Raw genomic sequence first — 54,215 nt, 5'->3', positions numbered from 1 at the left:
GTTTTGAAAAATATACAAAGTGCTACTGCGGTTGCAGTCACACAAATTGTACCACAATCGCAAATATAGACCATTCATCAGGTGCTTGCGTCTAAAGTCATTCGTTGCACTTCCACTTAGTTGTGCACATTTGTTAAGAAAATTGTGCGTCTATTGGTGCAGGTCAAAGGTCTCACATGATACAAAAGCGAATCTAGCCCCTGTGTCATGATTCAGACGTAAGGGTATGGTATTCCAAAATTACATCCAAATAAATGTCTTGAAAGCATAGATATAGGACATTTTGGGGTCAATGGGGACTAAAAACGTGCTCTTTTTGAGGCTTAGGGGCCGATTCACTAACTTCGAGTGAAGGATTCGAAGTAAAAAAACTTTGAATTTCGAAGTTTTTTTGGGCTACTTCGACCATCGAATGGGCTACTTCGACCTTCGACTACGACTTCGAATCGAAGGATTCGAAGTAAAAATCGTTCGACTATTCGACCATTCGATAGTCGAAGGACTGTCTCTTTAAAAAAAACTTCAACCCCCTAATTCGCCATCTAAAAGCTACCGAAGTCAATGTTAGCCTATGGGGAAGGTCCCCATAGGCTTGCCTAACTTTTTTTGATCGAAGGATATTCCTTCGATCGTTGGATTAAAATCCTTCGAATCATTCGATTCGAAGGATTTTATCGTTCGATCGAAGGAATAATCCTTCGATCGTTCGATTGTACTATCTGCGCTAAATCCTTCGACTTCGATATTCGAAGGTGAAAGAATTTCAATTCCCAGTCGAATATCGAGGGTTAATTAACCCTCGATATTCGACCCTTAGTGAATCAGCCCTTTAATCTTCCTTTTTCTTCTGGCTTTAGAGATAAAATCACTGGGACAAAATAACTAACTACTAAATTCTACTTAATGTAGGGGTGCCCCAAAGCTTTGTACTAGGTCTGCTAGGTCCTTGAACAATTTGCCTTTGGAAGATCTGCTCATTAGGCTCTGATGATAACTAGCTGATGATACCCAAATATATTTATCAACCCCTTCATTAACAACTGAAACTGAGACACAAGTCTCTAACTGCCTCCTAGCAATGTCCAACTGGATGAACCAATGTCACCTGAAACCCAACCTAACAAAACCTGAAAAATTAATCATCTTTCCACCTAAGCCTGGTCCACTTACTATCTGTATTGATTGCATGTTCACCCTGTCAACTCAGCTCGCTGTCTGGGGGTAATCTTTAACTCATCTCTCTCCTTCTCTGATCATATTAACAACACTGTCAAAATCACATTTTCTATTGCCAAAGCAAATAGATCAGTTTGAACAGTGCAGGGCAACAGTACATTATATTGTAATACAGTTGTGTGCAAACTGGTACATACAAGGGCACATTTACTATTGGTTGAATATCGAGGGTTAATTAACCCTCGATATTTGACCCTCGAAGTAAAATCCTTCGACTTCGAATATCGAAGTCGAAGGATTTACCGCAAATGCTTCGATCGAATGATCAAAGGAAAAATTTTTGATCGAGCGATTAAATCCTTCGAATTGAATGATTAAATCCTTCGAATCGAAGGATTCAAAGGATTTTAATCCATCGATCGAAGGATTTTCTTTGATCAAAAAAAGCTTAGAATGCTTATGGGGAAGGTCCCCATAGGCTAACATTGGTGCTCGGTAGGTTTTACGTGGCGAAGTAGGTAGTCGAAGTTTTTTTTAAAGAGACAGTACTTCGACTATCGAATAGTCGAACGATTTTTAGTTCGAATCGTTCGATTCGAAGGTCAAAGTAGCGAATTCAATGGCTGAAGTAGTCAAAAAAAACCTTATTTTTCATTCTAATCTTTCACTCGAGCCAAGTTAATGTGCCCCACAGTCTACATTTCTATATTATGGAGTGTTTCTAGTGTATCTACCTTCCCCCAACACCAACAAAAGCTCCATTGTCAATACGCAAAAAATGGTTGGCTCATTTTATTCTTTTAAGCAAGCTTGTCATTTGCACTCTTATAGGCAAAGAGATTTCCATTTAGAGGAGAAGAATTTTGGAAAGAGAGCAGCAAATGCTCACAGGTCTTTTGAACCTACATCAATGGTTTTCAGACTGTAAGTGATGAAAAACATTTGGTCTGTACCACATGTAACACATACATTGGTGTGTCAGCCATTCAGCTATAATAAAAGAATATGTATGGCAACAAATAATTATTAACTCCCCAATGCCATTCTATATTCAATAATTTCAAGTCCTAGAGAACCAAAGACAGACTTCTGAATCTGAACCTCCACACAAATTTGCTTCCAGGCTAAGCCCTGCAGTGCTCATTGGACCCAGTTTGGCAACCATTAGATCAGTGATCCCCAACCAGTAGCTCGTGAGCAACAAGTTGCTCCCCAACCGCTTGGATGTTGCTCTCCGTGGCCTCAAAGCAGGTGCTTATTTTTGAATTCCAGGCTTGGAGTCAAGTTTTGGTTGCATAAAAACCAGGTGTATTGCCAAAGCGAGCCTCCCATAGGCTACAAGTCCACATAGGGGCTACCACTAGCCAATCACAACCCTTATTGGCAACACCCAGGAACATTTTTCATGCTTGTGTTGCTCCCCAAATCTTTTTACATCTGAATGTTGCTCACAGGTGATAAAGGTTGGGGACCCCTGCATTAGATAATACTAGAGTAGACAATATAGATAATAAGTATAACTTATACCCAGCTTTTACCCGGCTCAGTGAAATGTTCTAACTACATCCTGTTAAAAGTCATTTTTATGATGTACATTCCTAACTTCAAAGAATAAATAAATATGATGACAAAAGTGGAAAGGTAAGGCTCTGGTTAAGAAAATGTGTTATTTTGTTTCTTACAAAATGTAAATGTGCTATTAACAAGAGTTGTGTAGCTAATGTAATAATTGTAGAATAATTTCACAAATTATTATTATTATTAATTGAAAAATATTTGAAGTATGATTTACATTCAGGGAATATTGAATAAATATGTTCATGTTTATTTTATTTTTCACATAGAGCTTTATCATATTTGCATTCATTACTGCTACTACGCTATTACTGCTGCTAATCATTGCATTTCATTCACATTCTCTGGCAAGGTAAGACCGAAACTTAAAATTGGTGCAGGTAGATTCAAAATGAATAATTAGAGAATCACAATACATGAATTCAGAATAGTTTAGTTAATAAATTGTTAAATGGTTGGCCCAAGCTACCCTGTAAAAATGCCTTTTTTACCTTTTAGAGGAGCCTACAGGGGGGGAATGTAATGAAATAAAAAGTTGCACAAGGTTTGCATTTGGAATTATAATATTTTTCATTACACAGCTGATAGTTCCCAGTGAAAAGTCTTTTTTATATACCTTGCGCACTTGCTCAAGCTATAAATTCCTCCAGTATTGTTTCCACTGGCCAAAGGATCACTAAATACTTTTTTTATCTCTCTTATAAAAATTCATATTTTTCATAAAAATTCAAATCTATTTGCACAAAGATAAATTACGAAATAAACTCATGGAAGTACCATCCAATGGTTTACATATGCCCCCGAATAAAATCCAAGGAGCATTTTTATGCCCTTTGACTGCAAATCATTCCTTGTCAAATTTCAGATGGCATTAAGTTATTAGGGATTATTAGTAGATCTATGCCCATCAGCCTTCAGTAATATATATACCTACTACATGAATCATTTTATACACATTTTATACACATCAACTGGATAAATCCATGCAGAAGATGATCCGTGCATTTTTGTGGTTTATGCTGAGGACTTGGTTCTGTTCTTAGCAGGCGTATCCTCCCACACACATTTCTCCATTCACTCCAGCTAGTGTTGACTCGATTTATATGATACGCTTCAGTTTTATCCATCAGTTTCTTCTGTACGGAATTTCAGAAAGTTTCGCTGATTAATCATCCTCGGAATATGCTTTGTGTCACTAAGGCAATGTGAACTGGAACATTTCCTTTAACTTGTATTCTCATTTTTAGTTTTAAGGACAAAATAAAGCTCTGACCAAAACTGTCTACTGATTTCATTATTAAGTTCTCTAAGTTCTGCGTGGAGCTATAATAAAATATGACAACGCTGAATTTCCTTAAACGATCCTGCAAGGCCCGCCAACCTTTGGTAATACAGCTGCCCATTTACATATTCCATAAATATACATAAATTCATAGATCTGTCAAAGTCATCCATGCGATGATGTCAATAATAAAACTTAATGATAATGAGATGACAGGGTTCAAATGAATAATAGGAGCGATTCAATGTGGGGATAATGATTAATTGAATTGCTTAATGAAGGGAATGATGGATGATAATGTTACATGTAAATTCCCTGTTCTGGTGCAGTTTTTAGACTGGATATTTTCAAGGCTGGGGAGATGTTATGCTAATTTTTTTCATCCTGAATATTTGTAGAGAGGTACAAATGTTTATTTTCACTTTTAAACATCATATCAGCTAAAGAGAATTTACTCAACCCATTATCAATATTTTTTCATACACTCAATTTGAAAGCAGCAAGTAAGTTACAGGTACCTTATGTAAAATAATGCTGTGCCGGCTTTACTGTGCTACTTCTAAAGAATTACAACTAATACATTTAACATAAGCAATACCTCTCTAGAGAAAATATGTAATTCGGTGTTAGCAAAGGAAAACAAATGAATGGATATGTGGCAGTAAAAATTAGGTGGGTGAAATGAGCCTCGGTCAGAGAGAGACTTGTATAGTACAATAGGTGGGTAGTTATTACATTGAGTTAATTAATCAAAATCTCTTGCCAAAAGACAATTTAGCACAGCGTTCAACAATTGAATTGAGCCTTGTGCAGAGACCAATATCCTAAATGAGTTCATACCCCCTAGAGAAGAGACTGGCTCGAAATGTAATAGAAAATTGACTTTTGGTGGGAATTTATAAGTGGAGCAATGATTTTCATCGAAAAGAGCTTATAGAAAGTGGCTTGATAAAACAGAAGGTATTTATAAGCATATGCATTCTTTTTTGGAGACTCAAACACTGGCATGTTTCATTGCCTCCTTTTGTACACAATATGCCTGACAGTGGACTGGTGGAGTCCAAACACATTCCAAATAGTTTTGTAACCTTTTCCAGTCTGGTAAGCACTAATAACTGTTTTTTTTCTGAGACCCTCAGAAATCTCCCTTGTCTGAGCCATGGACACACTTTCACAACCTGTGTTTTTAAGATCAGACTTGATAATTGAGTCAGATTTGTGTACTTTAAGCTCACACTTGATGATCTTTGCACAGCAGCAAGCTGTGGTAAGCACACCAAAACTATATAGGAAAGCATTCATGCATAAGGTCATTCTGTAAAAGGGTATTCTATAAAATATACATGGACCTTAAAGCATTTTGTGGAATACACACTATTACATACTACAAAATGTCCCCATGTATTGTACTTGAAGATAACCTCCTGTGTCAACTTCTTTCCTGATCTCGTTTAAAAATAGAAACTCTGATGTCAACAGTTTAAAGAACATTAATAAAAGTTTATGGAATAAAAGATGCAACATTTGCTACTGGTCTAACTGACTTTTAGCGGGTTGCTGGTTACCTGTTTAAGCAAAGTATTCTTTCTTATTCTCATTTGTTATTGGTTGCTATGGCTTATTGCACCTGGGCAGTCTTTGTGCATTTCATTACATATGGGGGGCAGGGGCGCTGCGCCCATGAGGCGAGTTGAGAAACTTGCCTCAGGCAACAGCACCCCGCTAGGTACCAAGGGTGGCACAAATGCTGCTCCTGGTACTTTAAGAGCCGAATTTCCGGATTCCAATCCGGAAATTCGGCTCTTCTAGTGCAGAGAGCTCAATTGGGCTCTCTGCGCATGCCTTCTGGTCCTCTCAGCTGCCCTCATAGACCCCCCGATCCCCCTCCCGGGTGAAAAAGTTGAGCGTACAGGGGAGGGGGCAGCCGCAACAGCAAGCTGCCTCAGGTGGTGGAGGGGCCAGGATCGCCCCTGATGGGGGGCAGACATTGTGTGAAGACAATTGTCTAAATATATTATAGGTATGGGATCCATTATCCAGAAACCCAGTATCTGGAAAGCTCAGAATCAGGGAAAGGCCATCTCCCAAAGGCTCCATTTTATCCAAATAATCAAAATTTTAAAAAAGTAATACCTTTTCCCCTGTAATAATCAAACAGAACCTTGTACTTGATCCAAACTAAGATCCTTACTGAAAGCAGAGCTATTGGGTTTATTTAATGTTTACATGATTTTCTAGTAGACTTAAGGTATGAAGATCCAAATTACAAAAAGATCCCTTTTCCAGAAATCCCCAGGTCCTGAGTTTTCTGGATAACAGGTCCCATACCTGTAAATTAATAAAATTGAGATATTTTTACATATATTTCCATAAACTGTAGCTTGACCATAATTAACATGGCTACATTTTTTTCGGAGTTATCAAAATTCAACAGAGCCGAGATAAAACCTTCCTGTGGCTAATCAGGGCACGGGTTCACCTGCCAATAAAAATAAATTATAAAATTGCTTGATCAGACAAAGAATTCAAGTTAAATGTATGAAAGTGCTTCTGCATGAAATAAGTTTACTATTTTTCTTATACAGGTATGGGACCTGTTATCCAGAATGCTCGGGACCTGGAGTTTTCTGGATAATGGATCTTTCCATAATTTGGGTCTCCATACCTTAAGTCTACTAGAAATTCATTTAAACATTAAATAAACCAATAGGCTGGTTCTGCTTTCAATAAGGATTAATTATATCTTTGTTGGGATCAAGCACAATGTACTGTTTTATTATTACAGAGAAAAAGGAAATCATTTTTAAAAATTTTAATTATTTGGATAAAATGGAGTCTATGGAAGACAGCCAGTCCGTAATTCGGAGCTTTCTGGATATCGGGTTTCCGGATAAGGGATCCTATACCTGTAGTTGTTAATATATTTAATTTTTGTTCCTCAACTTTACATTATTTACCATGTTGTGAGTCACTGTCAGATTTCACCTGCTCTAATTGGCTCAACAGCACTACTGCCAAACAGCATGGTTGAATTGCTTGCTTTAGTTAAAAAAAAAGTTAGGTTGAGAAAGCCCACATAAAACACTTATGCCTTTAAAAACTACAAGAAAAAAGAATAAATCCTATGTGTGAAAAATAGTAATTCTTTGCAGTTTAATTTATAACAGCAACAGCTTCCTTTGATTATGCTTGACGCAATTTTTAAGATATTTTTTGTCAACAAAAAGTGCATTTTATGGAATACAGGGAAGGTGAAATGCAGACCTATATGAAAATTACCCTGTGGGCCTAGCAGGCAGCACAATGGCATTACATAAGGAAGAAGTAAAGACTCTAGTAGCATTGTTCTACAAGTGTTGACTCATTTCATTTTCATTTTACTTTGTGCTTTTGTCTAAATTCTGAGCACTTCCCGTGGGCATCAAATGATGTGCTCAGTTACATGAATTGTAATCACACTTTCAACCAAAAGAAAGGAACATAATGGGAAAGAAGTTGCTCATAAACACCTGTTTAAATTAGCATTTTGATGTTCAAGAATGTCCCTCTGGGTCCTGTAACTCGCACATTAGCAGTTGCACCATGAAATTCAACCCATGCAATTCCTGCTCTTCTTCTGCCACATTGTCTCCTCCAACACAAAACTCTCTTTGTTTGTGTCAGAAATGTGTAACCAACTATTCAGAGGAGAGGATGCCTGGCCAGGCACCACCACCACTTTGTACACTGCAAATTGTTCAATGTTTGATTTATGTTTAATAAAAGCTGATTGTCACAAATGTATCAACATTCATTTATCTAGCAGGTAATGTTGGTGTTTTCCATGGTTTCAGGGCAGCTGCATGTTTGACAACTGTGACTCCCTCCTGGAGCAAATGTGTCTTGTTGTTATATATGATCCACTACTTTAGGGATAAGTATCTACTGTGCACTCCTAAATGTATCAGATGATTAGTTCTCAAGCTTAGTAATGGGTAAAACTAACCTGTTTCGCTTCGATGAAAATTTGCAAAACACAGAAAAATTTGTCAAATGCATTGAAGTCACACAACAATTTTTTAAACCATTGGGGGTCTATGGGCGTTAAAAAAAATTTCACTCATCACTACCCAGACTTTGTATACTTACACAGGTTGGCAATTAATGCCCGCTCTTTAGTGGATATAGTATCTGCTGTCATTAATTGGCAGATACATTACATTGCCACTGCCACAATGGCTTCAACTGTTTTTGTGTTCTCTCATTTTATTTATAGCATGAGAAAAAAGATATTTTTGAATCCTTTACTTTCTTATACCTGGAAAAAGAGACAGATTATACTGTGTCTTATATTTTAAGTTAATAAACCTCAGAATCTTGTGTGCAGGTACCCTAAATTTTGAAATATCTGGGTACCATAGGTGGGTGATATTGGGCTAATCAAAACAATGACCAGAATTGGGGCTGTCACAGCGAGGACCACATCAATAAGCCCATGTGCTCCTTTATCCAACATGATAATCAAACCTACAAGATAGACATCTGACCAATTTTTGCCCAGGTATCAGTCGAATACCCTGTTGGAGGGCTCCATACATGGGCAGAAAGGCTTCTCACTCGATCTAAAGGACTTGAATTAGCATCTTAAGTCTGCCTTTTTATCACCACCTTAAGGGTAAGTGCTGCTTTATTTATAATTATCAATTCCTGCTTAATAAAAGTATTTGGGAAAGTATATTTTTTTCTTGGATAGCTGAGACACTGCATAAAGATTCCCATCACAAACATATACATAAATCTTCAGAGACTTTCTTAAAATAATAACATATCAATTATATTGTCAAAAGCTTATAAATGTGTGGGTACTATATAAATAATAACAATAATAGTACCTGGACATCCTTCTAAGATGGCTGCTGAAACACTAAGGGGCCTTTTTATGCTTGTCATAATTTCTTTGGTTTTTCAGAAAAAGAAAGGGGTCTTTTTTATTAAGCCTCAAATTTTTCTGATAGCGTTTTCAAGGGCAAAAACTTGAATTGAAAAAGAAAACTTTTTGAGATTTATTATGCTCCAAATCTGTTAAAAATCCAAATCCAAAAATACTCCAGCTAAAACCTGTTGAAGTCATGTAATAGTCAATGGCAGATTATCCCTTTTACAATTGGAAGATGTTTTTTGCCTTCAAGATGTTCGAGGGTTTTGGCCTGTTTGACATTGGTTTTCAAAAATTCGAGTTTTTCAGGCAACAATTATAAAAATCGTACAATTCGAACTGTCACTGGATTTTGAGTTTGAATGAATGCTTCATACATTTAGGGGGATATTTAATAAAACTCAAAATGTTCTCATTATTTATTATATACATCATTATTATTAACATTTTTTACCAAACTCCCAAACACAATTTTACCTTATTTATCAATAAAATAACTCTAAAAATGTGTCCCGGGAAAAGTCTAGATAAAATCGTGAAAAAAATTGTAATTTCACAAATTTATCTGATTTGATGCCCGAAAACCACAAATTATTCTGAATAATTGTACAGAACCTAGCGCAGATCATGATATCCTCCAATTGTAATAGGGACACTGACTTCTACATGATCTCTGCAGGTTTGAGATGAAGTATTTCCAGATTCTGACTTTTAGCAGCCTCAGGGTAAAATAAATCTTGAACATTTTGAGTTGCTTTTTCCAGAATTTTTTTCCCCCCCTTTAATAGCCCTTTAATACCCCGACCAGAAAAATTTAAGTTTTAGTAAATAACCCTCTAGATGTAAACAGGAAATACTCCACATATTAGAGAGATGGGGGCAGATTTACTTAGGGTCGAATTTCGAGGGTTCGATATTCGACTGTCGAATGTAAATCCTTCGACTTCGAATATCAAAGTCGAAGGATTTACCGCAAATAGTTCGATCGAACGATTAAATCCTTCGAAACGTTCTATTCAAAGGATTTTAATCCATCGATTGAACGATTTTTCTTCGACCAAAAAAAGATTGCAAAGCCTATGGGGACCTTCCCCATAGGCTAACATTGACTTTGTTAGGTTTTAGGTGACGAACAAGGGGGTCGAAGTTTTTTTTAAAGAGACAGTACTTCGACTATTGAATGGTCGATTATTCGAACGATTTTTAGTTCGAATCGTTTGATTTGAAGTCAAAGTCATAGTCGAAGGTCGAAATAGCCAATTCGATGGTCCAAGTAGCCAAAAAAATCGTTCGAAATTCAAAGTTTTTTTAATTCTATTCCTTCACTCGAGCTAAGTTAATGGGCCCCTTAATGTAAATAAAAACCTCTATTTGATCAGTCAAAAGAGATAACCCTTAGCATGGAGTGTGCACAAAAGTACAATATTGCACATGGCTTTCATGTCACAGGTATATGAACAAAAGCTTGGGTTTAAATGTTCATTCTCTGTTATTTATGACCATTCAAAGCCTGCCATTCTTCCCCAACACTTAGAACACAAATCAATAGGCTACTTTGTTTTAGTGTTTTATCCTAGCAGTAATCTTCACATCTGGATCCATTCTTCTACACCCCCTCTCTACTCATCCATTGACCTTCTACCTTTGTTTCTTAGATATAATGGCGTGCTGGAACTGATATTGAGTATATATTATGGCAAGCAGTCTTAGCTTTATATGGAAACCATCTGCCTAAGAGGGATCTGTGTTCTGAAAGTTTGCTAAATAGATTTTTCAGTTAGTTATTAAAGGTATCACCTTTAAACACTTGTGTTATTTTTACATCTCACATGAAGAAACAAATCATTCTGTGAGGTCAAAAAAGCAAAGAGATGCTAAAGAATGTATAAATTTGCCATCACATGGAAAAAAATGTATTGCATTCACAGCTACAGTATATCATTGCATTAAGTTTTTTTTATTCAGAATGTGGTCAGAATGAGTGTACCTTAGCATTTCTTCTTTATACAAAGGCATATATGGACAATTGTTTACCTCTTGATATATAAAGACAAAGTTAATTCAGTGGGATAAAGGGTTATCACCTGAAAAGTCCTGGACGAGATTCAATTAGATGCAATTCAATTCAGAAAGACGTATTTCATGGTTTATCACGTGAGAAACCATGAAATAACTTTTTGTCACTGATTTCAATCTTGCCCATACAGTAGATTGATGGTTCATAATTGTGCTCAGTACTACTCCTTTAATTGTTAAAAGTCACATTGCCCCCTTGCACATGCACCTCATCACAATAATTACTATTCAGCTTTGCTGCCAGTTAAATATATATATATATATATATATATATATATATATATATATATATATATATATATATATATAAAGGTTGGGAACACCTGAAGCAGTTTTAGCTTAAACAGTAACCAGTGAAGTGTATCAAAGTAATGAATCTTTAAAAATCAGGCCTATAGTCTCACATTCAAGGTTTGGTCATGAGCTCTGCACCGTGGATAATGTTCGAGATAAGCTGGTGTTTTCTGTATCAAGGCTAACATATGGTGCCCAGTACAGGGGAATACCTATCCCGCCATAGTTTTATGGTATTTCTCTGTACAGGCTATGAACAAAGCTAGCTGCTGTTACTGCAGAATTTAGACCATACCCACTTTGAATATATACTGTAGATAGCTAAGCATCTATTTTAGCTCTTCCTAAAGTATAAATATCATCATTCTGATGCAATTTCATTTATAATGCCCATAAAATAATTAGCAGAATGAACACAGTGGCAATTTCAAGTAAATATCCCCCTGAATTCATAGTAGGATGGTACAGTGGTAATTCCACGTATAATATCCCTGGAACTCACAGCAGGATGGCACTGTGGCAATTCCATGAATAATACCCCCAGAACTTATAGCAGGATGGCTCAGTAGCAATTTCATGTACCCCCAGAACTCACAGCAGGATGGTACAGTGGCCATTTCATTTATAATACCCTAAAACACATAGCAGGATGGCACAGAGACAAATCCATGTATAAATACCGCTAGAACTCATAGCAGGATGTCACAGTGTCTATTTCATGTTTAAATACTCCCAGACCTCATAGCAGTATGACACAGTGACAGTTTCATGTAAAAATACCCCCAGAACTCATAACAGGATGGCACAATGGCAATTTCATGTATAATAAAAAACCTCAGCACATGTATTAAAATAAATATCAAATTTCTAGAGATCAAAATGGCTAATGACAGCAAGGAAATGGCTAATGGTCACTATGGGAGAACAGAGTGCAACAAGCCAGATCCTTGTGTGTGTGTTTGGGGGGGGGGATCTGGAAAGTAGCCAGACTTGAGCCACCAATTTGCCTTTAGCAAGTCCAGAGCCCAGCGTTAAAGAAAATAATTTTTATCATGAAAAGGAGTCAGTGTGGGCAGGAATTTGAAATCATTCAGGGGCAGCAAGTCTGTCATTTGATTGCTGCAGCACTTCTGCTGTTCTTGCTCCCTCCCCCCCACGCAGCCTGGACACAGAAAGATCAAAAGCAGGAGATTGAAGATGTGATTGGAGGTTGGAGCCAGACCAGCATTGATCACTGTGTGCCCCCTGACGCTCATCATAAAAACCGTATGAGGCAACATTGGTAGGGAAGGAACAATTACAAACTAGGAAAAACTTGTCCTGTCTGCTGGTTCCACCGTGGGTCCAATAGGCCCAATCAGCCCAAGGCCGGCACTGCTACAGGGTACAAACATTTATTTAAAGGGGAACTTGGGATACAGGTGACATTCCATGACGTTAATATACAGTATATATATATATTTTGGTTCACATAAATATTTTCCTCCAGCATTATCTCACTCATTTCACCTAATATTCCTCCAAACACGAACTGGTAAAAAGATCATCTAGGTTTATTGGGTGTCATGTAGGGGATTGCGTTTCATTTGTGATCCATTTCTTCATAATAATGTCAGTGTGTGGGCCCTCAACAATGTAAAGAAATGTGCTGATTCTCATAATTTAATCATTTGTCATGATATCTTTCATGGAAGTTAAAAAGAAAAAAGCTGTAATAGAGTCTTCTTTTGTTAAATTAGTTCAATGAAACTTGTATTAAATGAATTTAAATAAATCCTCACTACAGGCCACTGTATTGTAGGCCACGTTATGATATTGCCAGATTCGGTGGGGGCGACAGTTGAGCCTCAGTCCAGCACAGGAAAGCATCTTGATCTCCTTCGAGTTAGAGTAGTTACAGTGCTCTAGACTGTTGGCTGAGCTTCAGACAGATGGCTTCTATTCCCATATTATCCACAGCTCAAGTCTGAAAGAGACAACTCAGTGAAGACATCCCCCATTATTTTGGCTAAGCAGTGCACTATCCAGATATTGTCCTACTATATCCTTTTACAGCACCAAAGAGACCTCACTGAAGACATAAACATGACTTTCTGGGAAATCAATACAAAATACCTAAAAAAGGATTCCTTACTAGACTATAATTTCATTACATAAAATCTTAGTTAGTTAGTAATAGTTGTTTAGTCATGATAATTATAAGAAATGTGATGAACCCACACACTGATGTGTATCTAATTGCTTGAAACATGGAAACATTTTAGTGCCAAGCCTCAAAACCTGATCTTAGAATTGGATTTGTGCCTCCAGGTCCGGTGTCTACAATGGGGACATACGGTAATACATATAGTAATGGTAAAACAATGCCTTGTATTTGATATTATCAAAGCCCTGGCTAATAGTTATGGATGGCAAAACAGTCCTAGTTATTTTTTGGTGGTAATATGCATGAAGCTCCATTTTATGTGGCAATTCTTTATCAAAAAAAAACTTCTCTACCCTAGATCATAGTCTAAATCTTAGCCAAGCCTCTACTTGATCCTTTGAAAATAATGTCAGGATTTTTTTTGATCTTGCTTATTCTCAGACAGTAGCAACTTGGGGATGGTGCACATGCCCCAGACCTTGAGCTCAAGGAGGATCATAAGACAAGTGTTCAGGCTTTCACAAATCTAGACCACAGTCCATAGTTTACTGCTTTTTCATTTTATTTTATAGCGGCTCCAACACCCATTACTTTGTACAAAAAGATTACAGCCTTATGCCTTTTGTCCCTAATGTAAGGGGTGGTGGAGCCAGCAGTAAACTATGGACTGTGGTCTAGATTTCTGTTTGAACTTTGGTCTTATTCTCAGACAGCCCTAATATTTTGCTTTCAGTCTTGATTTTGTCTGTAACAATTCTGTTACAGTTCAATTCAGTTCTGAACTTGTCCATTTAAAACCCATTTTTGCACAGTGAAAGAAAATGTAACCATAACCAGCTTTCAATTTCAGCTTTCATTCTTTTCAAATTGTGTATGGTTTTAGTTCCTAGCAACATAGCAACTGACTTCTGCTACTAATCTGTCCTAAAGGGCATTTTTTGTGTACTTTGACTAGGGAATAATCCAAATTCGATTAGAATTAGAAAAAAATATCGAAATTTATCATGTACTGTCTCTTTAAAAATTCGACTTTGACCATTTGCCATCTAAAACCTGCAAATTGCTGTTTTAGCCAATGCGGGACATCCTAGAACCTATTTAGAGTCAATTGGTAGTTCTTTTGGGGAAAAACTTTAAACCGAATTCGATCTAATGCGCTATTACTTTGGTTTGAATGATTCGAATTCGGCCGTATACAGACCTATTCGATCGAAAATTGACCTATTCAACCAAAAAAAACCTTCAACTTAATTTCGGTTGGTCTTTTTGAATTCGAATTTCAAAGGTTTTTTCAATTCGAAATTCGACCCTTGATAAATATGCCCCTAAATGTAGTGTTCCTGTTGCCATTTGTATATACACATATATAGTATAAATGCATAGCAAAACAATCTGATCTTATTTTCTCCACAGAGTCAGAGAGAAAACCATATTTTACTGAAATAGTTTACAGACACATATACTGTATATATATATATATATATATATATATATATATGATAAAGGTCCCTGTGTGGACCGAAACGTCACGTCGGCTTGCATGTGATTTCACAACATAAATTGACTATATCACAAGAGATCTCGGTGTTGCTGGTCTTCTTTTTGCTTGTAATATATATTACCGTGCACCCGAGGAATGCTACAAAGGCGGAGTGCTGCCCTCACCAAGCAATTATATATATATATATATATATATATATATATATATATATATATATATATATATATATATATATATATATATATATATATATTGGTAAGGCCTTTGTCAAGGGAAACCCCTTGACAAAGGCCTTGGTGCCGAAACGTTGGGGCCATTCTCATTTTGCTGGTAGGTGTATCTGCTCCTTGCTTGCTATGTATAATCAATGGGTGGTTGATATTGTATGCTGTTTTAAATACTGTATAAATTATGCCATGTGTCTTATGGTGTTGTTCATGTAAAATATTTTTTTCTGCATAAAAGTAAAAACCTATTTTTTTGAACCACTTTTTCTCTAAATTGTGTCTGTTTTGAGTATACGAACATAAGGATAATATACATTGTTATAGGTTACCTTAAGTAGGGGTAACATTTGTTCCTGCACCTCTGATTACTTTTTGAAAGATTTGGTGTGCCCTCCATTCACTATTAATTCTAGATATTCTTGAAACCATGGGTGAATGACCAATACACCAATATGTTCCTATATCTATATCATTCCTATAAGCTAAAGGGGACCCTGGCCCAAAGGTTGGACCTTCAAGTGGGCTTATACTGAAAAAATCTTTTCTGCCTCTGTTCCTGGGCCAACGTTGCTCTTCCTTTAAAGGTTGGAAGAGCTGTGAAGAAAAAATGTCAAATAAAGACAATGCATGTGATATTTGGTAAGACTGAATACGTTTATCAAAAAGCATGACATGAAGCTTTTCTCCATGAAATCATATAAGGAGCCAGCAAGGACAAAATGATTTTTAAAGGGATACTGTTATGGGAAAAAAAAAAATTTCAAAATGAATTAGGGTGATATCACTCTAACTTGCAGTACAGCAGTAAAGAGTGATTGAAGTTTATCAGAGCACAAGTCACATGACTTGGGGCAGCTGGGAAATTGACAAAATGTCTAGCCCCATGTCAGATTTCAAAATTGAATATAAAAAAAATCTGTTTACTCTTTTGAGAAATGGATTTCAGTGCAGAAGTCTGCTGGAGTAGCACTATTAACTGATGTGTTTTGAAAAAAACATGCTTTCCGATGACAGGATCCCTTTAAAGACAAATAATATCCCTCTTCAGCTTTAAACAATAAATGGAATGTACAGTATATGGAACTAACTGAGAAAATCATTGGAAAAAAACCTTGTTCTGTAAAACTCATTGACTAACCTCAAGCAAGTATGTTTGTTTACTTTTGACCTTTGTATTGATATCAAGAGTGGATTAGGCTCACAGGTTTCCAACACAGAACGCTTTTATTAGTACAAAGAAAAGAATAATTGCATAAAATGCAAATGTACAATCAACAATGGACACTGTTTGTTGTCTGCCTGTGCAAGTAAACCCCCCACGTTCTTGTAATGGATTGTCTCTGTGAAATCTGTGGAGGTTTATGAGTCTGTCTGGTAAGTACGATGGCCGTCTCCGATCAGCTGTGTTTTTTCATTTGAATTTCTTGGCTGCATTGCAATTGGGGTATATCCATCTGAAATAAAAACATAGGTAATAACTTAAAAATGTGGAGACAATAAATAGTATCCCTTACCATTTATGCAGCTGGATGGTGAGTTAGAGGAAACATAATGTGCTGGGAGCAGGAAATGGTATTCCTTATATACCAACAACATTCATAATAATAATAAACTAGATATCACATATTATCACAAAGGCTTTTTAAATTGTTAAATAAACAACTTAATTTTATCCAGTGGAATGGAAACTAAACAAGAGAGGATCTAAGGCACTAATTTATCTGTTATGTTGTGTGAAACTGTACAGGTATTGGACACATTATCCAGAATGCTCAGGACCTCCGTTTTTCGCATAAGGATCTCAACTTGTCTACTAAAGAATCATTTAAACATGAATTACACCCTATAGGATTGTTTTCCCTCCAACAAAGTTTAATTAAATATTAGTTGGGATCAAGTACAAGGTACTGTTTTTATTATTACAGAGAAAAAGGAAGTTATTTGTAAAAATTTGATTATTTGCCTTTCCATAATTCAGAGCATTCTGGATAATAGGTTTCCAGATAACAGATCCTACACCTGTACAATCAAGGAGGATTGAGGAGATTTGGGGGAACATTTATCAAAATGTGAAATTAGAGTTCATCACAGAAATACTCACCTAAGTTCACCTATATTCATTCCAATGGGATTTTTAAAAGCGTAATTATCAAAGGGTGAAAGTTAGAGGTTTATTTATTATTCATTGAATTTTAGTGATTTGAGAAGTTTTTGAAATAAGGACTAATCCCACAAACACGAATGTCATGAAATTTATGTAGTAATTTATATAAAATAGCAATAAAAAAAAACAATGCTGTTCTCCCTGACTTCTCAACAACTTTTACTTGGCAAATTTTCGTATCAGAGGTTTTCGTGGTTTTTACACTTAATAAATCTCGTATTTTTAGAGCTTTTAAGTAATATAGAAAAAACACAAATTCTTAGAGACTCATGGAAAAAATAGAAATTCGGTGTGTGTAGGTTCTGCAAAAAAAAAAAAATAGAAAATAGAGTGACCGGTTATCACCAAAAAATAACTGAAGTATGAGAATCATCATAAATTCAGTACAGTTGTGAGAATAATACCTATGATTCCTTAGAAATGTATATTTTTATTTCATCACAAGTAAACGTTTTGTTCTGATAGCAAAAATGATTAAATCATGTCTCACTGCTATTCTGTATTCTGCTTTGGATGTTCATAGTCTTTTGGAGATGAAGGCATGGGCAGGCACTATTAAAGGCTGATGATAAGCAAATAAATATGTAAATATTACAGATAATGCAGGACAAATATCTTCTTTCTGAGACTTGATTTTAAAGCCCTTTGATTTGCTTCTCAAAAGTATGCTTAGAATTCCAAGCTGCCTATTATGTTATGCAGATACAATATGCCTAAGGGCTTAATGTGCATTAAGTAAAAGAATGGAGAGGATTGGTTTGGGTTCACTGCTTTTTTAGATCGGAAAGAGCATGGATGTTAAAATGTAGCGATGTGCATTTTGACTGAGATCACAACATTTTGCAAAGATGCTTTGAGCACATTTATGTGCGTCAACCAATTGGATTGGATCAGGCACCATGTTTTGGCAACATTGTTGTCACATTCAGTATCCCAAACCCAGATCAAATTCCATGGTTCTGGTCATGGCTCACGCTTTTGCTACTCGGGTGCCACCAGGTCTTAAAGTGAAAGAACCAAGGTAAGAGTTCTGGGCAGGCAAGGAAACCTGAACATGGGACAGGAGTCACGGGAGAGAACTAAAGGGTCAAAGGAACAGGCCAGGGTTAAAACCAATCTGTCAGCACAGTACCAAGTCAGGATTGGGAAGAATAGTCAGTAACAGGCAAAGGTCTGTTCAGAGAGCAATATGCTGGTGGTCAAGGACAGGCAGAGGTCAAGGAACAGAGAATCAGACTAGAAGCGCACCCAGGAATTATCTAGACTAAACCTACATTGGGTGATGGAAAATTGGTTGTGAAGCCTTTAAATACTTGATCTTCATGTCAAGTGTGATGATGTCATGCGGCGAGACAAATAAAAGGAAAACCTAGGAAGAAGCCAACAGATGTGGGCATCCCTGCAGGGAGCATGGCAAGTGTCACTGGTGTCCCACTAGCCCACCAGGTATCCTTACAACTAGAGCCCTTTATTTCTATGTAGAGCAGTTGTAGCACAGTGGAAATGAGCTTCTCTAACAAGTTGGGCAATGCAAGTGCAATTTCAGAGCTAAAATGCCTGCAGTGTCTGCAATGTCTGCAATGTAATTTCCCCTTCATGTTGACTCCAATGCACTTTGGTGAAGCAAAGTTTGTTACTATTAGCCAGCTGTACTTGTCATCCTTACCTGCATATTATTTTTAATGAGAAGATGAAATAACATTGTGGTTAAGGCATTTTTGTCTGTGCAATTGCTTGTACATTGCCCAACCTTGTTAGAGAAGCTCCTTTCCCCTTCCATTATTCTTCATAGAAGAAAAATACTCCCATATAATCAGTTTCTTTCACAAATGGTGCCAGGCTGTAGCACAGCTTTCTGAAAAGTTTTGCCCTGAATTTCACTACAATACTGCACCAGGCAAAAATGTTCACTCATCCCTATATAATACTGTACACTCCTGGGATGTGATTTCTTGAATCTACAACATTACTGTAGCCTAGAACCATTGCATTTATGACAAATGAAGAAGATACAGTAGGGGGCCGATTCACAAAGGGTTGAATATCGAGGGTTAATTAACCCTCGATATTTGACTGGGAATTAAAATCCTTCGACTTCGAATATCGAAGTCGAAGGATTTTAGCGCAAATAGTGCGATCGAACGATCGAAGGATTATTCATTCGATCGAACGATAAAATCCAACGATCGAAGGAATATCCTTCGATCAAAAAAACTTAGGAAAGCCTATGGGGACCTTGGCGAACTAGGGGGTCGAAGTTTTTTCTTAAAGAGACAGTACTTCGACTATCGAATGGTCGAATAGTCAAACGATTTTTAGTACGAATCCTTCGATTCGAAGTCGTAGTCGAAGGTCGTAGTAGCCGATTCGATGGTCGAAGTAGCCCAAAAAACACTTCGAAATTCAAAGTTTTTTTACTTCGAATCCTTCACTCGAAGTTAGTGAATCGGCCCCTAGGTGTCAGTTCTTTCTAATACCTTCTCATTGTCATAACTAACGTTAGCTACTTCGCCCTTTAGTAAATTTGCCCCATAGGGGGGTATTTATAAAAACTCGTTTTTTTTTTTTAAAAATCCAACCAAACTCCCAACCTCAAATGTCCTTAATTTACTAAAAAATCTAATGGAAAAAAAGCACCTGTAGGAAAAGTTGCAAGAAAATCATACGACAATTCAAACTCAATTCAATGTGATTTCAAACTTTTGAATTTGCTGTCCAAAAACCACGTTTTTGGATTGTCGCACATAAACCAGTGTCAAAATGACTGAAACCTTCGAAGATCACGAAGGTTCACATTGTTCAATTGTAAAAGGGACTATCTGCCATTGACTTCTACATGACTTCAACAGGTTTTAGCTGGAGTTTTTGCAGATTCAGATTTGTCACAGTTTTGTACCATAATAAATCCTAAAAAAGTTTAAACCACTAATTTTTTGCTACAAAAAAATTCAAACTCTAATAAAGGTGCCCCTAAGTATTTGTGTATATTGTTACCTTCACATTATATATGTATATTCAATAAAGTTTCCACAATCTAAAAAGAACTGCAGGTGGATTCTTAAACTCATTCCCCCAACAGTCTGCTCAACATTACCAGCTGCTTGCTGCTTATGAACTGATAAATTTGGTTCACCTCCAAAAAGGTTTTATGGGATCTCTCTCACACAGTCCCATCATTGCGGTGGGTTTACAGTATTCTTAATACATCCTATGATAAACTTTATATGAAGCTACAGGCATAGGATCTAAAATCAGGAATGCTTTCCAGATAAGAGATCTTTCTATAATATGAATGACTATAAAACACATTTAAATATTAAATGAACCCAATAGGATTGTTTTGCTGTCAGTATGGATTCATGCAGCATAAGTCAAAATCAAATAGCTGGTACAGTTTTATTAATATAAAACATATAAAGTGCTTTTGTGAATTGCTTTTAAATGTCTGCCCTGGTCCAGGCAGTTTTCCACTTTGCCTTTTGAGCCTTGTAATATTCTATATTTACTGCCTTGCCATGGGAATTATTTCAGCAACAATGGTCACATCATGTTACTCATTTAATGCCAATTGCCTAAGCTTCTCCATTTAACTTGTTGGATGGAACTGACACCCAAAACATAATGTACATCGTTTTAGTTAAGCTTTAGTTGTCCTTTAAGTACTAGGAACTGCTTTATTACGGGAAATCATTTAAAAAACTGAATTATGTGCTTAAAATTGACTCTAGATGGCCTTTCTGCAATTCAGCACTCTTTGGTTACGAGGCTTCTGAAGAAGAGATTCCATAATAATTCAACAAACTCCTTTTTACTCTTAAAACTGTATTATTATTGGTCCTTGTGTAGATTCCACTACACAGTGCTCTGTCAATCACACTATAAATAATAACAGACTTGTCTTATTTCCTCTCATGTTGTTTCAGCCTAGAACAGTGCAGGTTACATTCACACAGAATTTGATCTGCCTGGCTATCCCCTTGCAGCCAAGTTATTCATAGTCAAAGGTCAAGTCATCAGCAGCCTGCTTGAGGTAGGTTTCGGTATATTATGAGTCAAAATTTCTTCTCCCAGTTGCTACCTGCCTGGATCATGCAGTAATGTAAGAAACAGTAAGGTGCAACTACATATTACTGAACTTTCTATCTTCTCCTGTCTCCAAACCCATGTTATTTAAGATACCATCTTCCCCCACCTTACTGTTTCTGCAGCATGAGCTCTTGAACAGTAGATATGTGCAAAAAAGTTCTAATTTTTAAGGTAGACTGCAATTTTCAGCTGGATCCATCAAATGTGACAAAATTGAAATCATAATTATGAATTATTAAATCGGAAAATTTACAATGCTTAAATAACCAGACAGATGTTTTTTTCTTTCCAAGCTAAAGATTTATGCAGTGAGTGTAGCTTTGTGCTAATTTTATAACTATTATGTACAACTTTCATTTAATTGCCCATCATAAAGCTAATTGATTTCTACATTATGCACGTTGGATGAATGATTTCATCAAATTTTAATTTCTCTTCTGGAGACGTAGTCTGACCTTTATAGAAACAATCCTGCCAATCGTCTAGCAGGACATTCTTGTCCGTGACATGTATACAGTAGATGACTTAATTACACTAAGCGCATTTCATGCAGTTAAATCTGTAAGGAATGGGGCTGTTACAAGAAGAAATCTCAGTGATAACATATATCCAATTCATTTTGGCATAGCCAGCTAAATGGGATCAGTTTGTCAGTAGCCAGAGTAAATGAAATACATTTTTCTGTTTTTCAGAGGTTTTCCAGATAAGGGTCTTTCTGTAATTTGAACCTCCATACCTTAAGTCTATTAACAAATTATATAACCTTAACTAAACTGATTAGTGATATTTTTATTTCAATAAGGATTAATTATGTCTTTGTTGGGATCAAGTACAATGCACTGGTTTAGTATTACAGAGAAAAAATTTATTAAAATTGAGTCTGTGGGAGATGGCCATTCCATAATTCTGAGCCTTTGCTTTGGATACTTGCAGCAGCCAATGGAAAATAGATAATGGAGCCTGGCACTGATACCTCCCAACATGGGGGGGAAAAAAGATCTGTTGAAGTTTTTTTGACTATGGCCATTTTTATGACCACACCCCCAACTGCCATGTCCATTTTACAAAATGTTATGAAAGTTTGAACACAATTCTGGGAGTTTTCGGGCCATGTTTTATGTGTTATAAATGTTTTGCTAATGAAGATTAAATTGCCCTTTAAGCTGTGAGTCACAATCCCCAAGAGATTTGCTTATCTTAAATTGTTACAAATGTGCAGGCCTTGAGTATTCTGGACTCTCTGCCGAAAAAGCTTCTTATTTACTTAAGTTTCAGAAATTTTGTATTTTTTTCTGGGGTCAGTGCAGGAGATCAAAGAGAAACTCTGGACTTTTTAATAAAAATCTGGGACTGTGGGCTGAGTTGTCAAAATCGGGACTGTCTCACAGAAAACGGGACATTGGGAGGTACGTTGATAACAATTTGTCTTTAAAAAATGAATAGCACCAGGATATTTTTGAAAGCAGTGTTGACATGTTCCTGTAAAAAACATAAAATCCGATTTCCGATTCTTGTGTAGCTATTGATGATCTAAGATTTGACAATCATGGCAATTGTACATTCAAGGGTTTTAAGGATTTTGGTTGCCCATGTTAAGTATGTATGGAAGGGAATGTTCAGTGATTAAATCACATGGTGCCTCCTTTTGACATTGGACAAGTCATGTTTGTCCGCCAGACACCAAATTCACATGGAAAACTCCATGGAGCAGATTCTTCATGGGCCTGAAATAGTATGTAGAATGCCGTATGTGATTAGTACTATGAAAATATAAAACAGAACTTACTCAGCTTTAGCACATTTTCAAAATGTGAGCATGCTTCTGATTCTGAGAATACGTTTATTTTCACCTTTACCTGATTCCATATCTGTCTTTATCTGTTCCTCGAGGTCCTCTGGTGAAACATAGCATTCATAATCCTCCCCTCCAGGTGGACTGGGTTTACACTTTCCAAAGCAGCAATTACAGCAGCAACAAAGGCAGCAGCAAAAATAGCAGCCAGTCAGGATCCCACAGATTGCAAACAGACCCTGGACAGAACACACAAGGATTTTTATGCGTCAGATTTAATGTAAAATGATCCTCGCTTGGTCTCTTGCTTTCAATAAAATATGAACTTCTGTAAGTGCTCAAAAGAGCTTCCCTTCTACATATTTAGCTGTAAAGAACAGAAGGGGACTCTAACCATGTGGATACATTGACATATGTTGACGTTCTTAACTGCATGATGGGTGGTCACATGATAACTCAAACATGCTAGTATCATGTAAAGTAAGTGGTACATTTTTTTGACTTGTATTGACTTACTAAATTCCTAAATTCAAGCTTTTGAGGCTGCTTAAGTCTGTTCTTCAGGCATGATATAAAAGAAGAATTTGGGAATTTATTAATGACCCTATAAACGGTACCACCTACATCTACCTACTTTTCATGCTTTGGCTGCTACTAAACTAATAATACTCTTCATTCCCCCTCCACATACTGTGCACCAAACCAATCCATGATGTTAATCTCTGGAATAGAATGGTTCAGATGATATAGGAATTTTAATTTTACATAGCTTGGACTGCTTTTAGGAAGGGACTGCTTAAAAGGGTGGTTCACCTTTAAGCTAACTATTGGTATGTTTTAGAATGGCTAATTATAAACTGTTCAATATTTATTTTTAATTATTTTATTTTATTTTATATTTTATTATTTGTCTTCTTCTGACACTTGCCAGCTTTCAAATGGGGGTCACTGACCCCATCCAAAACACAAATGCTTTGTAAGGCTACACATTTATAGTTATTGCTACTTTGTATTACTCCTCTTTTTACTCAGGCCTCTCCTATTCATATTCAAGTCTCTTACTCAAATCAATGCATTGTTGCTAGAGTAATTTGGACCCTAGCAACCAGATTGCTGAAATTGCAAATAAGCTGCTGAATAAAATTCTTAATAACTCAAAAACCACAAATAATAAAAATTGAAAATCAATTGCAAATTGTCTCAGAATTTCATTCTCTACGTCATGCTAAAAGTTAACTCAAAGGTAAACATCCCTATAAAAGTCCTCTGAAGGATAGCAGCTGAAAGTCTTCTGTGCAACAAAAAGTCTTCCACTGAAAGCTTTTGAATACTAACAGCATATTTTGTAAAGTTAGTGATTGATTGGGATGGATAGTATTCATTATTGGCAGATTTTTGTAAGCAGGATGTTGATGTGTCTTGACAAAAAAGAAAAATAATCATAATCAGGACTGCCATCAGAAATCGCAGGGCCCCATACGACAAAATTTCCTGGGCCCCCTGTGCTGCACCCACTGTAAGCCCCACCTACAGGTCCGCCCTCCCCACCCCACAGGTCCACCCCCACCACACAGTAAAAAAACAAAAAAATTTTGGTGGCTAGGGTTCCCACATGTTAATAAAAAATAAAAAGATATTGGTGGTCAGGGCCCCCCATAAAAAAAACATTTGTGGCCAGGGCCCCCCATTAAAAAATATTGCTGGCTAGGACCCCACATGAGAAAAAAAAATTGGTGGCCAAAATTGGTGGCCAGGGCTCCCCCCCCCACATTATGAGAAAATTGGTGGCCAGGGCCCCTTAAACGTCCATGCCTTCCCGAAGTCAGTCAGAAGTGTGGCGTGGCCAGGCCCCCCTTACCCTCGGGCCCCCTACAACTCTCCCCCCTGTCCCCCCCTGATGGCTGCCCTGATCATAATAATATAATACAATTATAAATTAATTATTTTATCTGCATATTAAAATTATGGGATGTGCAATAAACAGCTTCCTAAAATAATGGCTCTTAAAATAATGTTTTTTGGTAGGATATGTTCTACTACTTTCAACCCAAGGATTGCAGAAAAGATGTTAAAGGCTTTAAGGTCCACTCCTACTTCAAGTTCTACGGTTTTAGTTTAGATATCAGGAAACTTACATTTGTAAATGGCCTCTGTGCATTATAGAGCTTGGTTTTTATACTGAACAGTAGAGAACAAAGTGGCTTAGAACTGTTACTTACCTTTGCCCACCAGCTTGACAGCATAAAGTATGCATTAACGTTTTCTTCTCCAAACTGTTCTGCAACATACAGCCCCAGTGAGCCATATTTGTCATATATATTCCTCTTGGATACGTCACTCAGTATTGCATGAGCATTGTTGATCTCTTTGAATGTTTCTGCTGCTTGAGGGTTGTCTGGATTTTTGTCTGGATGGTGCTTCAGTGCCAATTTTCTTATATGAACAATATGAAAAAGGAAACATATTTATTAGTATGGGTCAGATTCATTTGATATGATAACATGAAATTCCTACTACCAGGGGCGATCCTGGTGCTGCTGCTGACTGAGATAGCCAGGGATGGATTTACATAGCAGGCACCTCTAGGCCAGCTGTCACTCATCACCCCCACCTCCTCCCTTTTACGTGGACATATGCACTTATTTCCTTTGTTGCGTCCAGAGCACTGGGGATTGCATGGGAGAAATTATGAAAATTATCAAATCTCCTGCACATCCCTAGTGGTTTGGGACCAATGCGGATAAAGCTGGGTGTAACATTTTGTAAAACACGGAGGATCAGGGACTGGTGATAAAATATCACTTTTAATAGTCCATTTAAAAACGTTCGAAAATGAACATCAATGCCAAGGGGATATACGCTTTACGTGTTTCATGGAATCTCGCCACTTCCTCAGAAGCAATACAGCTGAGGCCTGGGGATAACAGTCCAGATGCTGCCCCCCTCTCCTTCTCCATGCTTAAAACATCAGCAATAGCGCTCTCTGCACTAGCTGAGCCAAATTTCCAGGTTCACCCTAACCAGGTTCCGTTTTCCATTTCACTACTCTCCAAGTCGTACTCCCTCAGAAGCCATGTTCCAATATCTTGCACTGATGAGATCTAACAAGATCGAAACCGGCTCTGAACAATTAGGCTGTATCTGTGCTATAAAACCAGCGGTTCTGGATGCATAGTTGGCCAAAGGGACATAAAGGAGTGATTTGCATGTCTCCGCCCATGATGCCTTATGGGAGAATTAAAATTCTCATTTTTGGTATCTAGGCAATGCTGTGTGTATGGCATGAGACAAATAAATACCTTCCGATTTCAGAAGGCTTCACTTTGCAGGTTGTTTTTGGCCACCTATATACTGGGCCAAATCAGTCAGATCCAATCATTTAGCCCCTGCATCAGGGTCAGACTGGGCCGGTGAGAAAAAACCCCTGTGGGCTCCACTGTCCCAGACCCACTCCACACAGCCTGAGCTCCTGACCTCCACCATCGAATAAATGATGTGCACAGGTATGATTTTTTTACCACGCCCATTTTTGTGGTCACACCCTTTAATTACCATGTTCATTTTACAAAATTTGGCAGGTTATGAAAGTTTGAACATATTTTTGTGTTTTTTTTTCAGTTATTACAGTTTTGCTAATGAAGGTGAATGGCCCTTTAAGCTGCGAGTCTAGCTTTTCCCAAGGGACCTGTTATCTTATATTGTTACAATTACTTATTTGCTTATCACGAAATTGTTACAAAAGTATCTTATCTACTGCTCTGGCTGTTCTGGGCTCTCTGCCAAAAGCCAAATAAGTTAGAAACATTGTTTCTTTTTCTGACTGTTCAGTGCAGAGAAAAACAGGACTTTCCAGTACAAACAAGGGACTGTGGGTTGAACTGTCAAAAGAGGGACTGTCCCTCTAAAAACGGGACAGTTGGGAGGTATGTGCAGCCCTGGTGGGTCCAAAACCTCCATTCTGACGCTGCCCTTCAACATCCAATTATGTTTGTGTGATACCCCATAAAAACGTGAAAGAAAAATATGAAAAATATGAAAGTCCATAAAACTGTGTTTAGCTGACCGGTAAAATATTTTTTGACATCAGTATGGCTTTAGATGTAAAATATGCCCTTTATTTAGGTCTCAGTTATTTACTGATGATAAAAAGCCCCTTAATACAGGTATGAGACATGTTATTCAAAATGCTCAGGACCTGGGGTTTTCCAGATAAGGAATCTTTCCATAATTTTGATCTCCATACCTTATGTTTACTAAATATTTTTTAACATTAATTAAACCAAATAGGCTTTTTCTACCTCAATAAGGATTAATTATATCTTATTTGGCATCAGTTATAAGGTACTGTTTTATAATTACAGAGAAAAAGGAAATCATTTTTACAAATGTGACTAAATTCATTAAAATGGAGTCTATGGATGATGGCCTTCCTGTAATTCAGAGCTTTCTGGATAATGGATCCCATACCAGTGCTGGCAAAGACCCTATGTATGTGTATTTTTAGAGGCATTGTCCATAGACAACAAGAGAACAGCACCATCTGGTGATTATAATTAAATGGTACTGTTCTAATTTTTCCTCCAGAGAGAGCATTCACTTGCTGACCTTATCTGATTTTTATGCATAAATGCAAATATCCATAAATGAAATGTTCTGTGCACACATTAACCAACGCCTTTATAAACTGCTGTCTGTTTAATAAAAATTAAATAAAACATCATTCCTCTTTGTAAATACAGAATCACTTCCCTTTAGAGAATGACAAATATAAATATATGCATTGTGCATATTAGAGCAAAAGAAGCACCCACCTGCCTAATGAAGAAAGAAGGGAATATGAATATTCAGCGCACTGCATAATTAATTCACGGAAAGCGAGCTTTGAAATATGTGAATGGACACAAAAGAAATTAAAGTGTAAAAAAAGACTTGTAAATTAATGAAACCTCCTTAACACAGACGCATCCTTGTCATCGACATTAATTCCAAATTAGACCATGTGCCGTAGGAAATATCAAACGAATTAGCAACCCTAGAAATGAAAATAGATTTTTGGTATAAAACTGCAGAAAATAAATTTGTCGATATTTTAAAATTGTAACAACAAATTTACATTTATTAGCATACCTATATAAGCTATCACGAATACTGAATCATCTTGTCTTGCAAAGTGTTCAGTTCAGCAATTATTCCCCAGAGCTAGACCATTAATTCATAAGTACTTTATAATATCATCATAATCACTGATAATTATGGGTAAAACACTGGTGACAGCTCTAACCAGGATTTCTATGTAAATATTCCTTCCCTGTCTTCCTGTTGCTTCAATTGTCTTTTTTTCATGCAAATTTGTTGGTAAACTATTTTATTTTTATTTTATATACTAAAGCTGCAAATTTCCATATATCTTTGAGTGTTAGTGGGATGCTGAGGGTCATTTATCTACATAGTAAAGCCACAGACTATCTGATCTTGGCTAGACAGTTTCCAAGTATCTGCATGATTTGACTGCTTATGTCAATTTAACATTGCACTGATCCAGGGCCACTGGACCAGATCACTTAGAATAGTGCAGGTTCTGCCACATCTAACCCTTTGCTTTGCAAGTTACACATTGCAAAGCTGGAAGCTTATTGGCCCGTGCATGTATGGTGCCAACCAATATCTGGCCGAAACTTTGACAGATATTGATAGGGCTGGTATAAGCTTGGTGTCTGATCAAATACCTCATCTGCATGTTGATGCAGTTCTTGTCTAGATGGCCGGCATAACTCTCCATTTATGATCCCAAGGACCAACCGATCAGATCAGCCCAATATTGCTCATCTGATAGTGGGAATACTGGTTAGGGCAACCTCGCCAAATGAGCCACATGACTTGGGGCACCTGGGAAATTGACAATATGTCTAGCCCCATGTCAGTTTTCAAAATTGAATATAAAAAAAATCTGTTTGCTCTTTTGAGAAATGGATTTCAGTGCATAATTCTGCTGGAGCAGCACTATTAACTGATTCATTTTGAAAAAAATTTTTTATACCCATGACAGTTTCCCTTTAAAGTGGCCACTTTTTATTACACATGTTCATGGGACCTGAATAAAGACAAAATAGATCCTATAATGCCCTACACAGGAGCTTACCCTAAATGGAATTTTCCATGCACCTCAAATGTCTAGGGAAAAATGTTTATCCAAAAAAGTTTAATAATGTGGACTTTTGCAGGCTATCCTGCTTAAAAAAAGGACAAGTCGCCAAGTTTCCGGCATACAGGATGATGTCACTGACATAAGATTGTGGAAGCTGAAGCTTTATTTTAGCAGTTCCCCTGGTCTGAGGTGGCGGTCAACTCTGGCGAAAAAAGGTAACGTTCAGTAAAATTCACACTTTACGGAAAAAGACGCATGGGTGCAAACTCTTCTCAGTGAGGCAAATCTGCTTTGAAAAGATTTCTAACTACTTTGTGATCCTAGACCTAGAGCATCTTCACAAATATGATATTCCTCATTCCCATTTACCAAACTTGGCACCTTTTGAAGCCCCTTGACCCAGAACACATTTACCACACCACCCCTACTCCTGGGCCTCTGTACTGGGACCTCCCAATGGAGGTTCTGGACAATTCATACTTATCCAAGTGGCTTAAAAAGAAAGACTGATTCCCTACACTAAGGGTTCCCTAATACCAGTGAACTCTCCCACTAGTCTTCCCCAGGCTGTAGCAGGTATCCATCCCTTCATTGATATAGTCATGTATAAGTATCATATGCATCAAAATCCACCAGCTGCAGGCAATCACCTGATTAAGGAACTATATAAGCCTGTCCCTTCTTGAGTGCTGTTTTATGATCAGTAAGCGTCTTTGCAGTGATCTGGATGCATCCGTAAGTACTCTACCTTCTCTTTAGCTGTATGCAATGTCACAAGGCTACCCTATTAATGGGTCCAAATAGTCTGTGTCAAGCCTGTAATCCTTGACAGAAAGTAACTGCCAAAGACCACCCAGACAGATGATGTGTATGGCCCCACTTCAGGCTGTGCCCTTCCATGCTCTCTGACTTTTAAGTCTAGATCAATGATCCCCAGCCAGTGGCTGAAGAGCAACATGTTGCCCTCTGACCCCTTGGGTGTTGCTCCCAGCTCCCAGCCGACCGGGTGCTTCTGTTTGAATTCCTGGCTTAAAGGCAAGCTTTAGTTGCATAAAAACAAGGGTGCTCATTTATAGACTTTGCGCAGGGCAGATTGGTTCACACAGTGAATATATTTGCCCTGCGCCTGGTTATATTTCTAAAGCTGAATAAGAGTGTGCAAACAGATTTGCAATTTGTTTTTAACACTGCGAATGTCTAAAGGGGTTTTTAAATATGGCAAAAATAGCTAATTGCGAATATTTATGCGCACACTCTGCGTTTGAATAACGCCACAACTTTGGTGGCAGAGAAAATATTCACAAACAGTTTTGCAAATTGCGTATATAAGTTAATTTCAACACTATTTTCGGGCACAACAACCTCGCACAGTGCCTGTACTCACACAAAGACCCTCATTTGCGAGCCATTTGCGAAAATATATTCACAATGCGAATTCGCAAGAAACGGAAAGACGGGCACAGCAGTGCAATATTTTAGCGTTCAGGAAAAAGCATGGGCAAAACAACCATTTGCGAATAAATATGCGCTGCACAAACTTTATAAATGACCCCCAGGGTGTGCTGCCAATCAGAGTCAACTGTAGACTGCAAGTCAACATAGGAGATACCAATAGTCAATTTCAGCCCATATTTAGCAGCACCAAGAATTGTTTTCATGCTTATGTTGTTCTCCAACTTTTTTTTACATTTGAATGTGGCTCACAGGTAAAAAAAAGTTTATGTGCAATTTAGGGGATAATTAGGGGATGAGATAGCTAAAAAGCAACTTCCACCAAACCTCTTGAACATGGCAGTGCTGTCTTTATGGAGGCAGCCACATGTCTCTGTGCTCTGTTGTGGGCAGATTGCCCTCATTTTTTGCTCTTTTCATCCTGCCCTGGACATAGTAAATTGAGTTTTCTGTGTCTTCTCTGTGCCTACCCCATTGCAACCACCCAGATATTATTGTCTTCATTTATTTTTGGATGTATAAACTGGTGGTGAAGGAGGCCATTTCCAATACCTGTTATCCCAGGAATATTTATTATAGACGTTGTAATCCCTTCTTTGTCTTGCCATTTTAGCAGATATTTGTGGCACTGTTTGGTTTAAAGGGATACTGTCATGGGAAAAAAAAAAATTCAAAATGAATCAGTTAATAGTGCTGCTCCAGCAGAATTCTGCACTGAAATCCATTTCTCAAAAGAGCAAACAGATTTTTTTATATTCAATTTTGAAATCTGACATGGGGCTAGACATATTGTCAATTTCCCAGCTGCCCCAAGTCATGTGCTCAGATAAACTTCAATCACTCTTTACTGCTGTACTGCAAGTTGGAGTGATATCACCCCCTCCCTTTTCCTTTTCCCCCCAGCAGCCAAACAAAAGAACAATGGGAAGATAACCAGATAACAGCTCCCTAACACAAGATAACAGCTGCCTGGTAAATCTAAGAACAACACTCAATGGTAAAAACCCATGTCTCACTGAGACACATTCAGTTTCATTGAGAAGGAAAAACAGCAGCCTGCCAGAAAGCATTTCTCTCCTAAAGTGCAGGCACAAGTCACATGACCAGGGGCAGCTGGGAGATTGACAAAATGTCTAGCCCCGTGTTAGATTTAAAGATTCAATATAAAAAAAACTGTTTGCTCTTTTGAGAAGTGGATTTCAGTGCAGAATTCTGCTGGAGCAGCACTATTAACTGATTCCTTTTGAAAAAAATGTTTTTTCCAATGACAGTATCCCTTTAAGTAACAAAATGGGGGTGTTACATAATGAGAGACAGACACAAATCACTCTTGCCATATATGACAACATTTAAAGCCAATAAGTTTCAAGAGAAAGAAAATAAGCTCTACGGAGTTCATGGGTCAGATCTAAATAAACACATTACAAAGTGCCCAGACAGAGATAGAATTTGTCCCACTGCTTCTTCTGACTCTGTTGTCTGATCGTGTTTATGTGTAAGGACACCCAACCTGAATTTAAGATTATGTCCTGTTCAGGGAGTGTCAAAGGGTTCAGCTGAACTAGAACTCAGATAGAAGGAGACAAATATTCATGATTTAAAAAAAATCAAATATCAGGGTAGATAGAGTTTTATTAATCCTTTAAATGTGAAAAAGTAATTTAATATCAATTTATTAACTTGTCATGATTCACAGGAGGCATCAGAGCTTTTCAGTGATCGTAGCAGTAAATTGCATGTGCATTTATACAGTTCCATACGAGCAGTAGATAGAAGGTTGCTGCCAACTGCTTATATATTAAATACAGCTCTTGGCTATGGGCTTTGCTCGGCATCTGCTGAAATCTTCAGTGCATGGTTATTGTAAATATTTTATCTGGACCCTTCTGTTTTTATAAGTTTAAAGAAGAGGGTGATTACTTTTCCACAGCAAAATGCTGTATCTTGAGAGATTTTCTTTCTGCTCAAAAGATTCCAAAGTTTCCTAAGGACAAAGCTGTTTGTGGCCAGAGTATCTCAGACCTGGGGCGCTCTAGCAAATTTTTTTAATAGCATTTTAAAAGGTGGCCGCATTGCATTTATTTTCGAAAACATATTTTTTTTAGAAAAAATACTTTTCATAGTAAATATTTGGTGTCCAAGTCTTCATGAATTGTTGTATATTATCTGTAGTGTTTGTGTACAAAATTCATTTACGTTACTATTCATATAAAATATATTTGATTTTCTATAAAATCCTAGATATCTTCCTAGATGGAAATACCTAGAAATCTTCCTTTTATAGCAGCATAGCCCCCCACATTTCATAGCAATGGTAATCTTTATTGTATTTTTTTAATTCATAATCTTTTCATGAAAGTTCTAAAAAAACACACGACTTAAGGGTCAGATTTATCAAGGGTCGAATTTGAAGTCAAAAATACTTCGAAATTCGACCATCAAATTGAAATACTTCGAATATCGAAGTCAAAGTATTTTTCACTGAATTTTGCCATCGAACGATCAAAGTAAATTCGTTCAATCGAGCGATACGAACGATTTTAGCGTATGATCGAACGATTATACTTCGATGTATGAAGACTTAGAAAAATGGTCTAGAGGTCCCCATAGGCTAACATAGCACTTCGTTTAATTTGGTGAAATATAAGTCGAAGTTTTTTTTAAAGAGACAGTACTTCGATTATCGAATATTCAAACTATTTTACTTCAAATCGAATTCAAAGTAAATTCGAAGTCGTAGCATCCTATTTGATGGTCGAAGTATCCAAAAAGTTACTTTGAATTTTTTTACTTTGAAAATTCCCTCGAATTCACTTCGACCCTTGATAAATCTGCCCCTAAGTGTGTGCCTGGTTGATCACATATTTATGGGAAACGCGATTGCGTTTATTTGTGGGGGGAAAAAACATTTGTAATGGAAATTGAGTTGCCCATTCATTTTTCTTAATGTGACTGTTTAAAGACACACAAAAAATAGATTAGAAAATACAGGTAAGGGATCCGTTATCCAGAAACTCATTACCCATAAAGCTCAGAATTACGGAAACGCCATCTCCCATAGACTCCATTTTATCCAAATAATCCTTATTTTTAAAAAATGATTTCCTTTTTCTCTGTAATAATAAAACAGTACCTTATACTTTTTCCAAACTAAGATATAATTAATCCTTATTGGAAGCAAAACCAGCCTATTGAGGTTATTTAAATTTGATTTCAAGATTTCTAGTAGAATTGAGGTATGAAGATCCAAATTACAGAAAGATCCAGTATCTGAAAACCCCAGGTCCCAAGCTTTCTGGATAATAGGTCCCATAACTGTAAATATATCCCACTGGCAAGATTTTTTCAACTGACGATTCTGGAAAATTAATATATAAATATGTATATAATATTCATAAACTTTGAGAATAGTGTTAAAAAGATGATCTTGAATTTCACTTAATAGGCTCCTGATTTATGAATGTTTGCTTGCAGTGCACAGGAGATCATTAAAAGGCACATTTCCTCCACAAAGTGCTGGGAAATTCGCTGCCACTCTAAACATGGCAGTACTTCCAGGGTTTCCACAGACTTGAGCCAAAATAAACACACACACTAATGTCATGGTTACTGGGTGGTTGAAACAACATTGGAATTCCATACCTCCCAACATTCTGGAAACTGAAAGAGGGACAAAAATATTTGCCACGTGTAGTGAGGTGAATTTTTTGACCATGCCCCTTTTTGTGGCCACATCCCCTAATTGCCATGCCCATTTTACAAGATTTCCGAGGTTATGAAAGTTTGAACACATTTCTGTAGTTTTTATGTTTTATTACAGTTTTACTAATGAAGATGGATTTCCCTTTAAGCTGTGAGTCTAAATTCTCCCAAGAGACAAAACTGTTACAAATGTACCTTAAGTATCTATTCTGGGCTCTCTGCCAAGAGCCAATTACGTTAGAAACATTGTATCTTTTTTGGCTGTTCAGTGCAGAGAAATTGGGACTTTCCAGTACAAACGCGTGAGTGCGGGTTGAGCTGTCAAAAGTGGGACTGTCCCGATCAAAACGGGAGAGTTGGGAGGTATGGAATTCTGGGAAAATCCACTGCAATGTGGGTAGAAAACATTGGATTTGCATCAGAAAATTGCATTTTGCACACCAATGACTCCTACTGGGATATCTGATGAGACCAAGCTGACAGTGTGCTGCAGTCCGACCACATGATATTTTAGTGATATTTTAACTTGACTTGACATTTGCAGTGTTGTTATATCACCCAGGACATATAAAATATTTATGTAGATACATGCTGTATGGCTAGACAAGATCTAGTTAAATCTGCAGCTAGCATTGGAATGAATTGTTATTACTTATGCAGCACATCCTTCAGCTGTGTGTATTTTAGTGTGTGAACAGGACTACTGCTGCTTGTATTGTGCCACTAACCCACTTGTACCTGAGTAACTCCCAGCAACTCCCTGTACCTTGTGTTGTTCCGTGTAGCAAAGGATCCAGTTACAGAAAGGTTTTCTTGCAGCAAAATGACTGGTTTATTAACAGGAACAGTTCAAATGAGGCCATTTACAGGCACTTTGATATAATTCAGTGTAATAGCAGCAGAATCCCTGCCAGAGGTGAAATAATCAAGAAATAGGTTACCACACTCCTGGGGCAATTCCTCCCATAGAGTAGAACTTTGTGCGTAGGGATCCTCAGCTTGGGGTCTTGTATCTGGCACCCTACCAGGTCCTCAACTCACCCACTGAAGTCCCTGCACTAGTGGTGGACTCACCACGGGGTCCTAACCCCACTATATTTCCTTGTTGGAGTGGAAGCCTCTAACTATCTTTACTGAACAGGGTTGTAAATACAGAGGAAGCAGACCCTGTGGTTGCAGGGGGGCCCCATGAGGTCCAAATAAAGAGCAATTTCAACATATATTGGTAAAATAGGACAACCACTGGATATTTTAGAAGCCTTAAAATTAATTTGCTCTGGGGCACAGTAACATCTAGTTATGCCACTGCCCCTGAGCCTTCCTCTGGCTCCTAGAGCAACTATGCCAAAACTAACAATCACTACCTTCTCCTACATAAACTTCACCAGACAATAGCACTGGGCCTGTAAAACCCTGCCAAAAAAGCTTAGGTCTCAGGAAAGACCCTGAGCACATGGGACTAGGCCCCTTTATACTTTTACATGCAGCCATCTAGTGGGCAAACCTTAAAATAATATGGACCTAGGAAAAGGCACATAGCTGCCTGGGTGAATTAAAGAACCACCAGGGCCACTTTAGGTTGCCAAATATCAGGGAGACTGTCTGAATAGACCATATCTAAATCTCAGGGTCCCTACTTATTAAAATAAAATGTTAGAAGTTAATACTATAAAGGTAATGGAACCTGCACCCCCTGGTTCTAAGAGAGCTTAGTTCAGTTTTAGACCAGCCCTTATTTCTGATTTTCTCAGATTCACTGTCATCTGGTATGGTGCCTATGGATTGGAGAAAAGCTGATGTTATTCCAATATTTAAAAAGGGATTACGATCTCAGCCTGGCAATTATAGGCCAGTAAGATTGACATCTGTGGTGGGCAAATTATTTGAGGGCTTGTTAAGGGATCACATTCAAAATTTTGTCCTAATGAATGGCATTATGAGCAACAATCAGCATGGCTTTATGAAGGATAGGTCATGTCAGACGAATTTGATTGCATTTTATGATGTGGTAAGTAAGATTCTGGATAGTGGGGGGCGGGCAGTAGATATGATCTATTTGGATTTTGCCAAAGCGTTTGATACTGTGCCCCACAAACGACTGCTTTCTAAACTAAGGTCTGTTGGGCTCAATGAAGTAGTTTGCACGTGGATAGGAAACTGGCTACAGGATCGGGTTCAGAGGGTGGTTGTTAATGGGACATTCTCTACTTGGAGTAAGGTTCTTAGTGGGGTCCCCCAGGGCTCAGTATTGGGTCCACTTTTATTTAAGTTGTTCATTAATGACTTAGGGGAGGGTGTTGTAAGTAATGTATCAGTGTTTGCAGATGAAACTAAATTATCCAGCCCAATTAATTCCATCCAGGATGTGGCATCCTTGCAACATGATCTTGACAAACTGGCAATTTGGGCAGCTAAGTGGCAAATGAGATTCAATGTTGATAAATATAAAGTCATGCACCTGGGATGTAAAAATATCCAAGCCACTTATACCCTTAATGGGACTGCACTAGGCAAATCCATTATGGAAAAGGACCTTGGAGTCCTTGTAGATGATAAACTTGGCTGTAGCAAGCAATGCCAGTCAGCAGCATCAAGGGCAAATAAGGTCTTGACCTGTATTAAAAGGGGCATAGAGTCAAGGGAAGAGGGGGTCATTCTTCCACTGTATAGAGCACTTGTAAGGCCCCATCTAGAATATGCCATACAGTTTTGGTCTCCATCACTCAAACAGGACACTTTTGAATTAGAGAGGGTACAGAGAAGGGCAACTAAGCTGGTAAAATGTATGGAAAATCTTAGCTATGAGGAAAGACTGGCCAAATTGGGGATGTTCACACTGGAGAAGAGGCGCTTAAGGGGTGATATGATGACTATGTATAAATATATAAGGGGATCATATAATAATCTCTCTAATGCTTTATTTACCAGTAGGTCTTTCCAGCTGACACAAGGTCACCCATTACGATTAGAAGAAAAGAGGTTCCGCCTAAATATTCGGAAGTGGTTTTTTACAGTGAGAGCTGTGAAGATGTGGAATTCTCTCCCTGAATCAGTTGCACAGGCTGATACATTAGATAGCTTTAAGAAGGGGTTGGATGGCTTTTTAGCAAGTGAGGGAATACAGGGTCATGGGAGATAACTCATAGTACAAGTTGATCCAGGGACTAGTCCGATTGCCATTTTGGAGTCAGGAAGGAATTTTTCCCCCTCTGAGGCAAATTGGAGAGGCTTCAGATGGGCTTTTTGCCTTCCTCTGGATCAACTGGCAGATAGTTAAAAAAAAAAAAGGTTGAACTCGATGGACATCTGTCTTTTTTCAACCTTACTTACTATGTAATCTCAATATCCATTTTAAATGAAGTTATATGTATAGAAAGAGCAGAGCATGTTGTTGGATCTTGGCTAAAACTATTCTTTGACAGGATCTTAATGAAATACAATAGATTTAACACAGCCTTCCCAAATCCATGAGTTTTCATTTAGATTACCAATCTATCACACATATCAATATATGTAAATGATTCTGTCGATTGTACACATAGCACGATAACATTACTGACAACATAGGATGGATGCTCATATTGACACCACCATGATTATCTTTTCCTTGTTTAATTGCTGTGTGGTGGTACTGGACTTATGTGGCTACAGGACAATCAACCTTTTTAATTTATTGGATGAAAAAAGACAGAGACATGTGGTGTTTACAATCATACAGGGTCAGATTGGGCTGCCTGGATACTGGGAAACAACCCAGTGGGCTCTGGCTCTTGTGGACCCCATCAGCCCAGTCCTGCTCCCTGCCCAAATCCAGAGTTGTTGCCCCCAACCTCCCTTTCGGGCCTCTGCTACAACAAAAAAAGGTGCACATACTGGTGGGGGGAGGAGGGCTGAAGGGGGTTGTGGTCCAACCCTGTAATCCTACAATACAAGAATCCTGATGACTAAGTACTAGTTGTCAATTATTGCTATATTGAATTTGGAAACATAGTTTCCGGGTTATAAATGTGTCCTCTAGAGTGATTTGTAAAATGTCATAACATTTTGGCCAAAATAAAACATTTTTATTTTTTATTTAGCAGAACAGAAACCTCAGCTAGAAGTGTTTTCTCCATATGACGGGGGACAACCAGAAAAGGGATATTAATACAAAGGCTGCAGACTTTTCAAAACACTTTTAAGATCTAATTGTGTAGTGCATCCGGTGAAATCCCTCCAAATAGTGATGGGTGAAGATGACCCATTTTGCTTTGCCGAAAATTAAACACATTTTGTTCATGTGACAATTTTTCAAACTGCACAACATTTACTCAGCAAAAGAACCAGAAAGCTTTTTTTATTTAAATCCCCGAGTGAAGATAAGATTTTCTCTCCCTTTGAAAAACCTTAGCATCTGACCATACTGTGCAAGCCATATAGGCATAAGAGACCATTGGAACTAGTGTGCTAGATGTGCTGGTTGATAAAAAATGTGAGCACCCACACCCCACCCTAACCTGGTGTACCCACCCCACTCTGTTGTCTCGGAAGGTATGGGGCACGCAGACGCAAAAGTATAAAACGGCACACACAGAGGTAAAAGTTGGGCACTTCTAAAGTTCAGCACAAACCCCCACAGCCCTACTTGGACAACTTGAAGTTGTACACGAACAGGGTCCGTACGTGGGACTGGGTGAGCGCTCTATCCAAAATCCCAACGTTCCACTCTGGTCATGTGGATAAGACAAACACAGTATTGAAGGCGCACACGTCGGATTCTTCTTTGGATGGATTCGCTATATACGCGTTTCGTGACTACAAGGTCACTTCATCAGAAGCTTCTGATGAAGTGACCTTGTAGTCACGAAACGCGTTGAGCCATGCACTCCCCTGCCTTGTACATCTGGATTTCGTGATTTTAATCAAGTCTGATCAATAAAGGAATATATTTTATACAGTTCCTCTTATATAGCGACTCCATCCAAAGAAGAATCCGACGTATGCGCCTTCATTACAGCCCTACTTGGAACATGTTTTGGCCTAGGTGAGTCATCAAAAAATATGACTAGGAACAGGGCCGTATTAACCTTACAGGCAACTAAACAAAAAGAGCAAGGTTTCCAATGGGTAATAATGCTGCTGCAGAGCAGTGACCACTACTATATCATAAAGCACTGCCTATCTTGACAGCGCTATATGAATAAATGATGATGATGATATCATAGCACAGAATGGAATTCAAACTGCCCAAGGCAGTTAAACACATTTTGACACATTGATCTACCCATCAGCTTTGCCTGTATGCCTCCCCCATCCTGCCCCTCATGAAAACAGTGTTGCCAAATGTAGGGGGAAATGTAGGCATTATGTGAAAACAAGGCAGCTTAGGCTTGTTTTTTTTGCACTTTGCACCCTGCCCATTGGTGATAATTGAACCATCATAAGACACTAGCCTTGGAATGGCTGCAACTGCAGTTGAACCGGTAGTACTTACGATGATGTATACAGAATAGTATGAAAGGTGTTATATGTTAGATTACGTTATAGGGTCTATACAAGCTGAAGGTTTTAAAGACTATACAGTTTAAAGATTTAAGGGTCAATAGAATTTGCATACTTGCCCTTGGGTTAAAACTGATTTCCAGCATTGCTTTTCAGTATATTAGGAAGATTTCTATAGCATTCTTTTGTAATAGTAGTTTATTCTGATAGTTTCCACTTATTATTCCATAATAATAATAGAAAAATCCCAATTTGCATTTATATAGGAAATTCCATCTTAAGAGAAGTCAATTTGCTTTTCAATCAGAAATCTGTGCGTCTTTGCTTATTTGCAGTGATGAAATCATATACAAATGGTGATGGGTGGATGGCACTTTTACAAAAGTAAAAGAAAATGTTACATCAGCATTTGCCGCAATGCAAAGGCGCAATATTAGCAGAATACTCCAGATTCATTAAGCTGAGCTATAGTGACATCATCAATAAGCCATTTATTTGCAATACAGGTACATAATGAAAAGAGGTGTGGCTTTATGATCCATCAACAAACAGATTTGGTGTAAAGGTTCACTGTGTCAAAAACAAATGCAGACTAAGGAAAGATAAAAGGTAAGGATTTGATACCTTGATTATCTACTTTAATAACCAAAGGTCAAGGCAGGGATATAACTTGAATAGATATAATTCTCAGTAAGAAGATAAAAAAGTACCCCGTTTGACCTTTACTACAGAAAATTTCCTATATAATATAATAAACTATAATCAGTCTAGACTGATAATAAACTATAATCAGTCTATAATGACCTATAAATGAGGAATTACCACTCTCCAGTTATCACCAAATAAACCCTCAATCAAAGTGCAAGTGCTTGTGATCCAGTAGCCCAATAAAGACAATACTACATAGATAATTCCTTAGAATGGATTATTAATGACCAAATAAATACAATTAATTAAATCCAATAAAATGTATCTGTAAATAAATTAATGAGGTGAGGTGATTTATAAAGTGCTAATAAAAAAATAAAAAAAATTATTAATTACAATTCCCAGTTCATTCCAACAATTAATTGGAGTAGGACACCATAATATTACATAGATTGAGTGACCAACTATTTGCTTAAAATATTATTAAATATAAAGTGCTAGTGCGGAGATAGAATTAATAGGATTCCACAAAAAAATGAATTAAAAATTGTGAAAAGACATGATTAATCTGGATTCCAAAATTAAAAAATGGTTAAAAAAAAGGGGCCACTTGCTCAGATTCAAAAAAAAGAAGAATAGAAAATGGAAAAATGGAGAAAGGTGGAGTTGTCCCAAAAGCTACTGCCTATTATTTTCTAAATCCCTGGGACACCACAAAGATGGAGGCCCCTTAGAGTGAAAAATAGATCGAAGTGAAAGAAGAGAAGAACCGAGCAAGTAGCTCCTGTTTGCCACCTGTTTGTATTTCTAAGACAGGACCAAACGTTTTATCTAATAAAAAAGAGAGATATAGTGCCAAATCAATTTTAAATTCGAAGAGCGCAGAGAACCCATTTAGGAGATCTGTACTCCTGTTGAGATCTGATGACCAACTATAGAACTCTAAACAATAATTTATGCTGTAACATATTTGTTGGACTGTGATGAAATGTATAAATGTTTTATAGATATAAATGGTGTAACTATAGAGGAAGCAGACCCCACAGTCACAAGGGGGACCAAGACAAGGGGCCCAGACTGTTTGGTAGGCTTCCTCCGTAGTCTTAGAAATCCCTCTTCCCAAGCTGCTGTCTCTCATAACCCAGCGCTTGTGGATGGGGAGCTGGCAGGTGGGTCCCAGAAGTTACTGTGTGCCGGGCTCCCTCCAAAGATTTCTTTGCTACGCTACAGCTAAGGCTGGATCTTTATAGGTGCTAATTAAGTTCAAAAGCATTAAAAATGAAGTGTGTGTGCATATATATTCTGTATATATATATATTTATGTGTATAATTCCTTTTATAGAAAGCATTTATATGACTATGTTCAATTAATGAGTTTCGCTTCTATCAACTTTGCTGTGATTGAAAGTGACAACATTATTGGCAGTTATTAAATCCTAGATAAATCCAAGCTAATTTGACTTCATTATGCTTTATTAACCTACAAAGGCTGTTGCCATAAAATAATCTTTTTGAAGTTTACTTTAATTAAACATGACTCACAAGTAGTCATTCACTAGTAATTAGCAAACTGGCAGCCACAGCATTAGCAATTAATGAGTAGACCATTGCATGAACAGTATCCGTACTGCCACAAATTGGGGCACCATGACAATTTACCAGCTCTTTGAAAAGACAGGGAAAAAAACACACATGAAGACTAGGTCCTGGCTTTGAATTACATTGCTGGTCTTTAGTCTTGACCCTTGACATTCCTTGTTGAAGCTGCAAGGAGAAACCTAATGATTTAGAACTCAAGACCAAGGTTGATATTAGTTTCTGGACTGTGCCTCATTACCGTACTTAGTTATTGTATTGGGCTTGGTACAGGCTATGAACAGACTTTGCTAAATTTTCTAACTATGTGCAATTTTGATTACATCTGGCCATCTTGTAGAAAGCATAGAAAACATTAAAATCAGCTCAATGCCAACTAGATAGAAACTTCTCATAGAAACTAGACTTAATGGGATTATAACAGCACAAAAGGCCTATAGGAGGACCGAAAAAAGAATATGGGCAAACAATCAGAAAACACTGGCACCTATTCAAGGTTCAGTTGATTCTTTATAAAGGACATAGGAAAAAAAAGGTAAAGATCCCATTGAACTATTTTATATATTCTTCTGCAATATCTTATTAGGAAAGCTAGAAGTCAACTCACTTTTTTGTGACATATCAAACACAGTTACAGTTTAAGATAAATTATATTTAGTCTGAGATTCTATTGTTGGCAACATTATGAGTTATATTAAAAAAGCAAAAGGAGATAGATAATCCAGCTCAAAATTAGAAGCTGCATGGGGACAAGTAGGTCACAGACTGACCTAAAAAAGGTAGAAACACTTTCATACATTACAAAAGGCAACTGGTTTTTAACAAGATGGGAATTGCTCAGAATAGGAAGCACATTATAATTAAAAGTCATTTCTGTAAAAATGTAAACATGAGAATTTACTCACGGTTACATAAATAGTAAGAAACTGTAGTAAATGAAAATGAGCACATTTTACACATTTTGTAATAACTCTAATAAAAAAAAAAAAAACTACCTTTGCATTTTTTTCCTAAATTATATTCTTTTTTACTTATTACAAATTACACGATTCAGCTTTCCATAGTATTCATGCTTTCCAATTGTACATCATTTAAATATTTAAAAAATGTCCAAATATATGTAGCATTGAAATAAATCCATACTTGGTGAAATATGTTTGTTTTTTTCTTGGCGAATACCTATTTTTTTTTTAAATTATCATTATTTCAGAAGGACTTCAAAAAATCATACCTGTAACACTTCTTAATTTCATCGTGCGTGACCCCCTTTTCTAAGCCAAGAATCTCATATAAAGCTTCACCTGAAGTAGACAAAGACCGAGATCTTTGTTCAGCCATTATGAGCCTGGAATGCAAAACAAAACATGGTCTGTTATATTTCTGCAAATCAAAATACCATCCAAACCCTAAATATATTCTATTTCATATCAAATGTATTCTGTTTCATATGATATGGATAACCCTGTTTATTTGTATCCTTAACTTATATAAGGCCAACATGTTTACACAAGTTGTTTATCAGGCCCTGCCCCAGAGGAATTTACAAGCTTAGGTCTCTGTTCATGCACTAAAGTCAGTTCATTTAAAATAAAGTTGCTAACGTGTTTTTTGGAGTGTTGGCGGAAAGTGGAGGGAATGGGAAAAAACCCAAGCAGACGCAGGGAGAATTTACAGACTTCTTACAGGTAGGAGTCAAACCCAAGCAGTACTAGACACCGAGCCACTGTACATTCAAAGTTAGTATTCAATGTTTTGAGCAACTAAAAAATTAAAAAAAGACTATTAAGAATGTTTTGCCATATTACTGTTGTGCATTGGTTTGAAAGGAAAACCATACCCCAAAAATGAATACTTAAGCTACAGATTAATCAGTAATAATATGATATACAGTTTATATAATATTATATGGCCTATTAAAAAATCTTCCAAAGCTGGAATATACTGTATATATATATACTGTAAATATATATACAGTATATGTGTATATATACTGTATATCAATAAATATTGCCCTTTTACATCTCTTCTTTTACATTTTCATCTCTTCTTGAGCCACCATTTTGTGATGGTCTGTTTGCTTCCTAAGAGATCACCTGACCAGAAATACTGTAGCTCTAACTGTAATAGGAAGAAGCATGGAAGCAAAAGACAGAACTATGTCCAGTAATTTGCCCGTGTAACCTAACATGGATGTGTGCCCTTGGTTTGTTTGTGTGCACTTTGAACCATAGGATTCCAGGCGGAGACCCTTAGTACTTAAAATTAGTGATGGGCGAATATATTCGCCAGGCATCAATTTATGGCGAATTAGTCCGTTTCGCCGCTGGCGAATAAATTTGCGAATTTGACGCAAAAATTCGCTTGTGAAAATTTGCGGGTGTCGAAAAACGAATGCCCATTGACTTTAATAGTCGCCGGTGTCAAAATCGACATTTCACAAATTTTTCGCCAGTTTCGCGAATTTCACAGGAAATTCGCAAAATTTGTTTCAAAGCGACACGGGACAAATTCGCCCATCACTACTTAAAATGGCAATTTTATATTTAGGATTACCTAATTGCACAAACTACTAAAAAAAGTTGATTTTTTTTTTATCAAAATGGTTTATTTAGATAAAGTGGGATTTTACACATGAGCTGTTTATTTTATAAACTGTATTTTTTATAAAGCACAACATTATTCGGAGGTAAAGTTTTCCTTAATGCTTTCATTACTGCAATATGAGAGGTTTAGCTAACCATAATATCCCTACTACTGAAGTTCCTTGATTGTTTGCCAATACAACCAAATGCCATATTAGCAAAGTACTTTGAGGTAAAGAGCTCATTGTCATTCTGTTCATTTTCGTCATGATGACCAAATACTGATAATACTGATACTGACATGAGCCTTAGGACTTATTGTAACTTCCCACCCTATCTTTCAATGTGAAGGGCAAGTGATTGAATGTACTACATAAGTCCATTTTTAACATTATTCTTTAGTTAGCTGGACAGATTATGCAAACAAATGAGTCAGTGAGGCTCTATTGCCAATGGTTAAGAGTGCTGCATGTATTAGGTGCCCATTTATATTTCAGATAAACAGTTATTCAGTTTAACCAATACTTTGTGTGTGTTATTCCTGTGTTCCTAGTGGGGCCACCTGCAGGTTCATTCCCGGATCCCACATATATATATTAAAAATAAAAATCCTATCAACTACAGTTTCTTTTCCTTCTTCCCTATTATAGCTGTGATTAGCCTGAATTCTTCTTCTTCTTCACAAATGTAGCTGACGTGTCAAGATTATGATGTGCTACCGTTAAATCCACCAAACTGGTTAACACATTTCTTTGCTGCTGTGATCACTCTTTGCACTGCTCTTTCCATTAGCTTCTCTATATGACACCTTGAGGAATAGGACTGCTCTGCTATAAACCAACACTCCAAGCCAAACAAAAACCTGATGACCATGTATACAATAAAGGGAAATTTAAACATAATAATAGGTGAGAAAGTTCACTATTAATTTCCTTTCTACTATCCAGCATCCAGAAACTCTTTGCCTCATTTCACATTTTCTTGTAGTTTCCACTGTTCTGCTGTTGCTTTTCCCTTCATTTAATGACAATACAAGCATTAGCCAATTCACACAAGGTCTTCTAATTACTTTTGTGTGGTATCTATGATTTTACATTTAATAGACTGAAAGATGTCTAACAGATTGTACGTAAGATTTGCATGCCAATACTATAAAATATTCCTCTCTCCTGTTATTTTACAGAACTGAGTTAAAAAAGGCCATATGTTTTTTCTCTGGAACCAGTGCAACACAACTTCACTCCCAGAATTCTGCATATAATTCAGCATGTAATATATAGTGAATAAAGTACCCCCTCTTGTAAAATATAAGGATATTATAAGTTACCGAGGAGTTTCATGACCATATAAAAACACGAGGCCGAAGGCCGAGTGTTTTTATACAGGTCATGAAACTCCGAGGTAACTTCTAATATCCTCATATTTTGCAACTGGGGGTACTTTATTTATTATAATACACTAATTTTAGTGAGTCATGTGACAGAAATGACATCAGAACTCACCGTTTATAACTGATGACATCAGAACTCACCGTTTATAAGGATATAATTTACAAGATATTCATGGCTTTTGTGTATTATATTCATTTTTAGTACAAATGTGTGCACTTTAAGACATTTAAAAATCAATCATTTACTGAGTGGGTTACTAAATCAGAATGGGAAGAGATTCTAAAAGAAGTATATTAATGGTTCCCCAAAAGACAGGTGATTTCTCCCCAAACAGGAAACAATGGGGTAATCTACATAGGGGATGTACTGTATTCTGTATCACTCTATACCATGTGGTATTATTGTCCTACCTCTATTCTAAAGGAAAAGTGTTTTAACAGTGTGTCAATCAATAACTCGTATTAACACAAAATCAGAACTGTTATCCGGAAACCCATTATCCACAATTCTCCGAATTACTGGAAGGTCATCTCCCTTAGATTCCATTTTATCCAAATAATCCAGATTTTAATTTTTTTCCCTTTTTCTCTGTAATAACAGAACAGTACCTTGTACGTATGTTTTGGGCTTCTGTACCAGCCCAAGGCAACCAAAGCCCTTTAGCAGTAAAGATCTGTGTCTCCAAAGATGCCCCACTAGCTCTCATCTTCTTTTCTGCTGATTCACTGCACATGCTCTGTGCTACTGTCACCCACTCACAATATACAGTCACAAATGTCACAATATAAGGCTGGTTAGTAATTAACACAGATAAATACTACATGGCATAGTGCTGCTATTGAGAAGCTCAAATTTTAGGCTGGTGCAATAAATTTAGTATATAAAGTATGAAATTTTTAGCCATATTAATTTTTAGGGTTTAGTTCTCCTTTAATTTGAGTGCAAGTAAGTGAGCATTTGGGAGGATGCCTACAGGCCTTCCCCCTCCCGCACTCCCCAATACAGTGATGATTAACTCAGTCAATGCCATATTCACAGGCCTGGATTTGTGGAGAGGCCACCAAGGCCCAGGAGGCCCGGATCTATGGCGGCAGGATTATAGGGGGCGGCATGCTGCCCAACCACACCCACATTGGTTTAGAAACACTGGGGATGAGCAGGAGATACAATAGTTACAATCTGCAGGATATTAGATCTGAGATAAAACTGATATAGTGAATAAATCGTAAGCCCTTTATTCACAACTATTTCTGGTGTTTTTATGCATACATTTTTATAAAAGTGATTTGCACTGCAGAGCTCACTGTGTTCTCCACAACCTGGGAGTTAATTTTATATAATGGCTTATACATCTCTTTTACAAAGTTGGATGAAAGCCATTAATGTGAACAAGCCCTAATAGATCAAATATCTGACTTAATTTGCTGTTTCATATACATACTGATGTTGGGCTACAGTTGGTGAGCTTTCATTGAGAGCTGGCTTAGGATCTAGCAGCTACTGGCATGGACTTATGAAACTGTACTCGTGGTAATAGTCAGTCGGGCTCATTTATAATCACTGGGCAAATTTTCACCTTGGCAGTTACCCATAGCAACCAATCAGCCACTGGCCTTTTCAGGCAACTGCAGGTTGAACAATGAAACCGAACATTTGATTGGTTGCCATGTGCAGATTGTTATAAATGAGTCCCTAGTGATCCCATAAATACTTTAAAGGAAATGATACCCCTAAAATTAATACTTAAGCAACACAGATCATATTAAGTGGCATATTAAAGAAGAAACCAAACTGCAATATATATTTAAGTAAATATTGTCCTTTTACATCTTTTCTCTTGAGTACCTATGTTATGAAATTCTCTGTGCTGCCTCAGAGATCACCTGACCAGAAATACTGCAGCTCCAACTCTTAAAGGAAGAAGTGTGCGAAGCAAACGACAGAACTCTGTCTGTTAATTGGCTCATGTGACCTAACGTATGGTTTGTTTGGTATGTTTGTGTGCACCGTAAATCCTAGGATCCCAGGCGGTGGCCCTTATATCTCAAAATAGCAATTTTCTATTTATGATTACCCAATGGCACATGCTACTAAAAAAGTATATTAAAATGAAAATGATTTATTTATATGAAGCAGGGTTTTACATATGAGCTGTTTTATGCAATATCTTTTTATAGAGACCTACATTGTTCAGGGGTATAGATTTCCTTTAAGTATACCTCTCATCTGTGCCTTGTTAAATATTTATTGGTCCCTTAAAGAGGCATCATACTGATAAGCTAATAGATGAGATATGGTATAATAAGTTTTTACATATTAGTGAGTATGCTGTAAAGCAGTTGCTAGTTGGTGGGAGTTTTGCTGAGTGTTCAGTTGACAGAATTCACATGTTATGGGGTGAGGTGATACTTTTGGGAAAAGATGGAAGGCTTTAAAACTCTTGCAAGGCCTTTGGGTGTAAGACAGGGAGTTAGAAGGCAATAAGTGTCATTTTGGGGGGTTCTTAAAGATAAGAAAAGTTATCTTTCTGATTTTGACATTGGTGACAGCATCATTCAACTGTAGTTATTGACGTCTACGCACACGATGATTTTCATACATTTTGTTAATTAATTTACTCCAAAGTTACTGATGCACATTCTAGCTTCCTATGGATAATACACATTCACTCACACGTGGCATAATCACGCTACAGCACTTTGCAGTAATTCAGCAATTCAGCAAATATTATCTGACAGTATTCATTTTAAAAGAATTGCCATTACAGAGCTCTCCGACATCAGCCCTCCAGCAATTAGATTGGTTGGCACCAATTGTTCCTTGATTTGACAGTTTGAGATTTGTCTGAACTTAGAGCCCTCGCAGAAGCCCCCTTGAGAAATCCCAATGTGACACCAAAATGACTTGGTGCAGGGATGTTAAAAAAAATCCCCAAAAGACAGGGAGCTGCACATATACAAAGGGGTATTTATTCTAAGCATTAGTTTGAACCTCTGCCCTTGTGATTGGATTAAATGGTATAAGAATCCCTTTTCATGTACAGTGTGTGCAGCTCCTTATAGTTTGTAATTTGTCACAAGGTACAGTCAGGGGCGGAACTACCGGGGGAGCAGGGGGTGCGAGCGGGCCAGGGCCCGCACCCCCTCAGGGCCCCCCAGCAGTCCGCCCGCCTCATGTTCCCCGGCCAGTTCCGGGTGTACGGAGGGGGGCCCGGCTGCGCGTCCTGCGCCAGGGCCTGCCCCCCTCTAGTTCTGTTTTTGGGTACAGTGATGATCAATGAACTGTGGGCATGGATTATTGGATCAAATCACCAACCAGGTCAATAGCCATCCACAGAGTAGAAACACTGCCACTGCCATTTAGAAACTAAATAATTAGTTACTAATGACTAATTTCCCCATTACACAAACAGTTTTTGCCCCATTATCAGAATCTCATGTCCTCATCCAAATGCAGTCTTGGCAATGAGGATCATAGTACAGTTAGAGTTTGTAGAAAAACATATCATATAAGGAAGATGAAGGAAGTTTATGAATATTTCAGTTACTTCAGGCAGCTTCTAGATGTGACAAATGGACACCCTCCTGTTACTGAGCTATGCCACTCTTGTCTTCTGACAGCCTAAAACTCCCAGCATTTAGTTGTTTTAACTATTATCCTGACACAACTCACAATACACTCCCAATGCTGGGAGTTGCAGCCATCAGCGACCCTGAATTGTAGCAAGTTCACTCGAGCATTTACTAAGCTCGAGTGAAGGATTCGAATGAAAAAAACGTCAAATTTCAAAGTATTTTTTGGGTACTTCGACCATCGAATAGGCTACTACGACCTTTGACTTTGATTCGAACTAAAAATCGTTCGACTATTCGACCATTCGATAGTCAAAGTACTGTTTTTTTAAAAAAAACTTAGACTACATACTTCGGCAGTTTAAACCTACCGAGGTACAATGTTAGCCTATGGGGACCTTCCTCATCAGTTTTCTAAGCTTTTTTTGATCGAAGAAAAATCCTTCGATTGATCGCTTAAAATTGTTCAAATTATTCGATCAAACATTCGAATTCGATTCGCTTAATCCTTTGAATTAGATATACGAATGATTTAAATTAAAGGGTCGAATTCGAGGGTTTATTAACCCTCGATATTCGACCCTTAGTAAATGTGGCCCCTAGAAAATTAGAAACTGATTACGCCGTTTAGTTTGATGATTTCAACCCAAAAACAGGTCCACAATTTTGTATCAAGCTTGTATTTAGCAGGGGATCAAAATGGATAGGCAGCTCTTCCTCAGTGTAACATTTGCAATGGAACTCTTGGAGATAAATATATATCATCGGCAGATAATAAACAGAACTAAAGTAAGCCTATATATATATATATTGTTGCAAAACAAAAAATAATGTTATACTTTGTTGTATCACAGGTAAAATGTAAAAGAGGGTCTCACCTTGTACCACAAAGATCTCTTCAGCTCCTCTCAGTTGTTCCTAGGTAGGATGAGGGGAGTCAGTGGAGCAAATAGGCTCTGGTTACTTTTTTGTCACTTTGTAATTCTATCTATTAATTCTCTTGACTACCGAAGAAGTACTGAAACATTCATGAGTCCAGGTTTGTGTCGTGATGTGAGCAGTATTCATGACTGCTTCTGCATTTCTCCTACTTGGGAAGAAAAACCCTACATTCAGTGCATTCCCTTTAAAATGTGCATTTATTTATTTGTTTCAATGTTTTCAAGAGGCACAAGAACACACGACTAGAGTGAAATGATGGAGCAGGACAAGCATTAAGAATAAATATTTTAGAATGTAAACTGTAATGAGCAGATCACTCCTGAGTACCTCCTATATTCATCTGTATTTGAGCCATTTTGTATGTTTATTGTTCTATTGTACAGCTCTGCGGAATAGGATGATGCTTCAGAAATGTGCTTTTTTTGAGGATAGAACTCAAGGCACAGACAGTGTGAATCAGAATGGCAGATATTTTGTAGCCATTGGGGAAATCCGTCAATGAAAGATGAGCAGCCTATAATATAGTGCATGATGGAACAGAGAGGGTTATAAAGGCACAGAAGGGATTGAGATGCATTTTGCAATGAGATTAGATCAGTCTAATTGTACTCTATACTTTAAAAAAATCCAGTTAAAACTGAGAGCCTCCACCTAAGCAGCGTGAGACTGGAGGCCCACCATGGTGGTCAATGGAGTTTGTCCCTGCCTTTCCCTTTAGAAGGATATTTTTAATGTGAAATAGTGGTGTCAACGTTCCTTTAAGCTTCTCTGCACTGTCTTTGCTTGCTACACAAGTTACATTTATTTAATGCAAGTTACCGTATGTTAAATAAGTTCCTAGGAAAGTCAAGGCAGTTTGTGCAAAAGTTGCGTCAATTGCATTATGTTTTAATGTAACTTTAAACGTAACACTAATACACAATTTGCGTAAATTTTGTGATGCGGCCAGGCCCCCTTTCCGATGCAGAACTTCTCCGGTCCCGATATAACAGTAACCCTGTTTCCCCCATGATGGTGGTCCTGGGGTCATTTACGATGCAAACTCAGTAAGAAAGAACAATCCCCATTTTTAATTAATGGGATTTAATAAACAACTGAATGCGCAGAAATTTGCGGGAACACAACTGCACTTGCGGAGGTAAATGAGCCCTAGTATCTTTGTTTCACTGTAGCTGATTTTAAATAGACAGAGCATCTTTAAAATATGCTTTCATGGCTCTTTATAGAACTTTATAATGAAAACCTTGTATATGAAATAGGACATTTGTTGCCAAAAAATGGTTTATTTGTAGGTGCTGGTCAGTGATATACAAAGTGTATTTGTAGTGTAACTTATGACACTCCTTTATATATACCGGAGTTATAACACTATTGTTTGCGCCAACTATCACAGAAAAAAGAAATCTGTGTGCGGTCTGTACTGCCAGTGCTCAAAGCTATAATTTAACTATATTTAATAAGGAAAGCACGGTGCATGGGACAATCACTAGGCCTTTCATCAACTGAATTTAGTCTGCATCTTATTTACACTGTAGAGAAATGAAATAACATTACATCAAAACACAACTATTTTATTTGTACAATGGTCTTAACTGCTGAATGCACAACCTCTTGTCCCATTCCCCTTCTTTCCTAGGTTTAATTTTTAAATCAAAAAGTCATGAATGCAATTAATGGATTTCTGTGATCTCCGGTAAGAAAAAGCATCAACAAACTGACTAAACTGAATCCCTGGGAGCTAAAACCTAATTATTTTACATCTCTAACATGAGAAACCGTTAGGGACCACCGTATGGGGTTTGCCTTGACGTGGTATGGTGGCTTACCAATTTTATGATCATAACTTTGTAACTAAAAACCCCCTGTCTTTATACACACATGCACTTGCATAAATATTGAATTATTTGTGAGACAGGGGACCAGGGAATGTGCATTGATTAATAGGATAAATCAGTTGCACTTCCATTGTCTTTAAACGTATTATTTTGTTCTTTGTAGCCTGGAGTGCTTCCACTTTCTCCCCCTTTGTAGCATGAGGACACTAAAAATAAAAACCTGACTTGTCTTGCAATCGAGGATTCTTGTTACAGCATCAGATGTTTCAGGTCTGGACAGAATCCGACTCTACTTAATAGCTTACTAGGGTAAACAACTAAACTTGTTAGAGAGATGGAAGACTTAAATTATGAGGGTAGACTGTAAAGGTTGCGGTTGTTTTCTCTGGAAAAAAGACATTTGCGAGGGAACATGATTACACTTTACAAGTACATTAGAGGACATTATAGACAAATAGCAGGGGATCTTTTTACCCATAAAGAAGAAAATAAATTTCATTTGAAGCAACGTAGGGGGTTCTTCACAGTCAGGACAGTGAGGTTGTGGAATGCACTGCCAGGTGATGTTGTGATGGCTGATTCTGTTAATGCTTTTAAAGGAGAACTAAACCCTAAAAATTAATAGGGCTAAAAATGCCATATTTTATATACTGAACTTATTGCTCCAGGCTACATTTTCAGCTTGTCAATAGCAGCAATGATCCAGGACTTCAAACTTGTCACAGGGGGTCGCCATCTTGGAAAGTGTCTGTGACACTCACATGCTCAGTGGGCCCCACACAGTTTCGGACTGGGATACCAGGGGCCCACCCAAAGACCTTAGACCAGGGGCCCACTCTCAGTACTATTATTCTTCCTCTCCTCGCTCAACCTCTATTCTCCTAGTCTCTTTTCTTTACATATTATAATCTATCAATCCATCTATTTATCCTCTTTGTTCTCATAGAAATTGGTAATGACCATGAAATAGGCCAAATGTTTAGAAGCAGGAGGGCCCACTGACACGTAGGCCCACCGGGAGTTTTCCTGGTATCCCTGTGGGCCAGTCCGACACTGGGGTTGTCACAAATGATCAAGCAGAAAAGGAGGTTTGTCTGTAATATAAGCTGATGCTACAGGGCTGATTATTAAATTCTGATGCTCGTTGCACTGATTTCTGTGCTGGTATGTAGTAATTGTGCCATATTAATTACTAATCAGCCTTATACTGTGACATTTATATTCTATGTGTACTGTATATTTTGAGTCAATCCCTAAGCTCAGTAACTGACAGCAGCACAGAACATGTGCAGTCAATCAGCAGAAAAGAAGATGGGGAGCTACTGGGGCATCTTTGGAGACACAGATCTTTACTGCTAAAGGGCTGTGGTTGCCTCGGGCTGGTACAGAAGCACAAAACATAATATACAACATTTCTAGCTAGTTCTTTAGTTTAAGTTTTTAGTTTCCTTGTCCTTGAAGAGTGGCTTGGATGATTTCTTAGACAAGCATAATAATAAGGATATTGTGATACTAAACTCTGCTGTTAGTGTATGAGTATATATCGTTTATGTGAGTTTATGGAGGGGTCATTGTGAGTGTCACTGGGTTTAATATGGAGGTGTTGAACTTGATGGACTTTGGTCTTTTTCAACC

General features: G+C 37.5%; 1 protein-coding gene across 1 annotated transcript; it reads right to left on the bottom strand.

The window, feature by feature from the left end:
• Positions 1-16,397: 16,397 nt before the first annotated feature.
• Positions 16,398-50,960, bottom strand: dnajc5b.S (DnaJ heat shock protein family (Hsp40) member C5 beta S homeolog). Its single transcript, XM_018223758.2, has 5 exons — positions 50,682-50,960; positions 43,490-43,603; positions 25,454-25,667; positions 23,299-23,473; positions 16,398-16,646 (listed from the first exon to the last, which is right to left on the bottom strand). The coding sequence occupies exons 2-5, from the start codon at positions 43,594-43,596 to the stop codon at positions 16,552-16,554; spliced, it is 591 nt and encodes a 196-aa protein (XP_018079247.1). The 5' UTR covers positions 43,597-43,603; positions 50,682-50,960; the 3' UTR covers positions 16,398-16,551.
• Positions 50,961-54,215: the final 3,255 nt, after the last annotated feature.

Source organism: Xenopus laevis, chromosome 6S, assembly GCF_017654675.1.
Source record: "Xenopus laevis strain J_2021 chromosome 6S, Xenopus_laevis_v10.1, whole genome shotgun sequence".
Classification (NCBI taxonomy): domain Eukaryota; kingdom Metazoa; phylum Chordata; class Amphibia; order Anura; family Pipidae; genus Xenopus; species Xenopus laevis.
The sequence above is the reverse complement of the archived record's forward strand: the minus strand, read 5'-3'. Positions and strand labels throughout refer to the sequence as shown.

Bases quoted from the DNA above. Each gene is read 5' to 3' on its own strand.
- dnajc5b.S (XM_018223758.2), bottom strand. From the start codon at position 43,596: ATGGCTGAACAAAGATCTCGGTCTTTGTCTACTTCAGGTGAAGCTTTA. The intron at 23,474-25,453 runs GTAAGTAACAGT...TGTTCTGTCCAG, and splicing joins TGTCAAGCTGGTGGGCAAAG to GGTCTGTTTGCAATCTGTGG. The intron at 16,647-23,298 runs GTAAAGGTGAAA...TTTTTATTTCAG, and splicing joins AAAGACAGATATGGAATCAG to ATGGATATACCCCAATTGCA.